Source organism: Mercurialis annua, linkage group LG3, assembly GCF_937616625.2.
Source record: "Mercurialis annua linkage group LG3, ddMerAnnu1.2, whole genome shotgun sequence".
NCBI lineage: Eukaryota > Viridiplantae > Streptophyta > Magnoliopsida > Malpighiales > Euphorbiaceae > Mercurialis > Mercurialis annua.
In genome coordinates this window covers 9,954,822-10,026,910 of record NC_065572.1, presented here as the reverse complement: position 1 = coordinate 10,026,910, position 72,089 = coordinate 9,954,822, and the positions used below count along the sequence as shown (strand labels likewise).

The window sequence follows — 72,089 nt, the reverse complement described above, 5'->3', positions numbered from 1 at the left end:
CAATTTTGATTTACTTCGTTTCAATTGCCTACTATTGAAACAAATTAATTAAATACATTTCAATGTCTGAATGAATTTGTGTACGAAACAATAAATCAAAATAGGCTATAATTAACAAAATAAAGAGGTTAGACAAAATTAAAATTCTCTCTACATATTTGACTTTATTTAGTAATTAAGCCTATAAATAAATATTAAGCAATATGAGTCGATTTTCCTTAAAATCTGTTTTAAGTGATTACTCCCCAAAAAGAAGTAAAAAAAGCAAGCCTTTTTGGAAACTTTCATAATTACATAGTAGTCTAGATAATGAAGTTTTTGCTTATGTTTTTATTAAAATTTTATTTATTTTAGTTTTGGAATCATAATATTATTCCTATACTCCTTGGATTTCAGCACTCATGAACATATAGTATAATAATATTCTTTATGTTCTGAAAAATTATCACATGGTGCACACACTTTATGAAAATATAATTAATTCTATATCAATTAAAATATTTTCATTATTTTTAGATTTTGTTTATATACAAAGATAGGAGAAGTTATTAATGACTAACAAGAAATACTAATGTTAACGATATTTTTAAATTCTACAAAACAACAAATTTTTCAAAATATAAATTTTGCTGGGAAGAATAAAGTGTGTTTCTCGCGAAAATAATAAATATGAAGCATATATAAATTGTGCTATTCTTTCACTCCTAGAATTAATTCCATGCATGCATGGGACGTAGCTTTCAAACACATTTGTTCTAGGCAAGTTGTGTCTTAAATTGATTACATTTTCAAGCCTCGACGTTTCGTTTCAAGTTTCAAATAGAGAGTATCTTTAAAATAAAGAATATAAATTTAATTTTCAATTGATTAGACTTCTTAAATTTAAAGTTAATAGTGTTTAAAATTCAAAAAACAAATGAAGAGGAAAATAAAAGAAGACAAATATTATTGTGCTTTTAAAATTATAAGTTAATTTGATTCTTCAAATTTGGAGAGTCAAACTCACTCTTTATTTTAAAAATAAAGAGTTGGTTTGAGTATATTAATAATTGTAAACTTCCTATCTATACTGAAGAGTTTTTGGCTTTTAAAAAGTCCATTGTGGATGCTTTTACGGACACCTTAAGTTATAGAATATGTATTTACAATTAATGGATCACTATTAGAAACAGCCGATTAGCGACGGATTTTAGCATCGTTAAAGTCAAATTTAGAGACGGATTTAGCGAGGATTTTGAATTTATCGCTAAATCTTAAAAAAATTAGCGGGATTCATCCTGCCAATTTTAGCAACGGAATTTTTTCACTTTTAGCGACGGATTTTGGAATCCTATTAAAAAATAATAATTTAAAAATAATTTCTTAAAAAATTATTATTTATTATAAAAAATATTATTTATTAAAAAATTATTATATCAGAATGCAAGAGTAATGTATAAAAGTAATAATTTGTTGTTTATAATTAAATAATTATTAAAAAATAATATATTAATTATTTATTTAAAAATAATTCGTATAAAAAATAATTATTTTATAATACGGGAGTAAATTTTTGTTACTTTTAGTTATATTTAAATATAATATACATAAATATATAACAAAAATTTGAGTTGGTTAAGATGGAGTTAAGTATTAGAGAGCTACATGGTTAAAGAGTATTGGATGGGAGCAATAGAAGAATGGGTGACCTACTGGAAAATTAACAAAAATTGTGGATGGGTGGTAATGTGTGGTGTATAGCAAGTGGATGGGTGATGGTGGGCCATCGATTAAATAATATTTCGTTTTACGATTCTAATTAAAAAATTAAATTATTTTTTTATTATTTTTAAGCGACGGATTTAAATCCTTCAATAATTTTTTTAAATTCCGTCACAATTTTTTTTATTCTGTCGCTATAAAGTTCTACGACCAGAAATGTAGCGACAGACTTTATCCGTCGTGAATCCGTCGCTAAACTTGTTTAGCGGCGGAATTTAGCCAATCAGCGACGGAAAAATTCGTCGTTAAATGGTTGTTTTCTTGTGGTGGATTCCCTATGTATTTGATGAACCAGATCCTTTTGGTATAATACATATAAGAGCATCACCAATAGACTTTATAAAATTATCAAACTCTTTAAATTAAAATGTTTAACAATAAAAAAGAAATCCAATAGATTCTTTAATTTTTATAGTTAGAGTAAAGAGTGAAAATGGCTCTCCACATGTAAAAAGTCATTTTCGCTCTCTACTTCATTTTTTAAATGATAGATATTTAAATTTCAAAAAACTAGTTATTTATTTTCAATTTAAAATATTATATTTTTTATTTTTAATAAAAACTGAATAAATAAATAAATAAAAAGTAAAAATAAATTCATTTTATTAATATTTGATATTTTTATTATTATTTATGAAAATAAAATAAAATAAAAATTAATATTAAAGAGTCAATTTAATATTTTCATTATTATTTATAAAATTAAATACAAAAAAATTAATATTAAAAAATACATTGGAATAAATTTTAAATATCACTCTTCATTTTTAAAATGCTCTTTATTTTACTAAAAATGTTCTTTATTTTAAAAAGTATCATTGGAGATGTTCTAATAGGCCAAATTCATCTTAAAGGCCCATATACTTTTATTTTTTTGTTAATTTGGTCTTTTTTCAAAGTTTTGTCTTTATCAAGTCCATGTATTTAATTTATTTTGAATTTCTAAGTTCTTTTTTGAATGCAAAAAAAGCGTGCACTACATTCGGTGTGAAACGCGCGTGAGGCCGAACTTGAAGAAGGATCAGACAAATAAAAATTTAAAAGTACAAGGACTAGATAAATAAAAATTTGAAAGTACAAGAATCAGATTAATAAAAATTTAAAAGTAAATGTACCTATTGAATAAAAAACTTAACCTATTAATTCAAATTCACTTAATCGTTTTCCCACGTGGTAACGGTAACGGCAACTGAACACACACGTGGTGATTCCGTCTAAAAATGACCTTTTAAATAAAGTGAAGTACAACGACCTAATGAATACAAAATTTTAGAGGAAAACTAGCTAGATAAAAAAAAAAGTACAGGGGCTTCAAGATGGGTTTGGCCCATATAATATATAGAGTTGAAATGAGTTTGGAGTTTTCACTCAAAACTTCGGTACTTAAACCAATAAGGATAAGTGTATGAAAAAACTAGAGCAAATTATTCTAAGATACCTCACATTGTTATAATTCACAGTTTAATACCCCTTGTTTGAAAATCAAAGGATTTGGTACCTCAGTTTTGATTTTATAAACTATAAGGCTCTTCTGTTAAATATAGGTACTCAATCATTAACGGAATGAAATGTGAGGTACCAAATCGTTTACAAATGAGGTACCTAATCGTTTAGATAATTGAAACTGAGGTACCAAATCGTTTATATAATTGAAACTGAGGTACCGAATCGTTTGAAAGTGAATTTTAAATTATTAACGGAACTAACAGACGGACCTATAATTTACAAAATCAAAATTGAGGTATCAAATCGTTTGATTTTCAAACAAGGGGTACCAAACTGTGAATTATGATAAATGTGAGGTACCTTAAAGTAATTTGCTCAAAAAACTAAATGTCTAATAAATGATCGTTCTATTTGGTAGTTGAGAAGTTATATTTTATACTAAAGGATACAAGTGATTTGATAAGCCGTTCTCCTGACTTATGTGACGTCGCGGGTTTGAACCGTACTCATGTATGCAGCTGTTTAAAACTTGGAGCTACAGTTTGTCTTTTGAAAAGTACCTACACTATTCGAGTGGGGATCAATCTGAATGTGTAAGACTTAAAGGTGTAGTCTAATAGTTTAGACTCGTTCAGAAAATCACATCGACTATGTACCAAAAAAAGTTGAAGTGTCCTTATTTAATATTCTACCGATGTTCAATATTTGATGAGGTATTCTTGGTCCATGGTGCTGTTTGTTATGTTTCTTAACGTTACCGTATAAAAGTCCTTTTGAGACTAAATTTTCTATCAACATCTTAAATTAAGTTATTAGTTATATCTAAAGCAACACATGTCCATGGGTACAAAGATAAAGAAGGTGAATTTGAGGTAATGAGGTCTGTGATGTGGCATATCCTTCTTTTAGAGGTGCCTTATTAAGAACGGAAAATTATTCAATACAATTGATGTACCATGTTATTCGTGCAACAAACCAATTGTGTGTTAGCCATGTGGAACTTTTAATGATTAAACAATCAAGTAATAATTAAAATATTACCAATCATAAATGTTAATTGACTTGTTGTAAATATGACATGGCACGAGCATTGCATAGGACAAACACTCATTGAAAGCCCATAGACTAACTTAATTTTGGGATTCAGTTGTCTCAAAGGTGTATATGATTTGTGTTTCGTGACCCGTAATGAGGGATCTCTTATTATTTTCTTCGTGTTTAGGGAGGTGATGTAGTTTCAAGAGTCCTTCTTAGGTCTTGGGAGGAATCTTTAGTTTTATGCCATTAGTATTAAATTGAAATGGGTTATAAACTATATATGTGTGTCATATACTTATATTGTTGTATATGATAAGGATAATATTGGTTTTTTGGTAGCAAAGAAAATAAAAATGTTGTGTTGTGGCTCATGTTAGGCGACACTGCTTCAGTAATATTTTGCCTCAATCGGTTCTGCCACCCGAATCTGCCTAGTGATCTGGCTGGAAGGTCCAGTTAACTCTTAAATTTATTTGGAAACATAGCCTTTTCTACCCATAGGTCTGGTTCATAAGTTCGGTCACGATGTAGAATTTATTCTATTTCTGGTATTTGATTTCTTATTAGAATTAGAAGACTAATTCATTGTGGATTAGGGTTTTCCAGTGATAACCATACGGTATATTCATTACAAATATATATAATAAAATTGTGTCTCTGCCGTGGATGTAGATCACATTGATCAAACCACGTAAAATCTTGTGTGATTGTTCATTTCTTTTTTTTATTATTATTTTATGATGCATTACCAGGTTGTATAAAAGCCTAAATTTCAAATCCAAGACTTTAGGTATTAATTTATTGATAAGGATGTCATTTAATAAATTCTATATTAAAAAATTCAAATGGTTCAAATGACTTTACTTAATGGAAAGTTAAGATGAGAGTTGTTTTAGTTCAACAAGGATGTGTAGTGGCGTTAGAAGATGAAGACAATTTGCCGGTGGATTCGTCAATGGAAGGGAATGCTAATATTATATCAAGGCACATAATACGATTCTACTGAGTCTTTGTGATGAGGTGTTGGGAAAGGTTATCGATGAAAGAACTGTTACAGTTTTATGGGGAGCTGTGGAAGGCAAGTATCGGAAGATATCTTTTACAAACCGGTTGTATCAGAAACATTGTTTGTATACATTGAGGATGACAGAGAAGGTAAACGATCATGTTGATAAATTTAAGAAAACAATTACCCTGAGACTCTCTAGTTATACCATAATTAATATTTTGATATCTTTTATTTTAAAAGTTTACTTAATGATCTGTTAGTTTCTATTTCGTTAATGAGTAGAAGATTTTGTTAATATTTTTCTATTAAATTAAACAGTCAACCAAAAAAACTCTGTCAAATCTTAAATGAAAATTTTAAATTCAAAATTACCCTTGAAGCATAGGAAAATTCAAACAGAGGGACCAATTAGCACTTTTTCCCTTTTTTCATCTTCTACCACCATCGCATCCATCACCTGCCACCACCTTCCGCCGGAAATCACACATACCACCACCATCTCCGGCAAAATCCATAAGCGTGTGGGTTCACCTAAGCAGAGGCAAACCCAGACTGCCTCTACTCAGGCAAACCCAGATGTGCTAGTTCGCCTATGCTCAGGCGAACCCAGACCTTTGGGTTCACCTGAGGTAGCCTAACGACATCATTTTTAGGTAGGGGTATTTTTTTCTTTTGTGAGTAATTAACGGAAAAAATATAAAAAATTTTGCTAAAGGGCCTTATAGTTTACATAACTAAAATTGAGGGACCATTAAGTAGACTTTTGAAACAAGAGATACCAAACTGTTAATTATGGTATAACTGAGGGGTCTTAGAGTAATTTGCTCTAAATAGAAATAAATTATTGTAGATTTACAAAGTGTTGGTGTTTCAATTGAAGAAGAGGATTAAACCCTCATTATTTTATCTTCTTTGCCTACTTCATATGAAAATTTTGTTAATAAAATGTTATATAGTGTAGATTTAATTTATGTTAGTGATGTAAGGAATGTGTTGAACCAAGTCCTTTCTGATCCCTAATTTTGACTTTGACAATTAAGTCAAAGGTTCTGATATTGTTTATTAGTGTGTAGGAACCTATTAAAACCATTATGAGTCGGTTTGGAGTCTTCTAGCGATAATAAAAAATTTGATTTCTAAAAGTTTCAATTTGTTTTTTGCGCCCGTGACATACATGTCTCGTGGGCGCGACATATTCTTAGAGGACACTATTAATTAAATCACGGGCGCGACCTAGAGCTCTAACCAAAGCCTTACTTAGTTGACTTATGTAGAGGGCGCGACACAGGAAGTAGCGGGGGCGACATATATGACTGTGTGAGGTCCAACGACTATTTCTAAGCACCCCAATGGACGTGTGACATGGCAGAAGTTGGCTAGAGGATTCAAAAAGTCACCAAGGTCGTGGGCACGACATGTTTGTAAAGGGCGCGACTTTTGCCTTTCCTGCACAACTTTTTGTCTTCACTTGGAAGACTTAGAGGAGAGTTGTTGGGGTTATAAATACCTCTCATCCATAATATTTATGTGGTTAGACACTCTAAGAACAACTCAAATCTCAAGCAATCAATTCTTATCTATTTTATTTATTATGCATCAATTATTGATTGTTTTTCTTTATTGTTGATAATCATTTATTGATAATCATTAGTGTTTGTGGATTTGTGAATAGTCTTGAAAAATTACTTTGTGAGTTTGGGATTAACTCGAGAAAATCTCTTTTGTAAAGTTAGGTGCGTAGCTTTAAAACACCATCCCTTTAGTGGATTTGCAAATCTCAATCTTTAATTGAGTAGTGGACTAGAATTGATTTGTGATTCGAATCACTATAAATCCTTATGTGATTTTCTGTCTACTCTTAAACTCCTAACCTAAACACTAAACAATTTTTGATTACTTAAAATAATCTTATTCACCCCATCTAATGTAGTATTTGGGATTTCAAAATGTTTTGCAATCCAAAAAACTAAAGAAAAAGGCCTCCAACTCTAATGAGGTGGAATCGGTTTTCGATCTAGCAGTGAGTATGGCCAAGAGTCATGAGAGAGATGGTAGGAAAGTAAACATGTCACTTTCCAAATCAAAGTCTAATGGACGACGATGTTATTATTGCAAGGAGAAATGACACTTTACAAAAGATAGTCCAAAGATGAAAAAGGATAGTGAAAAATAAGGAATCAAGTGGTAATACAAATGAAATTGTGGTATAGAAGAATTTTAATGAGGAAGAAGACGGCGATGTTTTGACTACGAGTACATCAAGTTCTGTTAGTACTTGAATCCTAGATACTAGTGCATCTTATCATATCAAGGAGTAGAATGACACTATACATATGTCTAATGATAAGGAGCTTGATGTCAAGGGTAGCAATTTTTTTTAGATCAAGATGTATGATGGTAATGGTCCGAACATTTGATACTTTGGTTTATTCTTGAACAGCGCATGAATTTGATTTATGTTGGTACACTTGACAAACAAAGGTACAACTATTCAGGCATAAATGGATTATCATAATTTTTAAGGGTGCTTTAACTATGATGAAGGGTGTGTTACAACATGATATTTATATTCTCATAAGGAATGAGGTAGTGGGAACGGTGGCGGTTAAAACCTTTGTTAACTGTTTGAAATCTTTTTTTTGTAGATTAAGGTTGCAAATTGTGTATTTGGAATCTGTTTGAAACAGTTTGAAATCCTTTTGTAATTTTTTTTTAAAACGGTTGTAAAATTATATTTTAGAAACCATTTGAAATCCTTTTATAAATTGTCTTTTGAAATTGGTTGTCGAAGTATTATTTAGAACTGATTAGAAAATATTCTATAAACTATTAAAATATTGCTAGAAGTTGATCGAAATTAATTTATTTTTTTGTTGAAACTATTTTTTTAAACCGTTTTAAATGTTTGAAACCGTTTGAAACTGTTTGAAATCTTTATAAACTGTTTGAAACCTTTATAAATTGTTTGAAACTATTATTTTAATTCGTTTGAAACTATTTTTAGATAAATGTTACAAATTGTGTTTTTGGAATCTGTTTGAAACCTTTTAGTAAACTGTTTTTAAAAACGGTTGTAAATTGTATTTGAAAAATCGTTTAAAACCCTTTTCTAAACTGTTTTTGAAAAATGGCTGTTAAATGTGTTTGAAAAATCCTTTTCAGAACTCTTTTTTAGAAACAAGCTGAAATCAGATCTGAAATAAAAATTCAAAGCGAAAGGGTACAAAAAATAATTTTTAAATACGCTGTAGTATGACATTCAAGTTTCAATTTTGGGATTACATTTTGCAAGTATTTGTTTTTTTTAAAAAATATTTTTCTAAAAAACTATATATTTAAATGAAAGTATAATTAAAATCAATAGAAAAATAAATAAAAAAATAAACTTTTAATGATATAAATATTATAAATAAAATAGAAAAGAGAGTGTTGTGCAAATTTCTCTATATTTAATTGAAAAAATTAGGATAAATACTTCATTTTTATAAATAATTTGATTTACTACCTCAAGAAAGAAAAAATAAAGAAAATACCTCACTTTTTTATTTTTAATATTCTAACACATATTTATATTATAATTATACCTAACCTCTATTATTATTTTACTCTAATCATATTTTTTTTACTCTCAAGTGACAACTGTCACTTTTTTCTCTCTCTCTTTCTTCTCTCTCTCCCTTCCTCTTTTCTTATTCTTCTTCTTCTTCTTCTTCTCTGTTTGGCTTTTTGTCGCCATTTTTTTTTTCTTTTTTTTTTCTCTTCTTCTCCGTCGTTCCTTCATCGGTCTGTCGTCGCTCCGCCATCATTCAACTGTCGCTCCGCCGTTTTTTTCAGATTTGATTTTAGTGTTTTTTTTAATTCGTGGTGATTAATACAATTTATGTTAACTTTCATATCTAAATTAATTACTTTTTGATTTTTTCAATTTCAGATCTAAAAATCTGCATGAAAAACAATTTTATGATGAAAAAAATAATTTTTTGCACAAAAAAACGATTTTCTGCAAAAAAAAAACAGCATCTGGTTATCATATGAGTATCACTGTATTATCATAATATTATCATAACACTGCAGAAAAACTAATTTTTTTATAAAAAAAATGGTCTCTGATTATCATACGAGTATCACTATTTTATTATGTTGTTATCATAACAATGGAGAAAAAAATAAATTATGCAGAAAAAACTGTTTGATTATCATATTTTTATCATAACATTATCAATGTCGTTATCATTAATATTATCATATGATTATGAGATGATAATGTCATGATAATATCTATGATAATGTTTTGATAATATCTATGATAATGTTATGATAAAACAGTGTCCGGTAATCATATCAGTATAACTATATTATCATGTTGTTATCATAACACTGCATTATGATAATTAGATGATAATGAAGTATAATAAGATTATTGATAACTGTATGATAACCTACGTAAAAAATAAAGGAAAAATTACACAAATATTCTAAAATCGGTGAATCTTTACAAGAATGCTAAGTAGGCTAATTTTTTACATTAAATGCTAAGTTGGCATTTACAAGGCAGAGCTGAAAACGGCAAATGTTTATATAAAATACGAAATTAATCTCAACTTTACATGTGGCACTCTATTGAGAAAAAAAATAACACATGCACACACTGCTGGTTTCTTCTCTATTATTCTATCCCCATATTCTCTTTATTCTTGTCATAAACCACCATTTGTTTTAAGTTAAGCTCATTTTTTGAATTTTTATGCTTTATTGCTAATTTCAGTTTCTTATTTATTTTTAGGTATTAAAAATTTTCTCTCTTTATTTTCTCAACAATATCATCATCAAAATACACACTTTTTTAGAAACAGATTCGATTTTTGTCATATGCAACAGCATAATAGTAATAAACGATGAAAACAAAAGCACAAATAAGCTTTAGTAGTGGTAGTGGTAATAATATTTGTGGGATTTTTTTGTGGGGCGGAGCTTTGGCTGTTGCAGGTTTGGCGGCTGTTTTTGTCGTCAAGAGAGGCGGTGACAGAAGAAACCCAAGAACAACAAAGAAAGATGATCAAGCCAGTTAAGGGCTGCGTCTTGTCCTCCGCAATTCGTCTCCAACGTCTCAGAGTAATCAATGGTTAGTATCGAACGGAATTATCAGAGTGTTCATTTCTTTTGATTTTCTGTGGTGGATATTGATATGCGTAGATGTAAATGGCAATCTGTCCATTTTCAACTCAATTAGAAATTAATTTATTGGAAGAACAAAGTTGCTTGTTAAGATTAACAAACAGTTATAATTTTTTTTTAAAGTGTGGGAATTTTTATTTTCTCAGAGTTTGTAAAATTTTCTTTCAGATTTGATTGAATTTGTTCTTTGGGTATAATTTGGTAATTCAGTATCTTTTGTTAATTGAGTCATTAGCTGATTGGGATAAACTAATTTTTGTGTTTAATTTGTTGATTTGGATATGCTAATTCTGTTTTGATTTTATTGTTTTGCTTTCACGTGTGTGATTTATGTTTGTTCTAAATTAAAAATGTTTGAATGTTTATTCGTTTGGATTTGAAGGTAAAATCAAAAACAGCACCCAGTTCATCGAAGACGGCGACTATTACAACTGCTAAAACAAAAATAAAAGGAGCAAAAAGAATCCTTAGATGCTAGTTTTGAGTGATATAAGCGAAATCAAAATGAAGTCTCAACTAAAAGGTGCAAATGTTTGTTGTTATAGCCAATGGCGGAACCAAGAATTTTTTCCAGCCCGGGCTAAATAACATGCAATTATTAATATAAAAATTTATTTGTATAAGATTTATATTAATAAAAAAAACAAATAATAACTATTATAATAGATCTTTATATTAATTTCGATCACAGCGAGACAATTCAAATAATAAAATTTTAGTCATTACTGTCATAAAAATTTCCAAATAATAAAATTTATCAATTGTTTATCAACAAGATAAAATGACAATAATTAAAAATATTTACTTATTGTATGTAGTCTAAGATTCTAACAATTTCTTTGATTCTTCAAATACAAAAAAATAATATTAATATAGTTATTCCACGATATTATAAATATGTAAACTAAATTAATTCACACAAATAATTTTTTTTTAAAATAATACTTATTCGAATTTGGAAATTTTTTTATTTTGAAAGAAAATTTAAAATTAAAAAGATTAGGTTGAAAATTTTGAAAACTAAGTTAGAAATATTGGAAAAAAGATATAGATATAAAATTGATGGATTTGGTTAAAGAATTGATGGAATTATTAAGAAATTGACAGAATTAAAAAGGGATTGATTGCTTGGAGGTGGGGTTAATGGAATTGAATAGAGAATTTAATTCTCTTAATTGAAACAGAATCAAGGGGGCAAACCTAAACGACAGCGGTTAGCCCCTTTATTTTATTGTTTTCAAAGGCCAAACAATTCGTTTGGCCTTTAGAAAAAAAATTAAAAATGAATCAGACGACATGTCGTTCGGTCCATTTAAAACCTAAAAAAAAGAGACGTGTTGTGTCTTCTTCTTCATAGAACAGCTATAGAAGCAGCCATGGCTGCTGTAACTAAAGCCTTCCACAGTCCACTTTTCCGCCGGCTTCACCAGTTCTAGTCCTTCCACTTTCCGACGGCAACCCGGGCTCGAGCCTACCCGAGCCTAAGGGTAGTTCCGCCCCTGGTTATAGCCATGTTCATCTAGCAAATTTATATTACGAGGATAATTTGTAGATTGTCCAATTTAGTTGTGAAATTGTAAAATTTGCGCCTTAAGTTGTTGTTGCTCTTGAGAATTAACAAGACTCCCGACTGATGTACCAAATTACTACTCATGTAAGCAAAAAAAAAATAAAGCATGACATTTTCACTTTTATCAAAGATAGGTGTTCAAGTTGTAATGTTTATATTTAATACATATCAGATACAATTTTAATACATATTAGATACATATGCTATACATATCAGATACATGTCAGAAACAGCTCAAATACATTTATTTTTAAATATATATTAATCCATAAAACGTGTTTGACATGTTTCTTAGATGTATTTATTAGATAAATTTTTAATATATAATTTATACATGATAAATATATCCTTAATATGTCTCTTCTCGTCAATGATGGTACCTCAATGCCTTCAATACACATTTTCGGTACATCTCCTATACATATTCGATATATCTCTGATACATTATCAATACATATCACAAACATTATATTGTTATCAGTTCATCTTTTTTTATTTATATATCATGTATATACATATTGGATACATCAATGATACATTATAGATACATCATCCGATACATCATAGATGTACCACCGGTACATTGTAGATACAGTGTCTTTAGTGAGAAATTTAGTATATAGTTTTTTTTAGAAAATGTATTTAAGTTGTCTCTAAGATGTATAGAAAATGTATTTAAGTTGTCTCTGATACATTATCGATTCATCTCTGATACATCGTGGGATAAAAATGTGGAGGAGGAAATTAGAACTTTCAAGAGGTCTAGTGTTCAAGTGTTGCCAGCCAGAAGAATTGTGAAAATTCTTTGCAACCAAAACTCATCAACCTCGTCATTCAATCCATTTGCTGGAAGTGTATAATTCGATAGAGTTTAATTCAATTTTTTTATTTTATAAAAATGACAGTATATTTATTTAGAAAATATGATAGCATTACAAATGAGAAAGAAATGTATTATTTATGTATTTAAGATTTATCATGTCTAAGATATAGTTTTTCAATAAATTCCATTAATAGTATGTGACTGTCTTCGAGATACATTTTGAATACATATCAGATACATATGTTATACATATCAAGTGCATGTTAGAAACAGCTCAAATACAATGTACCACCGATACATTGTAGATACATTACAGATACATCACACATACATCAATAATACATTACCGATACATCGTTGATATATTGTAGATATATCGATCGATTTTTAAACTAGTGAATCATTATAATTGTAGAGTAACTGTTGGTATATGATTTACAATAATTGAAAATATAAGAAAATGCTTATCTGAGCGATAGTTATAACTTTTTAACATCACTTTTTCCTCGGCCATTTTATGAATTTAAAAATTAAGTTTATTCAGTTACACCTTGAAAAAATGAGATGTATATATGACGTATCTGAAATGTATCTTGGATGTATTTGTGTTTTTCTATTTAATATATAAATTATACATATCAAAAAACAGTTCACATGTATACATTTTAAATATATATTAATTAATTAAACGTATTTTGACATGTTTCTTACTTGTATTTTTTAGATAAATCTCTAATATTTAATTATATATATATATATATATATATATATATATATATATATATATATATATATATATATATATATATGGAACAAATATTTTTTTAATATGATATATGTTATAAATACATTTCAGATACACGTCATATATTTTGATAGATATATCGGAAACAATAATGTTTAAAATATGTTAGAAATATCTTGTACATACATACAAGATACACATAATTTTTAAATGTTAGGCAACTGAGCTAAAAAATGCAACCAAATTATAAAGATGTTTATATCGAGTAACAAATTAAAATGTTATTGATGCGTAAATTTTAATTAAAATATATCATACATGTAACTTTAATTTAAATATGTTATACATACACATTAAAGACACATTATTAATACATATATATGAGATTGTGTGTATGAATATATATATATATATATATATATATATATATATATATATATATAATTAATAAAAGAACAAGACACGCATCAAACATGTAGAAAGAACATTTTTTATGAATACTCTTTTTGTAACATATTTTATGTATTTTTAAAGTATGTGATACATATATCTTTTAATTTAAAATATGCTATACATACACTTTATAGGGATATAAATAATAAATATAAATAGTATGTGTGTTTGGGTGTATATATATACATATATATTTGTTTTAAAAATAAGAGAAAATGATAATTAAATATGTTTCTGATATATTGCTGATACATCGCGGATACATAAATGATACATATGAATAATAAACTGACGCATGACTGACACGTGACTGACGCGCGTGACTGACGCAAGTCAGACACGTTTTCTGACGCGTTTTTGACCCATTCTGACGCGTTTTTGGCTTTTTTTTATTTGTTTTGTGTGTGTCATGTGTTGCATTCTCATTGGGAAGGTATTACATGTAAAGTTTTAGCTTTTTTAGGTGGTGATGTAATAATAGAGATGACTTAGAATTTTTGTAATATTGTTCCTTTTTTGTATAGTTTTGTTATTTACTCAAAAATAAATTATGGAATGATTTGTGATAATTAGATGATAACGGAGTAAAATCATAAATATTTTAATATTCAGAGTAAAAACATAAATCTGAAAAAAAAACATGAAGTATTTTCTGTAGTTTTTTCGTGTTGAGGTATAGAGTGCAAATATTTTTATTTTTGAAGTAAATACCTAAATTTTCCTATTTAATTTATATCTATACAATATAAGCTATGAAGTATTTTAATAACTTAAAATAATTAATATACATTAATATTAAAAAATTATTTTATAATATCATATCAATTAGTAAAAGCTAAATTCAGTAATCAAACGGTCTGCTTTTGATTTCTTCATCTACTTTCAATAAATCAACCAAGAACACATTCAAACATTTCAATTTTAAATGGTTACTGGATTTTGATTTTGTGGGTTTTGTTGGAGTTATAGAGATTATAAGAGAAAATTTGAAACAGGTTTTTAAAAAACATAGTGAATTATAGAAGGAATTAAGCAAAAAACTTCGGATGTAAAAACCGTCACCTTTTTCTCTTTTTTGGGTGACCAACACATATTCTGTTTACTTTGATGTGATTGTTACCATCATTTCCGGCCACTTCCCGACCTGCCGCCGTTCCTTAATCAATTGCCGGCGCCGTTTCTTCATTCACAAAGGGCATAAGGCTCAACCGCTAAAGGGTAAAATTCTCAATCACCGCCACTAGGCACCCGACCATCTTCGCCAACCAGACAGAACAGTCATCAGCGTTCATCTAATCTTTCAACAAACGTGACAAAGATAAGTACTTTTTCTCTCTTTTTAAAATTTGAATTTCATTGCTCTAATTACATTTGTAGTTATAGTTTATAAAATTGCATGTTTAAATAACTACATTATTAAGCATTTCATATTTGTAATGATTAAATAACAAAACTACAACATTGAAAATGGTTTCCGTTGTTTGTCAATTGGTTGAAAGAAGTTACTACATGGAAATGGGAATGGAAATGAGATTCCTTCCTCCAATTTTCAGGTTTGATTTCTAACACACATTTTATGTTTTTTTTTCCATTAATTTTTGTAACTTTCAAATCATCAAAAATAACAAAAGTTAATAAGATCGGCATATCAACGGCAAGATCCGCTACAAGAGATTGGATTTCTACATAATAATTGGACTTGTCGATTTGGATTCTACGACAATAAACAAAACCACAGTGGTATTATCTTCCCCTCATGCCTTAATTTTCCTTCCTAATACTGGTAACTGTTTTCTCTTATTTACTGTTCTCTTATTTTAATTTTTATCTTTTCAAAATATAACTGCTTAGTTATCATCAATTGCATGAATTACCACATTGTATAATTACTGAAATCTTATAACGCTAATAAATAATAATTGGTTAGGATACAAACCCACGTTAATTATGAAGAAACCAGTTATTACCGTCCTTGTTAATTAAGGTTTCTTCAATTCAATAACTGGATGTGTTAAACAAAAACATTTTGTTCATTTTATTTTGATTTTATATCTATAATTAGAAATAACAAAATTTCGATTTTGAAAAGAGTAATTTATTTGTTAATTTAATACACCATTATTGTACAGGTTTTCTTCTCTAATTTATTTGTTAATTTAATACACCATTTTTATGAGTCTTAAGAATGAGAATGAAGAACTTGTTAGATATGGCTATTTTATTAACCGTTTTTTCCTTCATTTTTCCTGTTCTTTTATCTTCAAGTTCAAGTTATCTTCTTTAACTGAATATTTTTACATGAAAATAATATTACTATGCATGGTTTTTGGGATATTTTATCTTTTGTTTAATAATTGAATTTTTTTACGATGGGTCTATTTGATTGTAATTAATTTATGAGAGTTTCTAATGGTGGCAGTTTTTTTTGTTTTTAAAAAATCTGAAAATTATCAAATTGTCCATATATTTTTTAAAAATATATGTATACTTATATATTATTTTTTACTCCATTTAGATTTCATTAATTATACATAAAATTTGTCAAATCAATTTGTGAAGTTAAAGTACTCATTGTGAGGTTAAAGTACTCTTTGTGAGGTTAAAGTACTCCGTGTGAGGTTAAAGTACGTTGATGAAGGCCTCTACTGCAATGTTCAAGATAAGTTCTGATGCAATTATAATATAGTAACACTTATTGGTATGATTTGTATGAAAATTTTGAGTTTCACTTATTGTAGTTTTTATTGTCTTTCAGGAATAATATCACCCGAAGTTGTGAATACACTGAAATAAGTCGAGAAAGATATTTCATCAATAATAGAAGTCATAATTTTATACCGTTCGCTTACTTTGCATACGTTAAGCGAATGTGTACTTTGATGGCCCATGAAATGGCTAAAAAGTCCTTAAAGCCTCCTTTTTAGGAGTTATTATTGTAATATTTGTTATCTAGTTCTCACAAACATTATGTACTTCTATTTACCGAAATTAATGCTTTGCCAAAAAAAAAAAAATTCAGTAATCAACATTTAGCATTTACTTTTCAATTTTATATGAGAAAATCAGTATCCACTTCATACAAATTTAATTTTATCTATCACGTGGTCGTTAAGAAATATCAGAAATACCCTAATCAACGGTTAAAAACTCTCTTATCCTATGCATCCAACGGGTAATAAACTTTTCTTTTTAATCACTCATATAAAATAACAAAAAACAAAAATGCACCGATGAGAAATATAAATAAATTAGGGTTTTCCGGTTAGTATAAATCATTTCGTCGAAGAAGAAGCTTCCCGAAACAATTCATTTTCTTTGTTCATTCATTTTTGTGGGTTTAGGGGTTTCATTATCATCATCATGGGAAAGGGTCCAGGTCTCTACACTGAAATTGGCAAGAGAGCTAGAGGTAATTAATTCATTTTTTGATAATTCTTTTGGTATTTTGATGAGAATCGATGGAAATTTTATATGGGTAGCAATTTATTCTGTTTAATTTTGCTGGGTAGTTATTAATTTTCGTTAATTCTGGTTAATTTTGTTGGGGTAGTTACTAAATTATGCTAATTTTGTAGATCTGTTGAATAAGGATTACCAGACTGACCAGAAGTTCACAATCAGTACCTACTCTCCTACAGGAGTTGTGAGTTTGTCTTTTCAAGTTCCTTTTTAATATATAACTAGAACTTGAACATGAATTTAGTTTATAGTGGATCAAACATGATGATTCTTCTCATAAGCTTATAACTAATGTAGTTATTCATGTGCACTATGGCAGGCTATTACTTCTACTGGTCATAAGAAGGGTGACGTGTTTGTGGCCGATATCAATACCCAGCTGAAGAAGAAGAATGTCACCACTGATATCAAAGTGGACACAGATTCCAATGTATGATTTTTCGTTACTTTCATATTTGATTGTTCGTTAAGTTATTTTGGTTAACGGGGATCACATTGAGTTTAGTATTACTATTAATGTTGGGTTTAGGGGTTAGGTATTATGTACTTGCTTTGAGTTGCTCATTGATTTATGGGAAAAGGGTCATTTATGCCCCTAACGTTTTGCTCTAAGATCAAGCAAGCCCTCAACGTCCGGAAAGGTTCAAATATGCCCCCAACGTTTTGAAAAATGAACAATTGGGCCCCTCAATTTCGACAACCAGCTCCCAACGTCTCATTTATAAGTCAAAATGGGGGTCTAGTTGTTCACTTTTTAAAATGTTGGGGGCATATTTGAACCTTTCCGAACGTTCAGGGCTTTTTTGATCCTAGAGCCAAACCTTAAGGGCATAAATGACCCTTTTCCCTTGATTTATTGTTTAATACATGCATTTAAGTTTCTTAAGTAGACAATAGTGAGAGTTTTGGGTATCTGTGTCTCTAGAGCACTGCAGGGGATTGGAAAATTACACTGGAAGTCTTGGAAATGGTTTTGTAAAAGTCGAGTTTATGTTTTATAATGATTTTTTTATATATGTTTCTAACTCCTATGTATTGAAGATAAGTTACGAGAATTTAGATTAAGATGGTTTGATCATGTGAATTGTAGACCAGTTGATTCTCCAATTAGAAAGGTTGAACATATTAAGGCAGTGGGAGTGAAAAGAGGGAGACTTTAGAAAATTTGGATAAAGATAATTCAACATGACTTTACAACTAGGAGTCTTTGTGAAGAGATTTCTCATAATCGCACTGAATGGAAAAAGTGAATTCATGTAGCTGACCCCAATTTACTTGGGATTAAGGCTATTTGATGTTGTTGTTTTGAACACTGTGTATCTGCTTCATTTAGAATTTGTTTGCCTAACAGAATTGAGGGTGTAAAGTTTTTGTGGTATGTTGCTTATTTTATTTCATATCGCATATTACAGTATTTTAGCAGGCACTTGTATGTTGATTTGTTACTTTAAATAAATTATGTATTGACAGACAGAACAAGAAAATCACCGATAAGATAATCAACTTAAATGATTAGAAGATTTTTTTGCTTTACGCACTTGGTTGTTCTATTAAAATAAAATGTCTACCCTATACATCCTGTTTAGGAGTGTCCTGCATGAAATTTTCTAGTGGTATGAAGTTGAACATCCTCAATTGTTTATTCTTTAATTATTTTGTTTCTCTGAATGCTGAAATTCGTATGCAGGCAATAAACTATAGGGACATCAATTGTTGTCATATTTTCTGTTATATATTAATTTCATATGAGGCTCTTTCTTATGAATCTATAATCTTACCTTGAATCTGCATTGTCATTCAGCTATTTACAACTATTACAGTCGATGAACCGTATTTTCCCGGGCTAAAGGCAATTCTGAGCTTTAAAGTTCCTGATCAGTGGTCTGGCAAGGTAATTAACATACTTTTACATTTTCTTTTGTATATTATTAAAATTAACTAGGATAAATTTTATTTTGCTTGCTACCTTCATTGGACAGTATCTGAATCAGTTTTTTTTCTTCTTCTCACCTATTGCTTATGTCTTCTGTATAATATCCAAAATCTAACAATTGCCCGATCTTATGCACCAGATGGAGCTTCAGTATCTCCATGAGTATTCAGCTATAAGTACGAGTATTGGGTTGACACCTAATCCTGCTATCAACTTATCTGGTGTGATCGGAACCAATGTTGTCTCACTTGGGACGGAACTATCATTTGACACCAAGTCTGGGACTGTCACAAAATGCAATGCTGGACTTAGCTACTCGAATGCAGACCTGATTGCTTCATTAACTCTGTGAGTGTTTTCTTTGTTTAGTTGATATATAAGAGACCATTGCATTCTTATCCAAAGCCATTGCTTATTAAAGATTTCTTATGCTGACAACTTGCTGCTAATCCAACACTTCAATCAATCAATTATAGCTTCTTGAGGAATACAACCTCGGGTTACCTTTGCAGGAGAGTTAGCTATCTTTCTTTAAGTAGTCCACGTCATGATAATTGAGTGACCAGCAATAGCTCTACTGTTTATGCAACAAGTAGAGATGTGTATGTTGTTATTCACTGGTCTTAGTGCATAACCGCACATTTAAATTGTTGGGTGGTACCTTTGGTCCACGGAGGCAGATATTATAACCGGCAAGGCTTGCAAAATCTTCACTTTCACATATTAACATCCAAAATGAACTTTTCTTAGATTATCTTTTGTCGTAAATGCATCTGATATGATGTTCCTTTTCTCTGAGAAATGTTATCAGTGTTACCACTGCTCTATTTCGAACGATTGGTGTCATCATCTGTAAAAGTTGAACTCATATTGAAAATGCCGTGGAAACAACTTTCTATTTTTGATTGTTTTGATGTTACCTTTGTTCCTAGAATTTTTGATTCTACATTAAATATGTAGGAACATAGCACTAGCTAGGTGTTTGATTGGAGGTGACCGGAGAGACTTGCATAGCATAGCACTAGCTAGTGTTTGATTGGATATGACCGGAGAGATTGACATTGCACTAGTTATACTATGTGAACTCACCCATTAATTTATTTACTTATTTATGATATGATTTAATTCCATTTTCCATGGTAATCCTGCTATACAATTGGTGCGACATATGAATTGTGTATGCTGTTGGTACAGGAATGACAAGGGAGATACTGTGAAAGCTTCCTACTACCATACTGTGAACCCAACACATGCTGTTGGTGCAGAGGTCAACCATAGCTTCTCAACAAATGAGAGCACTTTTACCATTGGTTCACAACATGTACTGGATCCACTTACTACCGTAAAGGCACGAGTGAACAACTTTGGCAAGGCAAGTGCTCTCGTCCAGCATGAGTGGCGACCAAAGTCATTCCTCACAGTTTCTGGAGAGATGGACTCCAAGGCCATTGATAAGAGTGCCAAGTTTGGATTGGCTCTTGCTCTCAAGCCATGAGCTCTTAGCCCCATTTTAATGAGAGTAGGCATCACAAGTGCAGTATAGCTGTCGGAACTGACTGTTTTCTTTTCTTAAGGTTGGTTGCAACTCTTTTGGTATGAGTTGGCATGATGATACCTCTTTCTATTTTGATGGTTTTCGATGTAAAATAAAAAAAAACATGAGGTGTCAAACCCAAACCTGTGGCATTATTGTCTTGAGTTCTCATAATCTCTAGTCCCTCAAAAGTTAAACTGTTGTGAAGTACCCTTATTTTCAGAGGGTAAAATTCATATTTTTGTTCATTTTTTTATGATTGCTCTCTGATTCGATCGGGCTTTACATTTTGGATTCTGTTGTTGAATATGGTTCTGATCAGGTTTATTATTGTTGAATGCCGAAGACTGTCATTCAAAATCCCCAGTTGATTCTGAACTTGCGTATTGAACTCTGGAGATTGTTTGGCCTGACTATCTAACTTAAATGGTGAATATACTTCTGGACTTTGTTTTCTAATTCAGATGGAGACTTGAGCTGCATGTAACATGGGTTGTCGTCACTTATGAATCAGAGAAGTTACTTTCAAAGTTAGGTGCTCGGGAACTTCTGTAATTGTTTAGTGACTACAGAAAATGTTAAATTGCAGAAGCAACAGTCTAGTTTAGCATCTCAGCTTGGGTGGCTTAGCAGGTGCATCGCTATGTTAGTGTTCTGGCAATGAATTCAACTTATGGTAGTAATGTACTATTGAGTTTGTCATCTGTTTCCTTCTATCAATAATCAATGGTAGAATCAGAAAGTAAAGGAGAAAAAAGGTTAGTGATTGGATAAAGAGGGTGGAGTGGTAAGGAATGTGGGGTTATAATTGATGACTGATCACCATCATAGGGTCGGAGAAGGAAAGTGGCCGAAAAGATCAAAACGGGAAAATGATGCCAAAAGGATAACTGAAAACAGTTGATGATCGACGGTCAGGGAGTTGCCGCCCCTCCAGTACTCTTAGTTGGTTCATGCTGATAATGGTTGTTCCCTTGAAAAATATGCAGAATGAATTGAGCAAAACACTTGACTTCTATTAAATATTCAACGAGTTTATAGTTTGTACAAAAGCAAAGAATCTTGACATAAATATAAAGAGCACCATTAATTACATCAAATACAGCATAGTACATTGCATAAACTTGAGTCTGAATATAGTTACTCCTAAGTGGTTGCCTGAAGTAATCCATTTCGAATTTGGGTGGCGATGTCATTGACAGCACCCGGTCCGTGCGGAATAAATACTGCTGACGACTTGCTAGCAGCACCAATCTCCTTCATGGTGTCGAAATACTGAGTTATCAGAACCATATCCAAAACATCCTTTGCAGTTGTCCCCGGAACGTTGACGGAGAAGCCAACAACACTCTCTCTAAGACCATCGACGATAGCCTGGCGTTGCCTTGCAATACCGAGTCCTGACAGGTATTTGGCTTCTGCCTCACCTTCTGCTTTTTTGATCTGTACAATTTTCTCAGCTTCTGCTTTCTCGTTAGCTGCTAACCTCATTCTTGCAGCTGCTCAACCCAACATATTTCATTTAGATAACTGCTCTTATGTGTATTTAATCACTAATGTTTCTGTAAATTTTACCTGCATTTATTTCGTTCATGGCTCGTTTTACATGCTCGTCAGGTTCGATATCAACAATGAGTGTCTGGACGATTTGATATCCGTAAGCTGACATAGCCTGCAGATTGTTTGCATGGTGCAATTAATGTTAAATCAAGTTTGTATAATGACTCTGAGAGATCAAACTGTTAATCTGTTGAACACATATGATTCAAAATTAAATTAAACCGTAGAACTCGATTTGAAATGTATCCTGGACTCTTATTTGTGCAAAAAATAAAAAGAAGCTTATAATATGATTTCTTGTATATTCTGAATATTAGTTAGATAATGAAGAGTTTCATTTAGATTATTTTTCAGTAAATATCCAATGCAGTTTTTTATACTTATACTCTGAACTTGTGTTTAGTACTTAAAATTTGACTAGAGAACTTCTAATTTATAAACTCTATAAAAGAAATTAGAATGATTTAGTGTTTTTTTTTTGTCAATTTTCAAATTCCTTTCACTTTCTTTCATCTTTCATAGGAATACAATTCACGATTATAAAATTTAAAGAAACTTATTTTTTTCAAATCTGTACATGTAGGTTCAAGATTTAAGGGATTTCAAAAATGAAATTAAGATCTTTTGTTCGTAAAATTTGTGCAAAAAAGTTGATGTGTGATACAAACACATGTTTACCTTCTCGAGCTCGTCTTCAACAGCTCGTGCTATATCGTTCTTTTGCTCGAAAACATCATCCAAGTTAAGTTTTGGAACGGTGGCTCTGATCACTGAAAAAATTGCACAAATAATTATAGTTACACTTACACCAAGATAATTGAAACACAGAATTAATCTGTCATACCATCAAAAACATAAGCTTGGATTTGGCTTCTTGTATTGCTGAGCTTATAGTAAGCTTCGCTAGCTTTATCCGCAAGTGCACGGTATTGAATCGATGCGACAACATTGACGAAAACATTATCCTGCAGAAACAAAAAATTTCCATCTCTCACTACACATTTAGGTAACAGAAATGTATCAAAATATGTTACCCGGACTCTTCATTTTGCACTGCCATACCCGTGTTGGATATGACGTGGCACTGACATGGCGACACGACACATGATATGAATTCTACTCTTCAACAAGTGGACACTTCAAGAGATATAATTCATGAGTTGCCATATCATGTGTCGGATCTGGTGTCATGCTTTGATTTTTAAGAGTTTAGACTGTATTTAATGTTATATATTTTAGTAATTTTTTTATTTTTTAATACTAACACATAAATACTTATGTCTAGTGTATGTATACATATATATCCAAAACCTAAGTACCGGATCCATATTTCCGTATTTTCAGTTACAAAAATTAGCATGCCAAATATATAGATATATATCCATTTTGGACACCCATATCCGAGTTTGTGTAACACAACTACACAGATTCCGAAACTGACCTTAGTTTTGGTTTCGCAACGAACATCTAACTGTTGCAAACGGAGCGAGAGACTGCCGACAATCCGACTTCCGAGTATCCACGGCAGGCAATGGCAGCCAGGATCAAGTACTTCTTCAAACTTGCCAAACCTCTCCTTGATGGCAACTGTTGATTGATCAACTGTTGTGCAGCAGAGAATGTTCCCCATTTCAAATATAGTATGTGATTATCTATTTCAATTGAACAAAAGAATTCACAAGAAAATATTAGATGAAGTGCAAACAGAATTTGTAAGAATAATTATAGTTTTCTCATGAGCTTATATAAACTAAGAAACAAGAGAAAAATATCTCACAAGTCATGAGTTAGCTAAATTACCAAGTATTTTCTTGTTTTCTATAATTGTTATTGAATACAAAAGTCTAACTATGCTGATAAACAAGAATATTTATCTGGTGATTCGTATATATAATAGAGGCCGTGCATGTAGTTTTAACCGAATTAAATTTTTGAATCAAACCGAACTAATTTTATGAGGATTTAATTTTTCAAATAATCGGTTGTTTTCAGTTTGGTTTTAATTTTTCGGTTCGGTTGTATCAAAATTGAATTGAAACTTGGTTACTGCTAAAATTGAGTCGGACCAAAAACTAAAATAATTTCTAATTTCAAATCGAATATAATCAATTCGATATTTGATTTGGTTCGATTAATCAATTTTGGTTCGACATACATTCTTAGTAATTTCCTTTTATTATTAATTTAGTAATTCCAGCTAAGCATATAGATTGATATGGAATAAGATTGCTATTATTAGCACTGTCAGTTGTTCATAAAAAAAGTAAAGTATTGGCAAGTGGGAAATCTGAAATCATGATTTTGAGATTCTTAATACTATATATTTTTTTGGCTAAATCCATTTGAAGTCCCTAAACTACACTATTTTAATTTATCAGATTTTTCAATTTCTATTTAAATTTTTAAATTTTTATTTTTTAATTTATTAGGTCCTTTACGTCCTTAAATAGAGATCCATTTAAGAAACAAATGATTCAAAAAAATAAAAATTTAAGAACCAATGAATCAAAAAACAAAAATTTAGGGATCCAATAAAATAAAAAATGGAAATTTAGAGATCTGAAAAAGACAAATAGAAGTTGAGGGACCTAATAAACTAAAAATCGTATAGTTTAGAGACTCCAAAATACATTTGGCCTATTTTTATTATTATTTGACATGGTCGTTTGAGGTCGTGATCATACAACTGTTTTTGTGATTTCTTTATTAAAGAGAGCTAACCATTTAAGGCGTAGAGGATTGTTATGACTGATAAAATTAAAGAGAGAAAGTATCCATTGACCCCCTAATTTAAATCAAAATTTTAAAAGGTCCATTTCAGTAAATTTTGACAATTACATCCACAAATTGTCCAATATGGACCATTTTAACTCTTAAATTGAAAAGTTAAAATGATATAAATTGAACAAGTTATGGGTTTATTTGTGAAAAACTACTAAAAATATTTCTTTTTGAGATTTTGTTGCAAATGAAGAGGTCACATTCGAATTGGGTTCATCTAATACCAATAATAGGTATAATACCATCAATTACCGGTGAGTTGCTGAATTTCCTTGAAGAAATCCATCACGAATCTGCGAGGCAATTGACTGTTAACAGCACCTATATATGTGGTCCTTTTATTTTTTATTTTTTGGAATTTTTATTCAAATAAACAACATTTAGATTTAATTTATTTTTATACCGACTCATATTTGACATTTTAAAATTATTATACAAAAAAAATGTATTACTTTTATACCATTCATGTAAATAGAACTCTATTAACACAAATCTCATAATCACAATTATTTTCTCTCTCCTCAGAATTCTCTCTCATTTCTCTCTCAACTGACCTTTCACACACTCAGATCTCCGTCCCGTTTCCGCCGTTCCATCTCTGTCATTCCGCCTTCGTCTCGCTGCCATCTTTCTTTTATCTTATTGATTTTAGATCTGATTTTTTTATCCTTTTATCATTTTCAAATATGTAATTTGTTTATTTTTTTACCGTTTTTTCACCATTTAACGTGTATAAAGAGTATCTTTAAAGAATCTAATACTCATTTCATGTTATGTAGAATAATTTTGTGATTTTATGGAATAAAATTCTGTTATTTCTGTATTTTTCTTGTGTTTTATTGTATTTTTTTTATTTTTTTATTCTGCAGAACGATTTGTTGATGATGATTGATTGCTGAATTATTGTAATGTTACAGTGTTGTTGATTTTATGTTGACTTTATGTTGATATTATGTTGATATCAACTGATTGTTTTTTTGATTTTAACATTGACAAATAAGATAATATTGTCTGTGAAATAAACTAAAAAAGTAAATTAAATTAAATTGGGACTATATAATGATATGGTAGTATCGGGAAAGAAGCCAAATAATGATATTGAATTATTATAATATTAGTGTTGATATTTTGTTAATTTTCGGTTGATATTTTGTTGATTTTAGCATTGGTGAAGAAGACAATAATGATGTTTAATTATTGTGATGTTATAATGTTGATCTTATGTTGGTATTGTGTCGATATTATGTTGATATTTAGTTGATTTTAACATTAACAAAAAAGAACACATTATATGTAAAATAAAATAAAAAATTAAAATTAAATTGAAACAATGTTGAAAAAATAAATATTAGTGTAAAAAATGATTGAAGACTTCAAATTATTTAATTTATTACATATGTTAATTTCGTGTTGATTTCGTGTTGATATTAAAACTGACAAAAAACATCAACAGTAAAAAAAAAAGTCAAAATTCAAAAACAAATCAAAAAAATAAAAATAAAATAAAAAAATTCAAAATTTAAATAAGTGATAAATATTAAGTGCATGAAAATAATGGCGAAAAAAAAAATGATGAAAGAAAATAATGAAAAACGAAAGTTAATATAAAAAGTAAAGTTTTTTTCAAAAATTAGTATAAAAAAAAAGAAAGCTTATATGAAATGTAAGGATTTAAAAGGGGTCGTAAAAAAATAAATATTGGAGAAAAAAGCAGTATTTCATAAAAAAGGCCCTACTTTTTTGTTCCCACTTTACACTTAATCAAATTGCTATATTTCATCATTCATCCAAAAATATTTCATTTTTTTAATTTTTTGGCCTATAGCCCAAACTTTTAAAATGGTCGTTTTTTATTTGTTTTTCAAATTTTAATTTTAATTGTAAACATTTGTTCAAATTAGAGTTGAAAAAGTTTAAATATTCGCTTCATGTTGATCCAATTTACTTTTTTACCATCAAAAATTTCAAACATAGTATCAAAAGTATATTCAAATATTTTTTCAGTTTAATTTAGAGAAATAAGGGATGTAAGGGGACAAAATTAGGAGACCGAAAATATATAATTCAACAGAAATAGGGACCTTTTAAAAATTTGTTCCAATTAAATGGGACGGAAGTGGTCCCAGTTAAATGAGGACGAAAGTGATCTCAATTAAATGGGGACGAATTTTGGTCCCAATTAAATTGGGACGAAATTAGTCTCTATTAAATGTGAACAAAAATGGACTTTATGAAATGGGGACGGAAGTCGTCCCTATGTAAGGGGAAGGAAGTCGTCCCTATTGTTAGGGACATCAATCGCCTCTAAAATGTGTACAACTTTTTTCTTTTCGTCCCATAAAAAATTGAGGATGGAGACAATAGGTACAAAGTATGAGATCTAATTAAGTTGTCACTAAAAAATTAGAGAATCATTTTTTTATGTGTAGGAGACTATTTTTATGATCCTCTTACATCTTTATTTTAGTCAAAACTGAATTTTAAAAATTCGGACTAAAAATAAAAAAAGTTGGAAAAATATATAATTGTTTTAATAATTAAGCTTTTGTAATATTAAATTTGTGCACCGTTTCTTTCTCTAAATAGCACCATTATTTTATTTTCAAGGGTAATGAAAATGCTCTTTTGTTCTTGTGATGAAACGAGTCTTCATATAGTCATTCATTGTTGCTTTACTTGGCTAGGTTGAAATAAATTGCTTTATATGTGCAATATTCATTCGGTGTTATCTTATAGTTTGGTTGAGATCTTTCATTTTTGGAACTCTCTGATTGAAGCATTGATCATGATGGTAAATTTTTTTTCTTTAGAATTCTTTCGCTCAAAAGATATCGAGTTTTATGATAGACAATATAGTTTCTGCATTTGGGAATTTTAGAAAATAAGAAACAAAAAGGTCTTCAATAACATGTTCGTTGAGGTTGATTCAGTGGTTTTTAATGCGGTTTGCAAAGCGGTGGAGTTCTACAAAAACAACAATTAAAGTTTTGCTTATTCCGTAAATGATGAGTATAAAAATTTACTTTCTTCTGTAAATTTGTTTGACTTTTTTTTAGACTTTTGTCAATCACAGCTTTGTAATTGTGCTAATACACCTATTATTTATCTAAAAACAAATATGTGATTTTTTTTATCAAACTAACTTTCATAGATAATGAGAGTATATATTCTTTTTTCATATATATTAGTTTTAGCCCGTGCGTCTCACAACATACGTGGGATTTAAGTTTTGAAATAACCCTTAAAAAAAAACACAAAATACGTGCTCTTGAAAATGGGTGATTTTGATTGAGAGATTTTCTGTTTTTTGTTTCCAATTATCAAACACTGGAAATCGTTCGGAGACTGCTCGGTGGACTGAAGCTGAAGGTGTGGCCGCAGTGATGGTGTGGCTGAGTTAAAGGACGTGAAGAAAAATAGAGGGAAAATAGCAAAATGTAAAGAGTAAAAAAACCCCTAAATTTATAAAGTTTTACCTTTTAGGTTATGATTTTTAAGGTTTAAAAATTTAAGAATATTGTTGACACCGTGGCCGATGAATAAGCAAAAATTATCTTTTAAAACTCAATAGAATAAATAGTAATTCAAAAGAAATCTCATAAAAGCGGTATTAATTATTCCTACAATTTAATTTAAAAAATAGAGGGGGCTAGGACCATCCATCCCATGCCTTCCTCCTTCATTGATTAAATTTTTTAACTTAGTTAATTAATTTCAAAACTGAACGGAAAAATTAGAACATTAACGGAAATAAAAGTAGAAGACCATATCATTTAATTTTCAAATAAAAAACGAAAGTAAAAATTATAATACATGTGGAGGACTTGAAAATGAATTGCTGTAAATGAAATGCCACAACTTTTGCTGTCACTGATATAGAAAGATATAATACACCTTAATCTTTCCTTCAGTTTTCCTCCAAAATACTGTGTATTCCCAAATAAGACAATGTGAAAAGACTAATAATAATCCCTATATTTACATCAATGACATAGAAAGATACCCATATGCATAAAATCAACAATATAAAAAAGAAGAGAGGCTAATGTTAAAGTTGGAAAGAGGTAAATGCAGCATTATTTGATGATGACAATGAAAACCAATAAGAAAAACTACATGAATTTACACCACATAACGCTCTCCTCATCGACCTACTGCCAAACCTTCAACAATATGCTGTCACACGTCACCCTCGCGAAAAATGCATCCTTCTTTTCATATTTTCCGGTATCTTAGTCTCCAAAATTACTTTAATACCTTAAGTAATAATGGAGTAAGTAATTAAATAAGGAATAAAAGCATATGGGCATCCGGAGTTTCGATGATTACCGACGTCAATGGAAACCATGCAAGTTGTCGAGCCTTGTTCCGTCATTTTACTGAAAGAGTGTAAATGATGAATAACAAAAATATCATCCCTCCTTAAAGAAAATGATGGAACCACCCTCGGTGCTATTTCTTTTAAAGAAAGTATGACTGAACAAGCTAATAGGAAATACGAGCTATTAAGGATAATACCCGTGCATGCAATTTTAGTGCTATGATTTTTTCCCATTAGGCTTTGGTGACTGGTAAGGCTGGTTATAGGGAGAAGCACGCGTATCACTTAGGCTGGATAAGCTCCGCAATGGCTGCCCATTCCTCGTCATAAATCCTGGCTGTGTCCTGATGCCGTTTTTTGTATGCATATTTGATTTGTTACGATCTGTTTGCATGGTTTGGAAATAATAGGAAGAGCTGGCCATATCCTTCATGCCCGGCAAAGGCTTTAGTGTTTCAACGACTTCGCTCATCCGGGGTCTGGCTTTGGGGTCACGGCTAAGACACTGAGCAGCCAACTGTATAGCTTTCTGAGCACCTTTTATTGAAAAATGGCCTTCAAGACGAGGGTCTAGTAGTCGATAGAACCTTCTCTTATCTCCAAAATGCGGTCTTGCCCATTCTACAAGATTGTGCTCCCCATTTGGGCGGTTCTTGTCCATGGATCTCCGTCCAGTCAGCATTTCCAGCAAAACTACTCCAAAGCTATATACATCACTCTTTGAGGTCAAATGTCCTAAGCCAATGTGAAATGAACATATCAGAATGAGCTAACTGAACATCCATAACTTTCACATTACAGAGTTCTACCAAATATAGCACTTCATGTAGAAGTAGATGATACCTCAATTTCAAATGTAAAGTAATCAGTTAAAATAACAAAAATACAAGTTCTGAAATTTTTGCATCATAGTAGATTGCTAAACAACATCATTTGGCATATCAAATTATTTCACCGAGTACACCCAAATTTCTTAGCTTCTTATATATATGAAAAGTAGATTTTAATATCACAAAGAAAACATTAAGCAAGTAGCATTAAGGACAGATTAGGACAAGAAGAAGAATAAGAAAACACGACTGTCAGTGTCATGGAAAGAGAGCTGGCAATCCTAAAAAGAATGATGTAAAAAAATTTAATTTGACCAATGAGCTATAGCTCAAATGGTATAAGAGTTGAAATCCTCCCACAAGCACTCCCCCTCCCCAATTATCAAAAAAAAATAAAAAATTGATTGGGATATCTAATCTACTGTGCACATAGTATTTTGTATGATCATCTTCAGCCTCACAAAAAGGCAACTTTACTGGTGCATAACAGCCAGCTCAAGCCAAGAGCCCGAGTTTTAATGCCAACTATACAATTCATGATCGTGTTGAAGGACACTGCAGTCATTCTCGCTTGGCTCGAGTAGTTTTCAAGCAACTAATTACAGGCAGTATGAATTTTCTGGTCTTATGATCTAGAACCATGAAGCTTTAAGAGTAATTTTCAAGCAACTAATTACAGGCAGTACAACTGCTGCTATTATTTCAGCATAAAATTCACTGTTGCACTCATGATTATAAAAAGTCCGAGAAGACATAAGAGGGGTGACAATAGTTTCCACTATGCTAATAGTCCCAAGTAAGGAACAAGAGGAAACAAATAGACATTCCATAAACATATCCTACTCTCCACTCTCTTTCCCAGTGGCAGTTGTGGCATCCCAATAACACGAGTCGCACAAGTTTAAAAAGGAATACAACACCCACACACTCGTACGCACATAAAAGAGCATGGTGACGTACGGCCACATGCAAGTTTGAGTTGTTCTACAAGAACTGCCCGATAAACTTAAGCGAAAAGTTGAGCTTCATTTGCTAGTGTTAATAAAATGACTTTAATATGATTACCTATTTACCTCAACTCTAGCAGTTCCACACAGTTTTGATTCATTTGTGTCTCACCATGAACAAGACATAAGACAATCCCATACCCATTAAATAAGACATATGTGGTAAGTTAAATACTTGCTTGCTTAAAAGGTGAAACAATGCGTAAACTATCATACTTCCAAATGACCGTTTGATAGATTCATTATCATCCAGAGTTGCATAGGGAATTCAGAAATTAACTGGAAATTATTATAATAACTTAAAGGAAGCATCTTTATGTAATTTATGAAGGCAACTTTAAAATCACTCACCAGTCATCACATATTCCGGAGCAGCATAACCATATGTTCCCATTACTCGAGTTGATACGTGTGTTTTACCACTCTCAGGACCATCTTTGGCAAGTCCAAAATCAGAGAGTTTGGCATTGTAATCCTATAAGGGCAATATCATTCTCTCAAATTGTGAAGGGAAATAAAGAAAAAGATCTATGAAATTAACAGAATAAACTCCAATAAAGCATGTGCAGCCATGTACCGCATCTAGTAAGATATTTGATGTTTTAAAATCTCGATAAATCACCGATCTTTCAGCCCCTTCATGTAAAAAGGCAAGACCTTTGGCAGCACCAAGTGCAATTTTCATTCTGATAGACCAAGGAAGAGGCAAGGACCCTTCTGCACAGGAAATGGTTGTTACCAAAGAATATTAAACATCAACCTTGGAAATGCATATTATAGAATTGGTTTTGTGTCGGGGGACCAAAGGAAACACAAAATTCAAGTAGCATAATTTTTTGACTGCTTTTACCCGATAGATGGTGAGAATGCAAAATGAAAGAAAAAAATGATAAAAATTCTAATGGCACCACAAAGAACTGTATTAGATCCAACTACACAGTTGCGCTTATAATTTAAACAAAAGGCTGTAAATGAATCCACTCTTAGTAATTTAACAATTCCTTCTCATGCACTGACCATACTTGCACAGGACTTCCCATTAAGTTGAGAAAAATCAATTTCTAAATTATATGAAAGGTACAACTATCTGCATATTGACACAAAAATATGGTAATAAGACTTATCTAGATGATTTTCCTAAGGTTGCTACCTAAAATGATTCATAAAACAAACCTTGTTCATAATTTTTCACCAATAAAGGTGCATTACTTCTTAACCAATGACAGTGATAAATATTCTCCAGGTTTAGCTTCAGGTTGATTGTTGCACATATCAAGCATACCAATCTCTTCAATTCTATTAAGTTCGGTGTGTTTATGCTTTATACTCTCAAGGATGACAATCACCCATATATATATAAAATACAACAACATAATATGAGTGTTCTTTTCATATATGATATAACCTGTGAGCTAATTTTAATGCATTTGGCATCTACAAGTCAGATGCAACAACTTCTATAATTCTAGTAGAACAATAATGTAAGTACATTAACACAAGGCTGTCCGTTTCTCACCACACAAGGACATTCTAACATGATATTAAGAATCCGTATTAAGCTAATGAAACATGGTGACCTGATATCCCAATCTAATGCACTAAAATCACTCAAGAAATTCCATGTTTACATTCTTAGGCTCGGTATTTACATGTCACCAATAGAAGCAGCAGGTCAAATTTGATCAAGCAACATTTGAAGTGGTAAATAACAGAAATTTGAATACAATAGTTTCCGAGTTACATTTAAAAGATAAGTAAAGCAGAATCGGGTGTATCAATCTGAGTAACTTACTTCTGAAGAGGTGGTTCTCCAAGCTTCCTCTAGGCATAAACTCATACACCAGCAACCTTTGATCATCTTCAATACAATAGCCAATCAATTTAACCAAATTGAGATGAAGAAGATTTCCAAGAAAACTAACTTCAGCCTGAAAAATTGTGAAACGCATTTGCAGTCGACAAATTAGGAAAGTTGAAAAAAAAAATCAATCTAACATTAAATGAAGTATGAATGAGTAAAATGAAAGGAAGAAAAGGTTCATACAAGCCACTCCTTGTGACCCTGAAGTCCATCGTGGTTAAGCGTTTTCACTGCAACAGTAAGCCCCGTGCCAGGTTTCACAGGCGCAGTTCCATTCTCCTCTATCCAACCTTTGAAGACGCATCCAAAACCACCCTCTCCAAGAAGACTCTCGGGCCTGAAATTCCTAGTCGCCAATTTAAGGTCATTGAACGCAAATATCCTCAGTTGTGAAGCAAGCTTCAATTCCTCACTGAATTTTGGAGTAGACGGGGCACTTTCTCCATTACTAGTGGTGGTAGAGGATATAGCTGGAGCCTCAGCCTCTACCACTGGAACGATCGGTTGGTCTTTACTCGTGTCATCGGCAGCTTTACTTTCCACTAAAAACCGAAAGAGAAAAACTTAAAACATGCTATTCAAACTCAGCGCTCGGAGAACATATACAAGGCATCATTTACTAAGAAACATACAAGATATTTGCTATCAAAGAACCCCTCCTTAAAAAACATATAAAACAATCATTTGGTGTTGTTTAACCACACATGGTGAAACATAACAAATTATTACAAAAGCCATCATAATCTTAATCAAGGCTCCACCTTCCCAAAGTTATTAGTCTCACACTCTCACTAACACTTACAAAAACAAAGAAAGAACCTAAATTTGTGGCCCTCCCACCTCACAGTATGCATAAATGAGCTCTCATCATCCAATTCCATAACAATAATAACATCAACAACAACAATCTAAAAAACACAACCAAACAAAACAAAAAAACATTAAAGAAACAAACTTGACCTCACACTCAAACATACTATTCTTAAATAAACATAAGAAATAATTAGATTATTACCATACTGAGTTGTGATGCCACTTAAAGAGTTATCAACTTTTGATCTTGAAGGCATGCAACCACCCATCAATCTCAGTCTACCCCAACAACCAAACCCTTCATCACCATCATCATCTTTATTCTTCTTGTTCTTGTTTTTCTTTGATTTATCTTCTAAATTTGTCACCTTTAAAGAATCAGGACCCAACCCCATCTCCAGGAAAAATAACAAAAAAACTAATGAAAATGAAGAGAGGCCATGTCAAAGAATCTAGCTTTGAAATGATTGAAGGATATGGATCACAGGAAATGAAGAATTAGTGATGCCCAGTTGTGTTTTTTTTAGTCAAAAGCAGGTTTTGAGAGAGAGATGGTGCTTCACAAACAGGGAAAGTGTTCAACAACGGGCAGTTTGGGCAGTTTGGAACACAGGAAAAGGCTAGTTCGGGCAATATAAGACAGAGGGATTGGTCTTAACAGTAACATTGGCATATTCCGGACAAATAAACAAATCATTTGATCATAAAATAATATTAATACTTACTTATCAAATAGATATTATTTAATTGTGTTATATAGTATTATATCATTTCAATAGCTTAAAAATAAAACAGACAAAGAGCTTCTTCAATTAACATATTTTTCATTTAAAAAAAACTGTGTTTCATTAATGTTTAAACATGAATGTCTCTAGAAAAATTTATAGGAATCATAGTTTTCTAATCATAAAAGAAGATGTTGAAATGATTCTTGAATTAAGTCGGTAATTTTGAAGATGTATTGTAACACCGTTTAAATGGTGCAAAATGGACGATCAACCATATAAACTTTTAAAAATTTAATATTTAGATTATTTTTTTAGATTTTTAGAATTTATTTTTTTATTATTTATGTGGTGCTTATGCGGCTTTTTCTCTATCGTATCATTGTTAAGAGAAAAATAAACGGAAGGAATTTATTGGTTTAAAAATCAGTACCTACAATCTATTAAGGCGGTGGTTAGTGAAATTTATAATTATAATTTAAGAACCATATGATTAATTACTAATTATATGAGATTGGTTTAATTATATGAAATAGTAAAATTTAATAATTAAATGTAAGTCTCATAATTAATTTATATTAAATTAAGGCAGAAAGTGAAAAAAATTCTTTAAGTTATTCAAAAAGAGCACATAAACTTTTTAAATTTTTTATGAATCATTTAAACCTTTAATTTTTTAAATAGTGCTAATAAACTCTATGTTTTTGAAAAAAAATCACAAAGATAAATAAAAATTCAAAGAATTAAGTGTCCAAAAAATAATAAAAATGACTTAAGTGTTGTTTTCAAAAAATTCAAAAACATTGCGCCATTTAGAAACATTAAGAGTTCAAGTGGCTTCAAAAAGAAAACTTTTTTTTGATAAATTAAAAAAAAAAACCTAAGGAGTTGATGTGCTCTTTTTTCAAAAACTTAAAAAGACCTTTGACCTTAAATGAAAAAAAAATTACTATTATAAAATATTAATTTTTTTTTAAGTTTGTAAAAAAAAAATTAGTACCATTTAATATTAAGGGCCTATTTAGAGTATACATCAAATATGAAGGATTTATTAAATTTTAGTACAATTAAAATATAAAAATAAAAATTTGAATATAATTGACGATTTTAATAAATTATGATATAATTGGAAAAAAACACACGGATAATTTATTTTTAAACATTAAATTTTTGTAAATTCAATAAAAACCAGCAAGAGAGAGTGCCAATTAATAATACTTTTATTTAGGTTTTTTAAGGAAATTTTCTTAGCTATTATTGAATGTATTTAAATAATTAACCAAAACTATATTTTTGAATTTATTTTTATTTTCATTTTAAACTTTTTTTAATTTTGATTAATTCAGCTGATGATAAATATTACTACTGTTTTATATTGATTTTAAAAGTTCAATTAGATAAATTTTTTATTTTTTATTTATCGGCTAAAATTGAATTATTCAAATACATCAAAAAAATGATAATCAATTAAATTTTATATTCTTCAAAGCTGTAATTATTCAATCTACTAAGTTTAATTAAATATATAAATTTTAATAAATCGAGTTAAATTGATAAAATAATTTAATTAAGTAAGTAATTAAAAGAGGAGTGTTCAATTTTTGACTAAACTGTTCACTTTTTCTTTCCTGAACATAGTGTTTGAGATACTCAAAATTCTATATCATAGGCCAAATGATTAAAAAAGTTCAAATTTTTCATTAAAATTTTATAAAAAATTTAAACTTTCAATTTTTTATGTGTCTTTCTGAAATGCAGATTTTTGTTTTAATAAAGTCGAATTACGCGATATTACTAATGTGACGCCTACGCTACATCAGCGCCATATAAGTAAAATCACATAGTTAGACATGATTGAAACGAAATCCTGCATTTTAGAATAAAAGGGATAAAATTAAAAAATTTAGACTTTTATAATATTTTTATAAATAAAATTTAACATCTTTTAATCATTCATTATAATATCAGCCTCATAGTCTACTCAAAAATATAAAATATAATGTGACTTAGCTTTTCCAATATGCAAATACTGACTGTATCAATTGAATTGTTGACACATTATCAGATTGACCCAATAATGCATCACACCAAAATTAACAATCTTTTTCACTTTCATTTTTTACCTCCTATTTTCCTATTAAAAAATATTAAACATTCTTTTATAAAGAAAAGTATTTCTTATTGTTGCTTTTGTTGACAATTTTCTCATGGAGTGATTTTTTTATTAAGTATAAGAAGAAGATAATCTTCACGTGATTATCCAATAATTTTAGTGAAACATAAACATAATTTTTATTTTAAATCTTCAATCTCAAAGAGAAAAGTTAATATATAAGTAATTTCAAGCAAAAATTATGAAGATAATAAACACCATTATATGCCTTAAATCCTTATAATAGTATCATAACAAAATGTATCATATCTTATATCCATAGACATAAAATAGATATTGCAAAAAGAAACTTCTTTCTTAAGTATGCCTTTTTATGATTTGTATATTTGTTTAAAATAAGTAAAAATATATAAAATTTATTATCTAATTTTTATTTATTGTAATAATAATTTTATTGGTATATTTTTTAATATAATTGAATGATAAATAGGTTGTGAGATATACAGTAAAAATAATTTATTTTTGTTATTCACATATAAAATAAACTTTTATGTGTTTAAATGGTCGATTTACGTGTTTCACACGTGTCTCGTAGTGTGACTCATCAAATAATGATAATTATGTTTATTATAGATTAGGATAATGTTTAATTAAATTTTTTTTTTATAATTATAAATTGCATTAAAATATAAAAAAACAAATAATAATTAAAACAGTATTTTTTTAAAGAACTAAAATGGCAGTTAATTAGGAATAGTTTATTTTATTTATAAAAAACATAAATAAAAATATTAAATAATAATTCAAATAATAATTTAGTGAAAGTTTTTTTGCCTTAGTTAGAATTTTACATGATTCAACCATAATTATAATTTGAAGTAGTTTATTTTATTTAGTTATCTGCCTTCTTTAATGGACGAGGAGCGGGAATAAGAAGGAGGAGTGGGTACTAAGCAGATTATGGGGTTTCTCCCTCAAGTCTAAGTGTCTCAGGACACAGGAGATAAGTCCACGGTCACATTCCTTGCATAAAACTTCTTAGCGAATTCCAAACATCAATTGTTAGAGGCAAAGATGAGTAGTATCCTAAAAGCTGTCCAGCCGCAAAGTCCACAACCTATCTTAATATTATGTTATAAGTATTTTATTTTAATCAGTACTCTAACTCTAACAATTATCTTAATAGATTTTTAATTAATAATAATGTATTTTATATTTATAATTAATTTTAAATTAGTTAGAGTTTTTACTATATTACAAAATATTTTATGAGTTGAATTCAGATTATTATATTGTATAAATCTCTTAAAATCAATAAATTATAATATACATATAATTGTTTTTTATTTGCTGAATTCAATTATTATTATTATTAGTAGTATTAATTATGAGGATCACAAAATTATTCACCATATAGATTTTGAAATTATTTAATTTAATGTTGTCAACTGCGTGTAGAAGTATTTATTTTAGCTAATATTTATGGAATTTGTTTCCTGGTTAAATTATATATTTATTATTAATTATACACAGAGAGAAGATATAGATATATTCTATCAAATATGTGAGTATTTTAATGAGTATATTACTTGTATAAAAAGTAGTTTAAGTTAGCTAATATTTAGATGAAAAATTCTATAAAATAGGTGAAAATTTGAATTGTATTAAAAGTAGTTTAAGTTAGCTAATATTTAGATAAAATAATTATTGTTAAATTATAATTAAAACAATATTAAGAACATTAACGTAAAAGTGCCCTCCTATCCGTGCTTTTATATATAGTATAGATATGGTCATGTGAAGATTTTAAACTTGAAATCTTCTTTAATGTTTGTACAATACGATATTAATGGGCTCTTAAAACAATAGCTATTTTCAGCTAAATATTTGTAAGAATACGCTCTAATTTTTTTATTTGTTAAAAATACGCTCTTTTGGTAAATTATAGATAGATTGTTGATAGATTATTAGTAGATCGTTGGTAAAAAAAGTTAAAAAAGTTATTTTGCAATAACAAAAAGTTAGAGTATATTATTGCAAAAAATTTAACAAAAAATACAAAGAATAATTTTTTTTAATATTAATTAAATTATTTTTTATTGGTGGGCTTTTTCTCACCAATTTTAAACAAAATACGAAGGCATTAGAGCATGTAAGGATATTTGTCACTTATGCATATGAACACAAGATGAAGATTTTCCCATTTTAGTGTGAAAAGGAAAAAGAAATGTTAGTTAAACATCCTTCTCCAAAGAGTTGAGAATTGCAAAGTGGAAATTAGTTCTTTCCACTATTTGTTACTTCTTTTCTTATCTCCTTTCTCATCATTCCCATCCTCATAGCATGAATGTCCTTATCAAAGCTGCAATTTGTTTTACTTTTGTTTTTTCTTAACATCCCCTTCCATTTATTATCATTCATTTGAGTCAAAATATAACTATTTTTCAAAAGTTCACATCTCACTTGGTTTTTAGAATGTATATAGCCTATATTTTTATATGACAAAATAGGAAAAAGTTATAAAAGATAAAAAAAATAAGCTAATTAATTGGGAACATAAAAAAATATCAAACAAACTTGATCTTTTCAAAAATGTCAAGTTTATAATTTCTTTTTATTTAAAACATTTTTGTCTTTATATTAACTAAAAATGACATGTGTCACACATCAATCATGAAAATGGGTTAGCCTTACGCTAGTGTGTCAGCCTTACGTTTGCACTCAAATTTTATAACCCGTCAGCACGTCAGTGCATTAGTCTTACGCAGTGAGAAAGCAACACATCAGCACAAGCGCTAGTCGATGCGCCAATCTTGAGTCAGCCCAACATCAACCGCACACCAATCCCACGTTAATCATGCACTAATCCCGCGTCAATCTAGCATCAGCGCGTCAATCCTCCATTAGTGCATCAATCTCTGATATACAACGGCACGTCAGAGATATTTTAATCCAAATTATGTGTATCATTTATAAATTTTCATGTAGAGGTGGCCATGGGCCGGGTCAGCCCGTGAACCGGCCCGGAACCAGCCTGGTCAAACCCGGCCCGGAACCGGTCAAACCCGGAACCGGACTAAAACCGGCGCGGAACCGTACAAAGGGCGGTTCCGGGCCGGTTCCAGATTTGTTGAACCGTGAACCGGCGGTTCCGGGTCGGAGCCGGCGGTTTAAGGGTCGAACCTGTTGATAAAAAATATATATTATATATTCAAAATACATATTATATCTTTATCATATAATATCTTTATTTTCACAATAAAATATATGTATATTTGTTTTAGTTAAATTTTTGGTTAATATTTTAATTTTTTTTTCAAAATCTTTATTTTCTTATAATACTATCTCCATGAGTTATTTTATTGTTAAATTATATTTTTTAGTAATTAAAATCTAATTTAAATTTTAATTGTTTTTCTAAACCGTCTTAAACCGGAACCGGAACCGGAACCGTCCGGTTCCGAACCGTCATGGAACCGTCTCTTAGGCGGTTCCGGGCCGGTTCCACTTTTTTTTGAACCGTGACCCGGCGGTTCCGAACCGGAACCGCCAGGTTATGAACCGTGGCCACCTCTATTTTCATGTATATTGAAAGTCAAAAATACAAAATAGATTAAAATTGACTGTTTTATAAGGTCAGAGTGCTATTAAAAGTCAAATACAAAATAAGATAAAATTGGCAGTTTTACAAGATCATGGTGCTATTTAAAAAAAAAAAAGTAAAGGTCGATAGTTTTTTAGCCTATTTATAAATGAAAGATGATTTTGTAAAAATAAAAAATTTTGCCTATCTCTATCAATTCTTGCTATGAAGATCAAATTTTATTTTTAATAATTATATCCTCTGATGAAGTCTAACTTATAAAAAAAAGTTGAAAAGGAGAATTTTTGGTGATAATAATTAATACCGTTCAATCAACTAATTTATCTTAATTAAAAATACAATTAATTAAGGGTTTTATTATTCGCCGTCTCGGTTTACTACCCACCGCTCCTAAAAATTATCATTTTACCCTTTAAGTAAAAATAAAATTTTTAATTAAAAAAATTAAAATTCTCAACTTTAATCGAATACATCGATTAAAATGACGGATAAGTATTACGAGTCGTCGAAAAACAAAGATCGACACTTCAAAACGAGCGTGCCCGGATTTTCCGATGTAAATTTTTTAATTTTTCGGTTTTTTAATTTTTTCTTTAGGGCCGGCGCCAGAAGACGGTCATCCCTCTTACTTCTGGACAAACATCCTGGATGTTTCTCCAGATGGGCCGGCGCCATCCCAGAACGCTGGCCCGAAAATTGTTTTTGAAAACAATTTAAAAATTGGAAAAAAAATAAAAAATGCAAAACCAATCACTTACCGGAGGTTCCCGTTCTCTATTTCCGCTAGATTTCGACATTTTTTCTGCGAATCATTATATTCGTTCGTCGGGTTTTGAATGAATTGAGAGAATTTGATTTTTTTGCTTTTAAATTTGAAATAGGGTTAAGTGCATTCAGATAATAATAGGGACGGTGGCTAATAATTTAAGGGCGGCATTTAGTAGTCCACTTAATTAATGAGATCTAATTTTAGAGATACAAGTATTAAGCTAAATGTACATATTAGATCCTCACGTTTGTTTCGGTTTTGAATTTGGATTCTAATGAACTTTTTTTTCAATTGAGGTATTTAACGTTATGAAAAATTTCATATTGGAACTTCCGAACCTAAAATGTCACGTTCGTTAGTAATTGACCAATGTAAACTATCGAACCTAATAAACCGGTGCTGATTTGGCCAGCCACTAACAAACATGTGGCATTTTAGGTTCGAACGGTCCGATGTGAATTTTTTGGCTAATAATCACCCATGGCCCCTGAACTTTAGGGGTACGGGCGCTAAACCCCCTGATGTCTAAAAACGGGCACTAAACCCCCTGATCTTTGTGGCGGCGCTCACAAAACCCCCTAAGCTCCAAATTTGACCAAAATACCCCTGGCGCCGTCTTTTCTGGTCAACTGACATTTTTTATTTAAAAAAAAATTGACAGCGCCACGTCAGCTGCCACGTCAGCAAAATACCTTAAAACTTTAAAACACCCAAAATACCCCTAATTTATTTTAGAAAAAGACAAAAAAAAAAACAAATCTAACTTAAACCTCTACCCTAACCCAACAGCCGACCGAACCACTACCCATCAACAACCCAACCACCGCCAGAAAATTTTCCGGTCATCTTCTCCGATTTGAAGATGACCGAAAATTTTCGGTCATCAAAAAAATTTGTTCCTCAGAGGAACAGAGATCTGCTCCTCATGTCGAGTCATGTCGAGGAACAGATGATCTGTTCCTCCTGTCGAGGAACAGATTGTCGATCTGTTCCCTCGTCGTCGGATCTGTTCCTCTAAGGAACAGGTCGTCAGATTTTTGATGATCGGAAAATTTTAATTTTCCGGTAGTGGTCGGGTTGTCGGATTAGTTGTTGGGTTAATTCATTGGATTAGATTGAGTTGATTTAGTTTATTTTTTGTCTTTTTCTAACTTAAATTAGGGGTATTTTAGGTGTTTGAAAATTTTAAGGTACTTTGCTGACGTGGCAGATGATATGACAGTGTCAGATTTTTTTAAAGATTGTCAGTTGACCAGAAAAAACGGCGCCAGGGGTATTTTGGTCATTTTTTGGATTTTTTTGGGGCTTAGGGGGTTTTGTGAGCGCCGCCACAAAGATCAGGGGGTTTAGCGCCCGTTTTTAGACATCAGGGGGTTTAGCGCCCGTTTTTAGACATCAGGGGGTTTAGCGCCCGTACCCCTAAAGTTCAGGGGCCATGGGTGATTATTAGCTGAATTTTTCTTATAACATTAAATAGAGGTGGCCATTGGCCGAGTTGAACCGTGAACCGGCCCAAAACCAATCCGGTTAAACCTGGCCTGGAACTGGTCGAACCCGAAACCGTGTCTAAACCGGCCCAGAACCGCCGAGAGGCCGAGTTCGAGCCGGTTCACTATTTTTTGGAACCGGAACCGTCAGTTTCGGTTCCAAACTGGCGGTTCCGGTTCTAAACCGTATATTTTTTAAAATATACATGTTAAATTGTTTAATATATATATATATATATATATATATATATATATATATATATATATATATATATACTATAATTATATAAATATTATTTATTTATTTTTGATATATTTTAATTTTTCTATTTCTTTTACATACTAACCACTAATTTTATTTTCTTTTTATAGCAATATATGATTATATCAACTATATAAAAATAATTAATTATCAAAATTTATGATAAATTAAATGTAATTTTAAATTTTAAGTATATAATTAATCATTTATATTAAGTAAATTTTTAATTTTAACTTGATTTAAAGTATTTAAATTGAATTTCCATAATTTTTTTTTTCATTTTTCGAACTTTAAAACCAGAATTGTGAACCGGCGGGTTCCGAACTGACGGGCCGAATCGGCATGGAACCGCCCATAGGGCGGTTCAGGGCCGGTTCAAGTATTCCTTGAACTGTGACCCAGCGGTTCTGAACTGGAACCGGCGGTCATGAACCGTGGCCACTCTTAACATTAAGTACCTCCATCGAAAAAAAAGTTTATTAGGGTCTAAATTCAAAACCAAACTAAGAAAACATTAAATGCTAACAATTCTTCCTTTTGTACATTTTTTTGGTTTTTGAATTAATTTAGAATTACTATATTTAAAAAAGAAAAATAGTCAATACAATAATAATAATATTATTTTTCGATTATTATTGTTTCATATATATTGCTCCCGTTCGTTTAGCAAATTATCCATGTCTTGGTATTTTAATTTGTTAAACGAATGCGTAATTGGATGGCTCAATTAGTAGCCACTAAGTCCTTTTTTAGCTTTTTTGTTCAAGGTGAGTCATTTTCTTCATGAGATGACTTATCTTCTTATCTTCATATATATTTATATATTATTATCTTTGGCAAAAAAAAACATTAAATGCCAACACAAATACAAGAATAGTATCCATTAATATCAAGGATAAACGAGAAAAATATGTGTATATAATACAATTTTGACAATCATTTTGGGACATCTGAATATAGTACAGTGAACAAACAAAATGGAACGGAAAGAGTAGTAAATTACTGGTAATAAAGACAGAATTAGTAAAATACTAGCAGATATCAAGCATATAGACCATTGCTAGTGGACTCATATTCATCCTCATTTCAGCAGCTTCAAGAAGAAATTGTAATTCAATAAAAACAGAAAGCATAGGAAATAGAATATACCCAATGGCCAAGAGAAAATTCTTAGTAGATAAAAAAGTTGCTATACATTATCCATTTTTTATGGAAGATGAGTAGATGACTAAACCCACAATCCATAATTTAATTTTGGTAAAACTATTATACAGTCTATGATAAACCTAGATGAAGGTTATAGCTCATAATACTTAATTTTGTCATGCAATGCAAAAGCTTATTCTTGATCATGTTTCAAGCCATGTCAAAGTTCCCATTAACAAATTTTTACTTGGGAGCTCTCCTGCCGTTGGCGTCAAATACGTAATTTTCCTCCTGCAAAAAATTATACTAAATCTTGAGTATTGACGACAATTTTCCTTTAGAAAAAATACGAAAACCAGAAAAACCTAACCTCTGAATGTCAACGTCTGTGACATAGATGAACCCAGCAACATTACTGCACCCAAAAAGGAAATAAAAGTTCATTAGTCAGATAGCAAGTGATTCAGTGTCTTTGGCGCCAATGAGGGCCTAGCTTGGATGGCTAAGGCACCTCTAAGTGCATCAAGAGGTCGCTGGTTCAAACCACACCTCCGTAACTAACAAACTAACAATTGAGACTCTTAAGAGTCGATTACCACCTTTGACAAAAAAAAAGTGTCTTTGGCAAATGCCCAGTTGACTTAGGCTAAAATAAGTTCATGATAATAAATATGAAGACATCACCATATAGCATGTCTCATGTTTTGGTGAAGTCATAATCATTAGGAAATTTTACAAACCCATAATGATTAGGAGTGCCCATTTGGTTTGAACTGAACCAACCAGAATTTACAAGAATTTGCAAAATTTCAAAGCAAACTGAATCAAACCAGTCGGTTAAGTAGGTTTTTTTGGTATGATTTAGTATGTAGTAAAACTGAACTGAAATGTTTTTTACTTCCAAAACCGGATTGAACCGAGAAAAGCAATTTTTTTCTATAAAATTAAACTGAACTGAACCCAATAATCAATTTGGTTCGATTTTTGCACATCCCTAATAATAATGTTGATTTGGACGGCTTCTAATATATGATGACAAGTATACAGTCAGAGGTATCAATATAAAAAGTCCAAGTCTGAAAGTCAACTTTGTGTTTATAAATTATGAGTTGCCTGTTACAAGACAAATCCATGCAAACAGTTGTTGATAACTTCAGAAACTTCACATTCTGGACAAGTAACTAATGAATCATGTTAAATCCACAGCAATTATGGTTCAAAAGTGCAGAAAATTACCTTGAAACAATTTCATCGGACTCTTGGGCATATGAAATGGCAAGAACAACATGGAGTAAGTCACGATCAATATTCACAGCAGTAACCCTTAGAGGATTGGCGACAGGATCGGCACCAATTGGAAGAGCAGATCTGGGAGCTTGTGGCCCACCACCAATTCGGTATACAGACAAGTCACTGAAATTTGCACTATTTGAATGCGGAGAGAGATCATTAGAAATGCCGTAAAAATATTCCTGAGAAAATAGCATGCACCAGCCTTGTTATTACATACTACATAAAAAAGAAAGAAAAAACTATGGAAATTTTAAAAAGCAAACAAAGAAACTAATATTAGGACCATTAAAAAAAATTCATCGGCTCCTCTAGTTTTCCAAAATAAAAGAAAAAAAATCTCAACTTTCATAACATGCTGGTACAGTATTTTCATGAAGCCAGATCATTTATCCCAGCTAAACAATTCTAACATTTCAGTCCCCTATAGTTGCAAGTTTCTATTTGGATTGAATAGGAGACATTTATATAAGCACATTTAAGTCATCAGCAAGCTAGGAGCCTTGTCAAAGAACTTATGTATGGTTAAACCTAGTACAGTATAAACTCTAACATCCAAGAAAATTGTGCTCACCCTGATCCTATAGCTTCTAGTCCTTTGCCGGACTTTTGAGCTCCTGGAAACAACACCACCTGACTTCTGAAGTTTCACAACATCTACATTGGGCTTGCTCCTTAGCATATCTCTAAGCATGCTAAAAAGCTTTTCCTGCACAGCAAAAGAAAAAATTATAAAATGTAAATATTCTATATGGCTTGGAGAAAGTTGTAAGGTAAAAGAGTTTGCACATAATAGATATCTGTCACAAATTCAGCATATGAGAACCATGAAAACTAGACTGAGTTCCACTAAGCTAAAATGCAAAAGAAAAGGCTACTTATCAATATAGTAACTTCACATTATAACTCCCAATGTAGGATTTTTGTTGGACATGTGATCAGCACAGAAGCATGCAAATCTTCTCAAGTTCAACTCCAATAAGTATAGTCTAACCAAAACCAATCACAAAATTGCAAGCTTAAATAAAAACTAAGAAAATCAAGATGATAAAAATGAGTGCTAATAAAAGGCTAGCACATTGCACAAAATGATGTTTGAAATTTGAAGTTAATAAATTTAAAAAAGGAAAAGAACAAAAAATTGCTAAAAAAACAAACCAGTGCAGGGGTTTTAATACATACCTGACCTAAGACCAAGACAACATCAGCACTAAATGTTTCAATTGCTTGGAGAATCAGCTGAAAAAAAAGACGGGAAAAAATTTATTGCTAAATGGAAAGCATCCAAGTAACTATAACATAAATTATGCCTACACTGAAATATCATAATACATGGTATAGGAACATAATAAATCACTTACCTCATAGCCCACCCCTTCTATCCATCCCATGGTGTTGATCACCATTCCTGCAGCACGAGATTCTGCATTTCCAGTAAATTGTCTCTCCAGTATCTGAGCGAGCTCCTTAACAAGTGCTTTATACAACTCCACATTTTGGCTGAGAGAGAAAATATAACATTGTTTTTCAGTAAACAATAAAATTTGAGATAGCATTTTATTATTATAAAAAGGTATAATAGTATTTAAGATTTCTTCCGATAGATTATATAGGCCGTAAAAGAAATACAGGAACAAAAATGAAAATGTGAAAAAAATAATGACCTGGGAGTTGTGTGCCCGTAGAAATACACAAGTGGCATTTCAAGAGGAATACCTTCCACTGGATCAATGGGCAACTCAATAGGGGTGGCAGCAATTGATCCAGGAATTGTTATTGATCCTTGGCCAATATCCAAGTCCACAAACGTGGGTTTCCAACCTTGTTTAGCTGCCCAACTAACAAGCATCCTTGCCAAGGTGCTTTTTCCGGAATCTGTAGGCCCCACAACAATCACTCTGGGACCCTAAGCCACCATAAATGGAACATAATGATTCACAAGTTCAGACGTGGAATCATATGCACACATATCGAGCTTTAGTAAAATGAAAATAAATTGAGTCACAGTAACCTTGGTCAGTGAAACTGAACCACCAGCAAAATATTGGAAAAATGAAACCAGTTGCACATGCACCAGATGCATGCGCTGCAACATTCGATCAAGCAGCCATCAAGAATTCACGTGTACTGATTGTGATAAAACCCCTTTGTATATTCATTTTCCTAAGGCTACTGACAAGATTTCCTTAACCAGGCCATGTCTATAGTTTAGCTATGGCAGGAACTAATAATCTATTTGATAGACATCACTTGAGCATCGCAGATTATGAATTCAAAAAATCATAACTAGCAAGGACATTTGTAACATAAATCAAAAACTTATCTGAATGCAATAAAATAACGAGCTTAACCATAAACTGAAAACCAAATACCAACCTGAAAAGACTCGGAGGCATTAGAATTTGATGAAGCTTTTGCTCGATTTCTACGTCCTTCTAATACAGCATGAACATTAACATAACTAACCATTGGAGTCTGCACCAAAAAAAAAAATTAACATAACCATCGAATAAAGTATGCAGCACGGACACAGGAAAACAAGAAACTTGCACACGGACACAGCGGAACGGTGTTATTTCAAGGTTTCCTATGTTACCTCATCAGCAGTATAATCAGTTTCAGTAGGACCATCCATTTCAATTGTTGCTCCATACCATGTAAACACCTGCAAAATTAAAGATGCCAACTTTTTTAGAATTTGAATAGGGTAAATTAGGGAAATTTTGAAAATTGAATTGGTTTACCGCGAATTTCAATCGAGGAGGGAAAGTGAGCCACTGTTCAGGAGGCAACTCGGTACCAAAAATCTCGGCGGTGCCGTTTAGTAACCTCAGACGAAGCGACGTGTCGTTGGCGACTTCGATTCTTAATTCGCTCTCTCTTTCTAATTTTACTTGCTTGACAGCTGACGGCGGCGGCGGTGGTGCTCCACTGCTCATTGACATGGCTGCGCCGCCGTAAGCAGCCATAATGTGTCTAGGGAGTTAAAATTTGAGTGAGTTAGTGAGAACCGAGTGAGTGAGTGGAGCAAAGGGGTTTAGGGTTTATAAGAAACGCAGAATTGTAGAGTGGCGTTTCGGTTCGTGTAATGATAACAGAGGCGTTTCGGTTTCTGCAAACCATTTTGATTTGTACCGTTATGTGGTAATTTGTTCAGAGGTTCCTAAACTTGTTTTTTTTCTCCATTATAGTATTTTTTTTTCTTTCATTCATAACATAAATTTTCTCAATTTTTTTCAACTAAAATTTTATAATACTATTTCCAGTGTCTAATTAGAAAACGGTTGGTGCAATTAAGTGTGTAAGCGTTTCAGAGAGTTATATTTCAAAATAAAATTTTAAAAAATAATCAAGCGATTGTGAATGATATTTAAAAGACACAAAAAAATCTACAAGTTCTTTCAACAAATCTATTGAAAGCGTTCAAAAATTAAAAAAAAACATATGTAATTGGAATACTAAAAACTCGTATTGTAAATGAAATTACGATGAAATAATGTTGAAAAAATAAGAAAAATATAATTACAGTACAAGTTATCTCATAAAATTAAAGCATATGACATCGAATTCTCCTGAGAGTTTCTGTTGTTTTGTTGATTTTGGTTGGGGGTTATAATCGTTGGATTCCTTTTGTTTTTATAGCGTTTCTTCAAAAACTGTCAAATGCTCACATCTTTTTAACTGCCTACTTCTTTTTAACTGTTCATATTTCCCAACTCTCCACTTTCTCCTTAACTGTCCATGTTCTCTAACTCCCAACTTTCTCCACTTTCATAAAATTCGTCGCTTTAATAAAATGTTAATGCACATGTTAAAATGAAGATCTTGGGGTTTATGCAAATTGGAGATCTTGAGCTTTTGGTAAATTGGAGAGCTTGAAATTCTGAAGATCTTGAACTTCTGGCAATTTAGAGATCCTGAGTTTCTGGAGATCCTGAATTCTGGCAACTTGGCGATCCTTAACTTATGGTAACTTGGAGATCTTGAGCTTCTGGAGAATTGAAGATTCTGGGTTATAGGCTTCTTTTTATTTTGGGCTCTTGGGCTATTTAATTTTGATATAAACAATACCCCCGAATGACTTTATAAGTAAAGCCATTTATATATAAATTTTCTTAATCGAAATTGAAAACCTCACAAATACTTCATGTTGTTTTAGCAATTCCAACCGCTCCAGCAACTCCAAGTGTTCCAATATCTCTCTAGCAAGTCCAGACGCTCCAAAAATTTTGAAAGCTCAACAGTTCTAGGCGCTCTCCTCTGTATTGCGGTTCCTATGTCCCCACGATTTCAATAATTTTAGAAACTCCAGCAATAGTAAAAAAAAGGTGGTTGGCATGTCTACCTTTCTTAAATTTACAGAATTAAGTAGTACGATACAAATGTTTAAAACACAATACAAGTAAAAAAAAAAATTAAATGAGCCATAGATTGGCCAAGTTCTAGAGAATATGTCTCTTATTTTTGCAAATCTATGTTTTCCAAAACAAAATCAGCTTTTATTCTTTAGTCGTGGCTTCAGCCTCATTTTTTTATGGCTGCGGTTTCCGTCTTTCTGTTTAATTTCTATATTTTAACATTCTCTTCCTCTACAGTAACAGGTCCTACCCCATTCTTCTCATCTTTTATCTTTTGAACTTGGAATTTTATGTCTCCACTTTTATTCTCCTGTATTTTGCTTCGAACCTTTGAAATCCATTTCTTTTGAATTTTGAGATTCTTGTCCTTTTTTCAAGAGCACGTTCCATTTCTATAATTCTCCTCTTGAGATCTTGGAGTTTTCTGAGATCGAATGAAGTTGCATTCACGGATACCACAAGTAGAAACAGATCTTCATCAATCAACATGGCCTCCTTCTTCTCAAAGAACTTTAAAACTCCTTTGTTAATTTTATCCTGGACAACATTCATGAAACTCCAACTAACATTAGTAGCATGATTCCAAGAATCGTGATACTTACAATATTCTTTCCCTTTGAGCTCTTCCATTGAAGGTGCCTTGTAGTTCTCTAAAAAAGAGAGAAATTTTTCTTTTGACAAAAAATCAAAGATCTAATCAAAAATCAAATGTATACTGAGGTTGTGCGCTCGATGCATGTGTTTTCTCCTATATGTCTAGTAATTTTTTTTACCAACATTGGACAAACGCAAGAACTTGAGGAATTCAAGTCTGCCACAACAACATCATGGTTCATCTCCTGAAAATACGTACCTATAGAAGTTCTCCTCCTCTTATTTTCCTCTCTCAAAAGATTTTCATATTTTGTGACCTTTGCAGCAAGTTCGAAAAAAATCATGAAACTCCATCCCTTGGAACTTATTCCTTAATTCTATATCCAGACCCCTTTGAGTCAACTTCACAAATTCAGTCTTTGGCAAATACACCTTGTAGCGACTCCTCAACTTCTTAAACCTTGTTATGAACAAGTCTGCATATTCTCTAGCTCTCTGAGTGATTCTTGAAATTTCAGCCATTGAGACTTTAGGCTCGTCACGGAAAAATTGCGTGTGAAATTGCCTTTCTATTTCTTGCCATGCAAAAATGAAATTTCTAGGAAGAGTGGCATACCAAGTGAATGCTGCTCATGTTAGCGAGTTAAAAAATAATCTCAATTTAAGATTTGCAAAATTAAAAATATTTGATAATTGTCCATGCTGTATGGTAAAACTTGCTACATGTTTGACCGTTGATTGGCCTTCATCTCTTGCGAATAAAAAAAGTCAGGACCTCTATAAACTCTTTGATATGGATTATCTCTATCAATTACTTCAGGATATGGTTTGTAGAACTCTACCCTTTAAGCAGGGGCCATAGAGTTCTTGAACCATTTCCCTCACTGTATCTATATCCATCTGGTTTGGAACTACACTAGGTTGCAAAGTAGGTAATGAAGTGATGTTCGCTCTTGGGACTCCACCACAATTATTCCCGATATGGTTAAAACCTTCATGATACACTTTAGGTTGTGTATTAACTTAAGTATGTTCGAATTATGATTTTATTCCTTGATGGCAAGCTCCCTTGTAAGGAGTGCCTATCACCTCATCCTGACAATGAGGAGGAATATACCTTCCCTCAGAAACAAGATTAATAATAGGAAAAAACATTGCCATTAACCTTCAATACATACAAAAAGCTATTTTGACAGCATCTTCATCAAACTGCCATCGCTTCGACAGGAGACACTCTATCACAAATTGCCTATTAACCTTCGACATACCAAAAAAGTACTTAATTATAAAAAAAAGCATTGCCTGAATCTTCAAAACCGACCTTCTTAATTTCACCGGTACAATTCAGTCCAGTTAAAACTACAAACTTTTCAACGTTGAATCTGACTTTAAACTCACCAACACCAAACCACATCTTATTCTGTTCTAGATGAATGAGTTGCCTCGCTAATAGCGATTGTATAACCTGCTCTTGAAACAAACATGGGGGCATGTCCAGAACAAATCCAAAACATGTTTCCTTGAACAATTCCAGCTGTCCTTCCGAAAAATGGCTTCTCAACTGATCAGCAACATTATGCTTCAGACAATGGTCAACCCTTGTGGTAGGAATGTCTCCAAATTTCCAACGAGGAGACCAAATCTATTGCAAAAAATAAAAAGAAAATAAGACAAAATTTGTTCAAAAATAAATTCAATCAGTAAACATAATAGTAACAGCCTAAAATTTTAAGAATAAACTACATTAATATGGATGTCAACAACACATAAACATGATATAAACACCATGTCAACACATAGTCAGCAAAAAAACAGTAATGACATAATATTTTTTTTTGAGAGAATAATGACATAAATTTAATAAGTACAAGTTTCAAACCAAATAAACACAAGTGAGGATAATATAAAGAGCAAGTCAAAACATATACTTAAAATAAAATTTAAAATTATAAGTTAGAGAAATGAAGTTGAAATAACATTTTAAAAAACACAAAAATGCAATACCTTGATGGAACCATCATCCAACACCTTTTCAGATTCAGTAGTTTCAGTATAAGATTTTTTCTTTAAAGAACCAGAGGTTGACCTAGTCTTAGGTGTCTGTTCTAGTCAGCAGAATATCAACACCATATTAATAATTTTTCAACATAAATCCAACAACATGTCAATACAAAATCAGCATAAAAACACCAATGGAATAAAGTTAATGAGTTTATATTTTGAATCAAATCAACACAGGTCAACATAATAAAAACACCATGTCAAAACATATATTAAAAATAAAATTTAAAATTATAAATTAAATAAGTGAAGTTGAAATAACATATTAAAAAAATACAAAAAAATACAATACCTTGATGGAAACATCATCCAACACCTTTTCAGATTCAAAGGTTTCAGTGGAAGCTTTTTTCTTTTCAGAACCAGAAATTGCCCTAATCTTATATGCCTATTTATATCAACAGTATGTCAACAGTAAAATGCAAATATTAATAAATCATACGAAAATCATTACAAAAAAATATTAAAAAGAAACATAAAACAAAAGAACAGAAAACAATCACTACAAGTTTTAAAAAATAACTATACAAAAAACAATTAAATGAACAATACCTTCATCGATTTTTCCTCCAAAACTTCTTCATGTTCATAAGTTTCAACGGAAACTTTTCTTTTCGTACCAGCGGCACTCTTAATAGTTTTCTTTTTTATTGGTGATTTCTGAAAAAAAAAACAGTTCATACACAATTACAAAAACAAAACAAGGCAAAATTATATTCAACAAAAAATGAACAACATAAAAAAAATAAAATAAAAAATAAACATAGATTAATGCGTCGACAGTTTTATCAGTCCCGCTGTCATTATTAATCGATTCAAATGACATTTTTCTTTTTGCACCACTCGTAGACTTTGCTACATTTTTCTCCGGAACAACAACTTCTTCGACACGGCTATCTTCCTTGCTTGTTTCAAATGAAACACGCTTGGTGTCACGACCCAATTTCATGAATCGTGACCGACGCCAGGGTATGGGTATGGTCGTACCAAAACCCGTAGCAAACCTCGCGGAAATCAATCAAACACATTAACCTGCAGAAACTGCTTGCGGGCAACCGAGACTCCAACTTAAGTCTAGCAATTTATATTACAGTTCTAATATAAATAACTTAAATATCCAGAATGCTCAATAACATGCCTTAAATATAATATCAAAATAATCCAGAGTAAACATGCCAATAATAATTAATCGATCAAATCGACAATCCCAAAGTGCAATAACAAATGTAATATATAAACTAGTTCTACTGTGGTCTAAGAGTTCGAAAGTAGTAACTAGTTTAAATAACATAAAACCTACGAGGAATCAAAAGAATCGGAGTGGACCAGCTTTCAAATCATAAACCTGGAAAATTTGGGAAAACAACGGGGTCAGATATAATGAGATGAGTTTGCAATACTATTTACATGTATTAAGTTTAAAACCCTAAGTCAAAACATTTTATACTAATATGGTATGATTATGGAAAACAGTATTGAAATGATCCCAGCGTAAGTATGATATAACATACTGATAAACCCAGAGTGGACGGGAACAAATCCTCGTCATATACCAGCGTAAGCAAGACATTAGTCTGCCAATTCCCAGAGTACTTACCGGTGCACACAGTCTCGATACAAGCCTATCGAGTAGCTCGTTTCAATCCAGATCCATAATCGCTTAAAACAGTTCAAAAGCATTTATAATATTAAAATATGATGCAGTACTTAATAAAGCGGTAAATAGCACTACAAACTCACTGCTTGCTTATCCACGTGAAACTTTGGCAAACAGCTAACCCTGGTTCGACTCCGGAGCGCGAGTAGTCGAAGAGTCTAAAAATAAATCATACGTTAAAATCGCTCCAACCTCTTACTCTAAGAATACTAGACACCACGTAGGACTAGCGCAAATAATAAGCCAGATAGAATCACAGAGAAACACAATTTCAAATAAATTATAATGCCGAAAATAAATCAAGTCTACTGAGTTCATATTTTTTTAAAATCTACTCCGAAATATTAATTAAATAATATTTAATTAATAAATAAAATTCATTCCTTAAATAGTGGGTTAGCCGAGTTTCTTTAAACTACCAAGTTAAAACCTGTCGGTGACCCAAGTCAAAACCGACCCAATTGATATTCCAGAATTATAAACCACATTTTATAATTATAATTTAATAAAATAATATGAATTAAATATCAGAATGAACTCAATATCTTGAAGCCCAAGTAATTATAATTATCGGCAAAAATATCTCAAATAATTAGATAACAAATTAAAGCTAAAATATCACTTTAATCACATAGGCATTCTAAGCCAAAAATCTCAAATTATCAATTAAATAATAATTAATAATAATAATTAATTTAATTTTTAAATAACTCAAATATTATTTTTTTGTTTAGGTCTTAAAAATAATTTAACTACTTTGACAAACTTTCAAATTAAATGAAATCCCCAATTCTCATTTAATATAGTCCTTACAAAATCGTATATATAATCTATAATAAGTTTAATATTAACTTAAATTTAAAATATTAATGTTCGTAGAAATTTCAATTTATAAAAATAATATTATTTAAACTGCTAAATAAATAAGTCGAAATTAATTTCGTAATTTAATACTTAAAATCAATATAGAATAGTTACTAAACTAAGTTTAGAAATCAATATATTTAAGACACAAGAATTCAGTGACTAAAGTCACCATTTAGCCAAAACAAATTCAAATCAACCAATCACAATTTGACACAAGCTCATCTTCTTCAATTATCACATACACATGACCATTTTCATATGTTGCAGAAACAGAAAAACGATTTTAAGCTTTCAAGTTATCAAAACCATGTCAATATATCTCAACTTTTTCTTTACTAATTTTTATCCTAACATTAATGAATCAATAACTTAATCAAATTTGGGAAAAAAAATCCAGAACAAAGAAATCAAGATCAAATTTTCCAAGAACTCAGAAACTGAATCCAACGAGCAACGAAGAACAGAAAATCCAATGAGAAATCCATCGGTTGTGAGTTCAATGATCCGAACACTCAAAACAAAAGAGTCTACCATCCTAGATACTATAATAAACAGCTCAAAAGAATGAATATATTCGGCAGAGAACAATCACAGTTAATAGCAAAACATTACGGTGAGACGGCGGCGATTAAAACAGAATAATCCACGTACCGTTTGGAGAATGAAAAGTGTAGAAACGTAGAGGAACGAGTCTACTATCATGGGGAATAAACGGAACTGATTTCGATCTCCAAACGACTGCGAAACGGATTGAAAAACGAAAGTATCGTTTTAGAGCCAAAACAGAAATAACTTAAAAACGGTAAAACGATGGCGATTGATACGGATTCGTTTACGTACCGTTTGACGAAACAAAAGTTGGGATCTGTAGAGAATCGAGTCTTCTTCGACTAGGACGAAACGGTACTGAAATATACGTAATAACGATTAAGAACGGAACAAACTACAGAGAGGTCGATAAAGAGTAAAACTGAAAATATAAGAACCAAAGCTTTCCAAATTTGAGCAAGAAGGAGATGGATTCTGTCGATGAACTTCAGAGTAAAATGGAACACGAATATACGGCTAGGATTTATAAATGTATGAGGAAGAGTATTTGGTTTAGAAAACGTTTAAATAGTGAAAGATTTAGGGTAGAAAATCTCGTGAAAATAGGAGGAAAAATAAACATACCTGCTGGTATGTTGCTGGTCTCGAACGAGACCAGCTGAAACTCTTGAAGTCTCGTTCGAGACCTTGTGGTCTCGAACGAGACCCTTCGTGGTGATTCAGGTCTCATTTTGAGACCTGAGTGAACCACAACAAAAGGAACCTAAACCAAACCTCTAATCAAACCTCAAATCGAACCACCAAATCGGAAACGACTCGAATTATTACCGGAAAGATAAAAAAAAATTGAAATTTTACGGGTTATTACACTTGGCTGGTTTTTTGGCAGTGTACGATGCCTTTAATGTAGCCAGTTCAGCAGTAATAGAAAAGTCTTCAGAAGTCTTTGTACGCTTTGAAGATCGAACATCCGGCTTCAATACATTTTCATCTTTATCTTGTAAATCAGTTGCAACGGCTTTTGGATCTTCATTATTTTAACAGTATTAGCAGCAAGTTTAAGCCTACTTTCGATTATCATTGACTTTGTCAACGTATGTTTCGGCGATCTTGGAAGCATGCTCAAAGCTTCCTTGGCGATCTCCAACACGTTAGGCTGCTCTACAGTGTCCTTTTCTTCAACAATAGGAATTACAATCGATGCATCCTCTTTCCTAATTTCAGCGGATTCTGTTACTTTCGACGACTCCACTGGTTGAGCTGTTTCAACAGAAGCAACATCCTCGGCATGCCTAGACTCCGATACTTCACCGTCATTATCATGATTCGAAGTTTCAAAATCAGTTTCAGCCGACAAATGGTTTTTTCCGGTCTATGGCGAACAGACTTACGCCCCATATCAACAAACAATCAACAACAACCTGAATTTACAAATCCAAACATAATGAATTGTTACAAAACTAAACAAAATATTTCAATAAAAGCAATAATAACATAAACATTAACATATTTAAAAAAGAAACTAAATCAATTTACAAACAAAATCACTGTAAAATTACAAACCTAAATCATATATGAAACTCAATTTGGCTACTGAAATCAAAATTAAATTACAAACATAAAACATGTACAAAGCCTAAATCGAATTAAAAATAAATACATTAACACAAAATCATCAGTTTACCTAATGAATTCAAAATTAAATTGAAAACCTAAAACATGTAGAAAACCTAAATCGAATTAAAAACAAATACATCAACACAAAATCATAAAGCAAAATCATATTTCAAATTTAAAATATCAAATACATGTAATAAGAAGAACTGAACACAGAAAAAATGAAAAATAAAAAACACAAAACAATATCAGATTAACATAAATAAAGTAAAAACAACAAAAATTAATACAAAATCATAAGATAAATCAACTTTACAATGTTAAATCACAAATGCATGTAAGAATAACCACTGAAAACAAGAATGTTTTAAAAAAAACAGAGCACTTACTGTTATATAAGTACGAACGGATGAGAAAATGATGAAATCGAGATGAAAATGAGAGAAGTAAGAGCAGTCGTGCAGTAATAGAGATAACGCACAAAAAATCGTGGAGAACAGCAGCGGAAATAGCGGAGAAGAATGAAGAAACCGCCAATTCAGAAGGAAAATAAAAAAAATGGTTAAAAAAAAAAAATAAATTCAAAAGAGAAGGTTAGGTTTCTGAAGTTTGATGAGAAAATTACAGAAATGGGTTAAACAAGGGCCTTTCTTATAAAAATGCTAAAACTTCTCAAATCTTACACCTATGCTAACTTTTTCTTTACTTGTTTGAGCTGAAAGTGGTAAAATATTACATTCTATACATAAATGATCTAAGCCTTCCACTTGTCATATTTGCTTCTTTTTTTCATAAATCTAACACACTAACTGTCATTTTCCTTGACTTTCAATATAGCCACACAGTACACATAAACGCAAAAAATAAAAAAATGATATTACAAAATGAAAGAAGTTACCAGTGCTCAACAACAGAGGCGGATCCACATATGGACCCCACTTTTTTTGTGAAAAACAGTTTCACTTACATATGTGAAATAAGTAAATAAACACTATATGATTCTATTTTAGTCTATAATACTACCTCTTACTAATAAAATTAGTCCATAAACTCATCCTTAAAAATTCTAATTAAGTTAGTGCATTTTAATTATTAATTTTACATTTTAAAAATGTCATTTTCTATGTGTTGCAAACATAAAATCTAAAAATTAATTTATACATATTTAAATTACAATTAAGAAAATTCATTGAAACATACATACTTATTTGTTAATTTTATTAAAATTCAAAAATATTATTAATTTAGTTATTAATTTAAATTTAAATTTTTTTGACAATAAAATAAAAAAATTATAATTAAATCTCATAATGTATCAATTGACATGTTTATTATTAAAACTGGGGATAATTTTATATGTATAGCCGCAATAACGATAGAATGAGCTTTTTCGCAATCAAACTAAAACAAAATACAAAATAAGACGAGTTATCAATATTTAAATAATTATTTAATAATATATTTTAATAGTGTGTGTGATTTAATAATATATTTTAATAGTGTGTGTGATGACGTAATTATATAATATTTTTCCGATATGAAAATTCGTCAATGATAGTTATAAACAAATATTTAATTACTTATTATTATTCAATCAAATATTTTAGTATACAATGGACCCCACCACACAAAATTTATGGATCCGCCACTGCTCAACAATAGTTTTGTTATTGCTCTCATCGTCGTTAGTTTCGTCCTTATCCGCTTCTTCCTTGCCATCAGCTTCGTTTTTTCTTCAACGTTCTTACTCTCGGTCTCCTCTTTCACTTGAGCCTTAACCTTCTTAGGTTCCACCGCTGCTTTTTCCTTTTTCCTCTTAGGCAACTCGAGAGCTGCCACCGGACTTCCATTTATCAAAGCTGAGCTGCGTGTCACTCTGGTTGTAGCTGCCACCGCCCTAACTGGCTTCGCCGCCGCATCGTCGGTACCCTCAGACTTTTGCTTGTTGGGAGCCATTAAGAGAGAATAAAAATCCGTACAGATTACCTTGTTTTTTCTCTCTCTCTATCCTTTTCCCGAGTTGTAGCAAATGGTCCGTCACTGTGACACAAGTGCTATTCTACAGACAGGGGGTATCCAAGCGCTATTAACTCAACTTTACTATCTCTCCCTCACGCTAACTGTCATTTTCCTAAAAAATTATATAACGAATACATCGTTGATACATTTTCAATACATCTCTAATACATTTTAGACACATCTCAGATATATTAGACAATTATAAATTTATTATTAAAAAATAGTCAATCGACGCATAGATGAGTTAATATTTTTTTTAATCTTGGATAGAAAAGTGAACTAAATGTAGTAAGTTGAAGTTTAATTAATTGAATTAATTAAACTTTTAATTTGTTATTTTTATTTTTATCGATTTAATTGGATCAACCGATGAATATTTGATACATACAAAAGATATTTGATACATCTATGATACATATACAATACACCTTGAATACATATCCAATACATTTGCAATACATATTTGATACATATTCGTTGTTCGGAACCTTTTTCTTATTGTCTTTTTTAAAGTTTTATTACTAATATTTTTATACATCTCAAAGACTTATCGAAAATTTTATTACATGTATTATATATATTTTGTATACATGTTTGATATATCTCTGATAAATAATTTATATATATGATAGATATATTTTTAAAATGTATTAAACAGATACATCGTTGATATATAATTTATACATGATATATACATCCTTAATATATGTCTTTTAGATGTATTTGTTAGATACATCTTTCATATACAATGAAAACATGACAAATATATCCTTAATACGTATCATTGATAAATATTTTCTACAATTTAAAGAGCATGTGACATATTTTTATTTTAATATATGTTATAGATACATTTCAACTATTAATTTATATATTCAATGCGTTAAATATACAACTTAAATACAAATACTATACATATACGATACATCTCTTATACATATCAGAAATAGTTTAGACGCATAATGAGAAATTATAGCAAATAATAAAGAGAAAAATATATTTTAATGCTAATGAAGTGGATAATATCGTTATTAGTTCTTTTTTTGTGTATATATCATGTATACTAAAGATATTTATATCGAGTAACATGTAAAGATGTTATTGATGTGTGAATTTCAATTAAAGTATGTGATACATGTATCTTTAATTTAAAATATATTATATATACACCTCAAAAACAATAATATATCAAATAATATCAATAACTTTTTGATATTATAAATACACCTCATAACTTATTATTTGTATGCTTCAATTTATAGTGAATAACAACATATCAAAATGTTATTGATATTATTTTATGCGTGAATTGTAATTAAAGCACGTGATACATGTGTGAATAGTTTGACAAACTGACGCGTGACTGACGCGCATGTCAGACGCGTTTTTGACCCTTTTTATTTGTTTGAGTGTGTCATGTGTTGCATCCTTATTGTGAAGGTATTAAATGTAAAGTTTTATTTTTTTGAGGTGCTCATGTAATATTTCAGCAAATTTAGCATTATTGTTATTTTGTTTCTCTTTTTGTATAGTTTTATTATTTTCTCAAGTTTGATGGTGTGAAAAGTAAATATATTGTTTGGACCATATAAAAGTAAAATCTGGCCCTTTTCCGATATTTTATATAAAAAGCTCTTATTTTATAACGTGTTATAATATAATAAGCTAGTTCACGGATGGTGTGATAAACTGAGTCTATTTAAGAATCTTCGTATTTAACTATCATAATATGCGGCTGTTTTTATAGTGGACGGGTCCAGTGCTGAATTATAGACCGGGCCTAATTTTATAGTATAAAATGTTAAGCATTAAGCAAGCTATGAGGTCTAGTTATTAAAAAGGAAGTACTCCACATCCATAAACGTGAATTGAATGATGGTAAAGATTCTGTATGACTTTATAAAAGTTTAAGAGATTCATTTTATGCGAACCTTTGAATAAGTCTCTTACACTTTATAAAGTCATACTAAACTTTTACCATCATTCAATTTACTTTTATTGATGTACTTCCTTTGAATAATTAGATGTAAGAAAAAGTTAGAAAGGGATGTATTTTTTTTAGCCCATCCGGTTTTTAAGACTTCGTCCTAACTAATTTGGATCCGACCCGCGTCGCGCACCTGACATGACGGGTGAGTTTACCATTGGAAATTTTCTGCATTCACAAAAATTCAAAATCGAGACATTACTTAACCGACACCAAGCCGCTTATCACTAGGACCAATCTCCATTGGTGAAGAAATTTTTAGTTAGACTCAGTTCACTACGTTATCTATGGACCAAACCTAACGTTCCACTACGTTATCTATGGACCAAACCTATCTCAATATGACACGTTATTAAAATAATAGCACTATTGTAATATTACTATTCAAAAGTGTATAAAAATAATAAATAAAATTACAATAGTACCACTATTTTAATAACAATAACGTGTCATAATATGATAGATTAGTTCACGGATGACGTGGTAAACTGAATCTATCTAAAAATCTCTTCCTTTGGTGGGGATGTATTTTTTTTTGATAAAATGAATTGATTTTAAATTCTATTAAACTATAGAGCAACACACACCTCTAATTTTAGTAAACTAAAGGGCAACAACCCACCCCACTAGCAGTGCTAAAGAAGCTGAGGAGACCACTGCAATTATTTTGACAATACCCTTTGGTCTAATCGTTAATCGTTGTCGGTAGAATTGCTGGTAAAATTCAATACTTCACAATAATTGCTTTTTTCTATATTGTCATTTTGTATCATCGATTTATTTATTATTTAACTCTAATAATTTGACGTGCCCCTAAAAAGAGTGATAACCACAGGAATAAATTATATCAGCAATGTCAAAATTATTTAAATTTTTCTATTTATATCAAATAAATATTTTTATCTATTTCTCGATTACCAGATTTTTATCAAAATATTATTTTAAATTTATTTTAACACTTTATGGGAAGTCTTGTGGATTATTCTGATATGGGAGATCTGGAACTGCAGAAATAAGAAGATTTTTCAGAATAAGTTTATTTTGGTTGAAGAAGTTATTTATGGTAGTTTTATTAAGTCCGTTTTCTATTTCACTAGTTGTTTTACTTCGTTCCCTTATTCAGGAATAGACTTTTTTAGAAGTCCGGATTGTATTTTGTTGGGATGATTATTTTTGCTAATCTCACTTAATCGTAGCCTTTAGTGTGCAACTAGCTTGCCACTTCTTGTGCGAAAGTTTTGTGTGATTTAGCTTTTGCCACTTCTTATGGCCTTTTACATATCATTATTCATCAAAAAAAAAAAAACGTTGCACACAACACTATTTTTAATTAATATGGCGCATAAGTTTAAACAAAAACGAGAGTTTTCTTTTATCTTCAAGTAATCAGTGACCGAAAAACAATTAAAAAAATTTGTTTGATACATTTTAAAAAACTTGAAAGATTGATATAAAAAAATTAAAAATTCCAATAAAAGAGTTTGAAAATTTTAGACACCATTAATGTAAATATATCCTACCAACAACAAATTAAACTTAAATTTGAAAGAGAAATACAAATAATTATTTTATATTAATTAGATGACAATACAATCAAGGAAGCTTACATATTATTATTGGTCTTTCCACATACATAATTTAAGTAGATGAATATTACACCAAAAGCTTATTTTAAGTGTTCTTCATCTTCAAATCCATTCATAACCTCACTAACATTTGTATTTCTACCTTTGTATCTATACCACTTGGCAAATGCTAGAAAGTACCCCAAATTTAAAACCCCTAAAACAGCAATCATGTAATAGAACAAATCCAATCTTCCTTTGTTTAGATCTTCATCCAACCAATTATTACCATTAGATCCTTTTGTAACACTATGCACTATTGTAACAAGCAAACTACTCAAATAAAATGACCCTGCCAATCCAAGGTAGAAGAATGACCCGGCTATGCTTCTCATATTTTCAGGAAACTGCTTGTAGTAAAACTCGGTCTGACCGACTGAGTTCAAAGCTTCTGTCAATCCTGCAAGTAGATCTAGCAATTTTAGACACAATACAATCAAGTGATACGAAATAACAGAATTAAACGAGTTTAAATATGATGTAAATCAAATGCATGTTATAAACGGGTCAATTTGTTTTTAATTATACGATTACTTCTGAATCTAAATGAGTTATTTTCGTCTAATATGTTTAAACGGAATTAAATATTAAAAAAACTACGCTATATATGTTTTAATTTTATTTTTTTTGCAAAAGTTTTTTTTAATTTTTTTCGACAAAAATATGCTTTCTTATAACTCTTTTTTTTGCTTCAAAAAGACAGTTTAAAAAAAAAATTATAAAACATTTATCAACAATTTACTAAAAAATCTACCAATATATTTACCAAAATAATAAAACGAGCATATTTTTGTAAATTATTTGACAAAAAAGACGTTTTTTTTATGAAATCTCATTAGATATTTTTAGACAGAACAGACGTATTTATGGTATGTGGACACCAATCGTTAAGTCTACCTGCAAGTGCTAGTTGAGGGATTAGCCATAATGCAGTCATGGACGATATTGCCCCTCCTTTGCCTGAAATTCCTACAGTTGGCCTTGTAAGAGCCCAGTATCTTCTTTTATCTTCAACCAAACCAGAAACAATCATGGTGATAATCGAGAAAACTATTCCGATTCCCATTCTCTGAAGAATGGTAATTCCGCCTTCTTTTCCGGTCATCTTCCGAAGGAACGGAACGATAATCCGATCGTAAATTGGAATGAAAATCGTCAGCGTTAGCATAGCAAAAACTATAATGGAAGCTGCTGGAATTTTGAAGCCATGGTTGCCGAGTTTTCTGTCGGATTGAAGAGCTTGTAAGACCGCGTAAGTGTTCTGTTGAACTACCGGAACATAGTAAATAATTCCTGATGCCCAAATTGGAATTACTCTCATTACGCATTTTGTTTCTTCCACTTGTTGAATTCCGCTAAGCTTCCATGGATTTACAGGACAACCGTCAGAATTTATTTCATCTTCATCAGTTACAATTGCAGCCTTGTCAAGCCACCTGTTTCAGTTATCACATTTTAGTACCAATTAAGCTAATACGCAATTGGTATTATAAAATTAAGGGTTAATTAAAAAAAATCACGAACTTTACACGTCTTCTCATTTTAATCACACAGTTTAAATTTTCTCATTTTCATGCACGAACTACCATCTTTTCTCAAATTCATACACGATGATGAGGTGGCACTCATTTATTGGTGTAAAATGACCTCCAGTTCAGCACATTACACCAATGAAGCCATGACAACTCAGCACCGTGCATGAATTTGAGAAAAAAATGGTATTTCGTGTATGAAAATGAGAAATTTTAAACTGCGTGATTAAAATGAAAAAACGTGTAAAGTTGGTGAATTTTTATAACATTAACTCTAAAATTAATAAGCTATAAATGATATAATCCCTAAGCAATTTGTTAGGCTGTGGGTTCATTTTTGCTTCCAAATGACAAAAAGTTCAATCATTTCAATGTAAAGGATAAAAATTTGAGTGGACGTAAAGTTTATCACATATTTTAATTTGGCACTTAATCTTTGCATCTAATTTATAATTTTTATTTCAACTTAAAGTACATAAATATTTTTCGACAAACTGGCTGAAACTTATTTCTGATCTAGCGAGAAATACTTACGTAGACTGAGTCTAACATGTTATTCATAGACTAAACCAGTCACATCATAACACCTCATTAAAATGATGATAAAATTGTAATATCGTCATCAAAATCTATACATATTTATTACACGTTGATTACAATTCTGTCATCATTTTCCTGAGATGCTATAATATTATTAGCTTAATTTATAGATGATGTGGTAACTCGATCAAAGAATTTCTTCAGCTTCTATTTTAGAAGTTACTTCAAAAAAAATAAAAACATAATAAATGATGTGACGGCACATTATAAGAATATGCTTCATCTAATCCTTATGTTACTTTAATTTAGTTGGAAAATATTAAGTACTTTTGTCTGATGATTAAAAAACTGAAATGGTGGAACAAAAAATTGACTAATTATTCGGTCCAACTAATCTAAAAAGTTCAAAAATCCAACCAATTTGGACGGCATGAAACCGGGCATATTGGACTAAGACGCCAGTTGAACCGGAGGTTGGACCATGAACTATGTCCAATTTTTTTTTTTAACATTGCTCAACTGGTTCAATTGACGGTTGAACCTAGAACAGATGGCGACATCGCTTTAGGTTTAAATACATTGCTTTTGCTAAGAATAAAAAGTAAATCTATGGTATGAAAAAACAATTAATATTGTGGACTTTTAAGTACTAAATTGAAAAATCATGTGGAGTTCAGGTAACATCCAAATGTTCAGATGGCATATGAATGAAATTGAAAGGAGCCTGATTAATAATTATTAGGATTTTTTATCCTTACCTGAATTGATTGGTATACGGAAGCTTGGAATTGATGGAATCTTTTGGCATATAATTATAGAGAGAAATAGCAGGATGTTCAGGATTCTTTAACCTTATTTTCCTCAGAGCAGCAACCACAACTTGCACCACACTAACTAAAGCACTCCCTTCAGGTTTCAATATCACATAAATTTTAGTACCCAAGAAGAAAAGTGCACACGACATGAACATTAGACCGGCCGGAATGGCTAACCCGATCGTCCAGCTAACATTTGATTGCACGTACACTATAAAAGTTGTGGAAATCATCATGCCAAATGTGTACGTGCAATAGTACCAATTGAAGAAACTATTGATGCCCCGCTTGCCGGATTCAGTATTCGGATTGAACTGGTCTGCTCCGAAGGCGAGGTTACAAGGACGAATACCTCCGGCTCCAAGAATTAGAAACCCTAAAGCAAGTATTAGAAAACCCATCTGCCCACCGGAGGCAGTAACGCACGAGTCAGCCTCAGTGGCCAGACATTTTGGAGGGTGCAGCGAAGGTATTCCCGCAGTGAGAGTTAGAACTATCATTCCCTATTAGAAAAAACAGTAACATATTTGATAAGTGACGGAGTCAGAAAACAGAAAAGGTTGCCGATAGAAAAAAACAAGAGAACGGAAAAGCACTGCAAAAAAAAAAAAACAGTCAAATTGTGACGGAAAAATCTGCCGCACATATATCATAATTCACAATTTTGTACCTCTTACTTGATAATCAAACGATTTAATATCTCATTTTTAATTTCACAAACAATTACAACATTCTATTATAAATCTGGATACCAAATCGTTAACGGAATTAAAAGTAAGATAGCAAATCGTTTAAAAATGAGGTACACAATCGTTAACATAACTGAAAGTATACCGAATTGTTAACATAATTGAAAGTGAGTTATCAAATCGTTTGAAAGTGAATACTATATTGTTAACGGAACTAACATAAGCTCATAATTGTTAACGGAATTGAAAATGAGGTATCAAATTATTTGATTTTAAAACAAAAATACTAAGCTGTAAATTATATCATAACTGGAGGTTTTAAAGTAATTTGCTCAAAAAATAATTGGTAACCGTCCGTCAAACGAGGGTCGCTCATATTACAATAAGTCTTTGAGATTTTTGAAATAAAATTCAGTTTGGAGAGTAAATATTTTCAGAAATTTTAGAATTTTAATTTCCATGCAATAATTATTGACGGAAAGGCTAGTTTCATATATACATTACCAAAAGAGAACATATAGAAGCAACGGCCAGAGTTTTATAGCGACCCAGGTAGGAATCGGAGATGAAAGCACCGACTAACGGCACCGCATTGACTGTTCCGGTGAAGATATTGATAACATTAGTTGCCGTTATGCTCTTCATGTTGAACATAGTTGTCAAATACACTATTAGGTTTGATACAGTCCCCATAGTCCCAAGCTTTTCAAATGTTTCATTCCCTGCAATTTAAACACAGTAATTGAATTTCAACCAAAACTTTTAAAATTGCCCAAATTCAATATAAAAAGATGAGTATATATATATATATATACCAATAATATATGGCATGGCTTGAACTCCCCTATAGTTGGGGACATTATCTTCTGCAATATTCTCTTCTAGGCCTTCTTTATTTGATCTGAAACTCGAAGTTTTATCCTCCAAGCAATCTTTATTAGAGGATCTAAAGCTGGAAATTCTTTCTTCTATGCCTTCCATTGATAATCTGAAACTAGCAGTTTTCTCCACCATTCCCTCCATTTTTCTACTCTCACAAGTCAAAACTTTGTGTATTAATGTTGCGTTTTCTTTCTCTTTAGATCATCTTCTTATATAGCCTTTTTAGAACACAATTTTTTAAATTGCCAATTGTTCTTTTTATATTACTATTATTTTGCCACGTGAACTTCTAATAATCATTTTTAGAATCTAATTTAAAAAATTAATAATCAATAGTAAAATCAGATTTAGTTACACTTTGTTATAGAATTAAAAAAATTAAAATAGACATGACAATTTTAAAAGAAAAATATAAATTAAACAGAGGAAAACTGATGTCGATTTGTATGCGAAATGAATTTTTTTGAAAAAATGGATCAAACATTTGACCTTTCTCATTCTGTCCAAGTTTGAGGTATGCAATTTAAGCAACATGTAGACCTAATTAATGAAAAACATGCTATCGGTTGATACTCATCAATTTTGCTCATAACGTCAATTATCTAAATCTTCAAAAGTACAATTTATGTTTTTAATTAATTATATTTAATTTTGCTTATTTTCGTCTAGGTTTCCTTTTAATGTTGGATTAAAATTTGTTTTTAAAGTTTAAAATAGTCCAACAATTTTTAAACTTTTAATTTTGGTCTAATAGTAAAATAAATTTGAACGTTTATGGATTGTTATAATTTTATCCAAAATTTTCAATTTCTATAATAATAATCTAAATTTAATATTTCGTTGCAAACTTCATCATTTTTTCTTAATCAATTTAATTATTTTAATTTTCAGTTGAATTTATAAATCTCATTTTTCAAAATTACAAAATTTAATTTCTAATATTAAAATAATCAAAAATATTGTTAAAATTTAATTATAAATTTTCTAACTTTTTGATGTATATTTATATGTTAATTTAAGATTTTAATAACAATTTTTTAATAATAAAAACGGTTCTTATTTTTATTTTTCAATTTTTAAATTTAATTAAATAAAGATTTTGAATGTCTAATTTTAGAATTTTTAAGGATTAATATTTTTTGAAAATTATAATCTAGTATTAATTTATTAATTTATTAATTAGCAGATTTATAGATTTACGTCGTTTTTGATGAGTCAACGGAAAATAGAAAAACATTAATGTGACTTCACTAATGTAAATATAAAATAATACTACTACCAAATGATGGACAACCGACGGCTAATGATTAGAAAATGAATGGTCATTCGGTTCCTAATTTCATCCACGAACAAAGAATCACTTTATCCCCTAACAACTTGTCTAAAAGTTTTGAAAAGTTGAAAATAGCAAATTGAAATAACTTTTAGGCCTAATCACTCAAACCTCCTTCTATTTTAGCCTTTTTTACAATTACATCTTAACATAGAAACAGTTTCGAGTTTATCCTAATTTATTTTTTTATATTTCAATTATTCCTCCAAAAATTAAATTGAGCTCTTCTTTTATAAAAAAAATTCAAAAAAATTCTTCATTTTTAGTCTACATTTCGATTAAACGCTAATTTTATTAATAATATAAAAGACCTTCTTTCTCACTAAAATCAACATTAATGATCTCCGATGTGTTTTTAAGGTCCATTGGCTGTTTGTATTTCAGGTTCAAACCGTCAGAAGTAATCTTCTTCAATAATATTTATTTGAGTTCAGAAAAACTCCTTCAATTTGAAGTTGTCAAGCTTTTTTCATAGACGGCGCCAATTGATGGAGTCTGCCTTCTGATCCGGTGAATTAGACCTACAAAACAGAGTAGAAGCTAACCAGACGGTGGTTGTCCGATTAACTCTCCGATGCTAAAGTCATTTTAGAGCTTTGAGCAGCGTTTTGAGTACGTATATGAGTATAGTTGTGTGTTTAGGCATACCTCAAACTCCTTTTATAATAGATGATATCATACTTAGTAGAGTTGTAGTAGGAAAGTGAATCATACTTTGTAGGATTTGACCCTGATTAGGAGTAATCTTCCTTATTCAGACATGAGTCCTATTGAGGAACGTCTTCCTAAATAGTCTCGTCTTCCTAAATTAGAGGTTATCTTCCTAAGTTGGAGTTTGTATCTAAATAGGTAAGATACTCGAGAATATTCAGTAGATCTAGTAATCTGTCTGAATCCCAGGGTCGACGCGTTTTGTCCGGGTCCTCGGGGATTCGACATTATTCATGTCTGGTGCTGATTCAGTGGAGGCAGATCCTATGGATTTTGCCACCTGTTTCATATGTTTTGGCCCTTCGGACGGGAGTCCGGTATCGTCTGAGAATGAATCTCCTGCGACTCGGCTCCATTGAAGTTAAGATAGAATTCAGTATCCATCAATTATTATTAACTATTTTATTGATGCACTTGTTGGACGTCCAAATGCAACAGATGGGGATGATTTAATTTTTTGATAATTAGAGAAAGAAAAAATTTTGTGAACTCAATTGAATTCATGACCTTTTTTTTAAGAATGAATTCACAATCTTAACTGAATATTGTTTAACACTTATATTATTTGAGACTTTTTTTTTGATAATTGGAGGAGGGGGAGCGCTTGTGGGAGGAATCGAACCCACGACCTAACAGTTTGCTGTTTAGCGCTTATACCATTTGAGCTATAGCTCATTGGTATTATTTGAAAGATTTAATCACTTAAAACCCTCTTACCTTTAATCCTTTTTGCAATTATACCTTAATATACGAATTTTTTCAATTTTATCCTAATTTAGGTTTTTATGTTTCAATTGTACCCCAAAGCATTACGTTAACCTATTTTCACTTAAAAAAAGTTTAAAATATCTTTCATTTTTTATATTATTAATAATATTAGAATCTAATTGAAATATAGGCTAAAAATGAAAGATTATTTTAAACTTTTTTCTAAGTGAAAAGAGGTCAATTTAATATTTTAGGTACAAAAAGGCAAATTAGGGTAAAATTAAAAAAAAATGTCAAGATATAATTGCAAAATAGGCTAAAGGTGGAATTTTTTTGAGTGATTAGACCTGTTTGGAATAGAGCTTATTGACACAATAGATGAAATTAATATTTTCTTTCAACTTGTTGATTATACATTAAATTTATTGAAAACGCTTAATCGCCAAAAAATCCCCACCTTTTAGCCCTTTTACAATTGCATCCTGACGTTACAATTTTGTCAGCTGCACCCAAATTCGCATCTTTGGATTTCAATTCCACCCTCAAGTATTAAATTGGTCTCTTTAATTTCCATTTGAAAAAAATAAAAAAATTTATTCATTTTTAACTTTTTGTATGAAAAAAAGTTCAAACAAATACTTTATAAGGTTTTTATGAAATTTTCCCGAGTGAAAAAGAGTCCAATTTGATTTTGAAGTGAAATTAAAACTCAAAGGTGCCAATTTAAGTGCAGTTGACAAAATTATAACGTCAGAGTGCAATTAAAAAATGACTAAAAGATGAGATTTTATTTTTGATGATTAAGCCTGCTGAAAACTATATCTTTCATAATAAAAGAAACGCTGAGAGTGAGACTCTATAAATATATTAGGTTGGATTTAAGTGGCAATATGCCCCCTCAACTTGTGACCAATGGCAATTAACACATAAATTAATTTTGTGGTAAATCAGTACATAAAGTTGGTGATTATTTAACCAATTTGCCCCTTTTGGGCAATCTGCCTCCTCAATTTGTAAGTTAATTGTCTTTTAAATTAGCAATTTGCCTCCTTAATTTGTAAGTTAATTTGGTAAAATGGGCGAATTGCTTAAAATTATTTAATTCGTGTATTAATTTATCAATAAAATTAATTTATGTGCTAATTGCCCATTATTTACAAATTGAAGGGGTAAATTTCTATTTAAGATTATTAGGTTGCTTTCCAACAACTATAGATAATTGTCACGGTATTTCAACTATCCATAACTTTAAAATTTATATTCCAACTTTTTCTATCATCAATGTTTTCTAACATCATTTATTTTTATTGACATATTACCAAACAGGCTGACTCTTCGGGAAATTTTGTCATTGTCGTCGGTCTTTTATTTCAGCTCCATCCATAAAGAAGGGGGGCCCTGGAAACATTCAAACCATACATATGTCTACATGACCAAAAACATTATTTTTACTTAAAACAAACTTTCACATCATGTAAATAGTCATAGATATTCTAAAATCACCAATAATAAACCGGTAAATGTCAAAGATTTTATTTATACAAAAATAACTGTTGGTCCTAATTGAACGCAATATATGAAAAAATATATTCATGAGGTCCAGAATGTGAACCATATAATCGTGTGCCGGACAGCACATTAAACTCAAAACCTTAAGGTAATGGGTTAAATAGTCCATCCATAGTCCATCCCACTTATATATTCACTACTAATATCTTTACAATGTGGGATTTTCATCACAATTAATATTCAACAATCTCCCCTTTACTTTCACATTGGATCGCTCAACTTATCTCGGAACTAGACTCCAACCCTTTCGGGATGGCTACCCGGAGTCACCAAGTTCCACCCAGCCGAACCGGTCTCTGATACCAATTGTTGGACCAAATTAAGCGCAATGTACGGAAATGTGAACCATATAACCGTGGGCCGGACACCACATTAAACCCAAAATCCTAAGATAATGGGTTAAGTATTCCATCCCACTTATATATTCCACATTCTATTTATATCTTTTCAATATGGGATTT

At 30.9% G+C, this 72,089-nt stretch overlaps 5 protein-coding genes across 6 annotated transcripts; 1 reads left to right on the top strand and 4 right to left on the bottom strand.

Moving 5' to 3' along the window:
• Positions 1-17,248: 17,248 nt before the first annotated feature.
• LOC126671787 (mitochondrial outer membrane protein porin of 34 kDa-like) lies at positions 17,249-21,202 on the top strand. Its single transcript, XM_050365593.2, has 6 exons — positions 17,249-17,429; positions 17,596-17,663; positions 17,799-17,909; positions 19,281-19,370; positions 19,552-19,760; positions 20,607-21,202. The coding sequence occupies exons 1-6, from the start codon at positions 17,381-17,383 to the stop codon at positions 20,905-20,907; spliced, it is 828 nt and encodes a 275-aa protein (XP_050221550.1). The 5' UTR covers positions 17,249-17,380; the 3' UTR covers positions 20,908-21,202.
• A 739-nt stretch (positions 21,203-21,941) lies between these two features.
• On the bottom strand, positions 21,942-24,399 carry LOC126671786 (hypersensitive-induced response protein-like protein 1). The gene is made up of 6 exons (XM_050365592.2): positions 24,307-24,399; positions 23,948-24,158; positions 23,351-23,471; positions 23,185-23,276; positions 22,522-22,618; positions 21,942-22,445 (listed from the first exon to the last, which is right to left on the bottom strand). The coding sequence occupies exons 2-6, from the start codon at positions 24,134-24,136 to the stop codon at positions 22,093-22,095; spliced, it is 852 nt and encodes a 283-aa protein (XP_050221549.1). The 5' UTR covers positions 24,137-24,158; positions 24,307-24,399; the 3' UTR covers positions 21,942-22,092.
• Positions 24,400-29,122: 4,723 nt separating this feature from the next.
• On the bottom strand, positions 29,123-34,739 carry LOC126673435 (serine/threonine-protein kinase PBL34-like). 2 transcript variants are annotated; one of them, XM_050367583.2, is made up of 6 exons: positions 34,322-34,739; positions 33,490-33,848; positions 33,238-33,373; positions 32,023-32,162; positions 31,797-31,920; positions 29,123-30,343 (listed from the first exon to the last, which is right to left on the bottom strand). In XM_050367583.2, exons 1-6 carry the CDS (start codon positions 34,512-34,514, stop codon positions 29,826-29,828), a joined length of 1,470 nt encoding a protein of 489 aa, XP_050223540.1. In that variant the 5' UTR covers positions 34,515-34,739; the 3' UTR covers positions 29,123-29,825. The 2 variants fall into 2 exon arrangements, with proteins under 2 accessions (XP_050223540.1, XP_050223541.1); XM_050367584.2 differs by having other exon boundaries at positions 32,023-32,159; positions 34,322-34,738.
• A 9,493-nt stretch (positions 34,740-44,232) lies between these two features.
• Positions 44,233-48,661, bottom strand: LOC126674517 (protein CLP1 homolog). Its single transcript, XM_050368973.2, has 10 exons — positions 48,260-48,661; positions 48,112-48,180; positions 47,892-47,990; positions 47,180-47,421; positions 46,877-47,015; positions 46,698-46,754; positions 46,090-46,224; positions 45,462-45,697; positions 44,596-44,640; positions 44,233-44,516 (listed from the first exon to the last, which is right to left on the bottom strand). Exons 1-10 carry the CDS (start codon positions 48,482-48,484, stop codon positions 44,429-44,431), a joined length of 1,335 nt encoding a protein of 444 aa, XP_050224930.1. The 5' UTR covers positions 48,485-48,661; the 3' UTR covers positions 44,233-44,428.
• A 14,117-nt stretch (positions 48,662-62,778) lies between these two features.
• Positions 62,779-67,513, bottom strand: LOC126673138 (protein NRT1/ PTR FAMILY 2.11-like). The gene is made up of 5 exons (XM_050367127.2): positions 67,241-67,513; positions 66,930-67,147; positions 65,680-66,239; positions 63,747-64,285; positions 62,779-63,249 (listed from the first exon to the last, which is right to left on the bottom strand). Exons 1-5 carry the CDS (start codon positions 67,446-67,448, stop codon positions 62,891-62,893), a joined length of 1,884 nt encoding a protein of 627 aa, XP_050223084.1. The 5' UTR covers positions 67,449-67,513; the 3' UTR covers positions 62,779-62,890.
• Between the last annotated feature and the right edge of the window lie 4,576 nt (positions 67,514-72,089).

Excerpts from the sequence above, each read along its gene's own strand:
- LOC126671787 (XM_050365593.2), top strand. The coding sequence starts at position 17,381 with ATGGGAAAGGGTCCAGGTCTCTACACTGAAATTGGCAAGAGAGCTAGA. Across the intron at positions 17,664-17,798 it reads CCTACTCTCCTACAGGAGTT|GCTATTACTTCTACTGGTCA; the intron begins GTGAGTTTGTCT and ends GCACTATGGCAG. Across the intron at positions 19,761-20,606 it reads CTGATTGCTTCATTAACTCT|GAATGACAAGGGAGATACTG; the intron begins GTGAGTGTTTTC and ends CTGTTGGTACAG.
- LOC126671786 (XM_050365592.2), bottom strand. The coding sequence starts at position 24,136 with ATGGGGAACATTCTCTGCTGCACAACAGTTGATCAATCAACAGTTGCC. Across the intron at positions 23,277-23,350 it reads CCAAGCTTATGTTTTTGATG|TGATCAGAGCCACCGTTCCA; the intron begins GTATGACAGATT and ends CAATTTTTTCAG. Across the intron at positions 22,619-23,184 it reads TTGAAGACGAGCTCGAGAAG|GCTATGTCAGCTTACGGATA; the intron begins GTAAACATGTGT and ends AACAATCTGCAG.
- LOC126673435 (XM_050367583.2), bottom strand. The coding sequence starts at position 34,514 with ATGGGGTTGGGTCCTGATTCTTTAAAGGTGACAAATTTAGAAGATAAA. Across the intron at positions 33,374-33,489 it reads AGGGTCACAAGGAGTGGCTT|GCTGAAGTTAGTTTTCTTGG; the intron begins GTATGAACCTTT and ends ACAATTTTTCAG. Across the intron at positions 32,163-33,237 it reads GGAGAACCACCTCTTCAGAA|AAGGGTCCTTGCCTCTTCCT; the intron begins GTAAGTTACTCA and ends TTTCCTGTGCAG.
- LOC126674517 (XM_050368973.2), bottom strand. The coding sequence starts at position 48,484 with ATGGCTGCTTACGGCGGCGCAGCCATGTCAATGAGCAGTGGAGCACCA. Across the intron at positions 47,991-48,111 it reads CTGATTATACTGCTGATGAG|ACTCCAATGGTTAGTTATGT; the intron begins GTAACATAGGAA and ends TTTTTGGTGCAG. Across the intron at positions 46,755-46,876 it reads TAGAAGGGGTGGGCTATGAG|CTGATTCTCCAAGCAATTGA; the intron begins GTAAGTGATTTA and ends CTTTTTTTTCAG.
- LOC126673138 (XM_050367127.2), bottom strand. The coding sequence starts at position 67,448 with ATGGAGGGAATGGTGGAGAAAACTGCTAGTTTCAGATTATCAATGGAA. Across the intron at positions 66,240-66,929 it reads CTTCTATATGTTCTCTTTTG|GGAATGATAGTTCTAACTCT; the intron begins GTAATGTATATA and ends TTTTTCTAATAG. Across the intron at positions 63,250-63,746 it reads CCCTCAACTAGCACTTGCAG|GATTGACAGAAGCTTTGAAC; the intron begins GTAGACTTAACG and ends ATCTACTTGCAG.